Source organism: Staurois parvus, unplaced genomic scaffold (assembly GCF_062004578.1).
Source record: "Staurois parvus isolate SC_StPar_1 unplaced genomic scaffold, SC_StPar_1.0 ptg000276l, whole genome shotgun sequence".
Lineage (NCBI taxonomy): Eukaryota > Metazoa > Chordata > Amphibia > Anura > Ranidae > Staurois > Staurois parvus.
The window spans coordinates 810,453-882,541 of record NW_028318072.1 but is presented as its reverse complement, the minus strand read 5'-3'; the positions used below and the strand labels follow the sequence as shown (position 1 = coordinate 882,541).

The 72,089-nt window shown below is 42.9% G+C and overlaps 2 protein-coding genes across 3 annotated transcripts in view; both read left to right on the top strand.

The window, feature by feature from the left end:
• VAMP8 (vesicle associated membrane protein 8) overlaps positions 1 to 29,657 on the top strand; it is a 74,569-nt gene extending 44,912 nt beyond the window's left edge. The window contains exons 2-3 of the mRNA XM_089681690.1: positions 22,717 to 22,881; positions 26,549 to 29,657. Of these exons, the coding sequence (XP_089537816.1) occupies positions 22,717 to 22,881; positions 26,549 to 26,692 (309 nt within the window). The 3' untranslated portion in view covers positions 26,693 to 29,657. The remainder of the gene's footprint in view (positions 1 to 22,716; positions 22,882 to 26,548) is intronic.
• A 16,194-nt stretch (positions 29,658 to 45,851) lies between these two features.
• Positions 45,852 to 71,500, top strand: VAMP5 (vesicle associated membrane protein 5). 2 transcript variants are annotated; one of them, XM_089681688.1, is made up of 4 exons: positions 45,852 to 46,033; positions 59,657 to 59,754; positions 62,103 to 62,240; positions 69,850 to 71,500. In XM_089681688.1, the coding sequence occupies exons 2-4, from the start codon at positions 59,749 to 59,751 to the stop codon at positions 70,018 to 70,020; spliced, it is 315 nt and encodes a 104-aa protein (XP_089537814.1). In that variant the 5' UTR covers positions 45,852 to 46,033; positions 59,657 to 59,748; the 3' UTR covers positions 70,021 to 71,500. The 2 variants fall into 2 exon arrangements, with proteins under 2 accessions (XP_089537814.1, XP_089537815.1); XM_089681689.1 differs by lacking the exon at positions 59,657 to 59,754 and having other exon boundaries at positions 45,856 to 46,033.
• Positions 71,501 to 72,089: the final 589 nt, after the last annotated feature.

The following is a 72,089-nucleotide window of genomic DNA, read 5'->3' as shown; positions in this document are numbered from 1 at the left end:
AGTCTATGGCGATGGGTAGTATGTGCAGGGAGAGGAGTGTGGAGTCTATGGCGATGGGTAGTATGTGCAGGGAGACGAGTGCGGAATGTATAGCGGTGGGTAGTATGTGCAGGAAAAGGGGTACAGAGTGCATGGCGGTGGGTAGTATGTGCAAGGAGAGGTGTACAGAGTGTATGGTGGTGGGTAGTATGTGCAGGGAGAAGGGTACGGAGTGTATGGTGGTGGGTAGTATGTGCAGGGAGAAGGGTACGGAGTGTATGATGGTGGGTAGTATGTGCAGGGAGAAGGGTACGGAGTGTATGGTGGTGGGTAGTATGTGCAGGGAGAGGAGAGCGAAGTGTATGGGGTGGGTAGTATCTGCAGTGAGAGGGGTGCGGAGTGTATGGCGATGGGTAGTATGTGCAGGGAGACGAGTGCGGAATGTATAGCGGTGGGTAGTATGTGCAGGAAAAGGGGTACAGAGTGCATGGCATTTGGTAGTATGTGCAGGGAGAGGAGAGCGAAGTGTATGGGGTGGGTAGTATGTGCAGGGAGAGGGGTGTGGCGTGTATGGCGGGGGGTAGTATCTGCAGGAAGAGGAATGTGGAGTGTATAGCGATGGGTAGTATGTGGAGTGTATGGTGGTGGGTAATATGTGCAGGGAGAGAAATGTGGAGTGTATGATGCGTAGTATGTGGAGTGTATGGTGGTGGGTAATATGTGCAGCCCAGTGTATGGTGGTGGGTAATATGTGCAGCCCAGCCGCTCCTGAACAACAACCAACGTCAGAAGCGTCTTACCTGGGCTAAAGAAAAACAGACCTGGTCTGTTGCTCAGTGGTCCAAAGTCCCCTTTTCTGATGAGAGCAACTTTTGCATCTCATTTGGAAACCAAGGACCCAGAGTATGGAGGAAGAAGGGAGAGGCACACACTGCAAGATGCTTGAAGTCCAGTGTGAAGTTTCCACAGTCTGTGTTGATTTGGGGAGCCATGTCATCTGCTGGTGTTTGGTCCACTGTGCTTCATTAAGTCCAGGGTCAATGCAGCCGTCTACCAGGAGATTTTGGAGCACTTCATGCTTCCTTCCGCAGACGAGTTTTATGGGGATGCTGACTTCATTTTCCAGCAGGACTTGGCACCTGCCCACACTGCCAAAAGCACCAAAACCTGGTTCAATGACCGTGGGATTACTGTGCTTGATTGGCCAGCAAACTCGCCTGACCTGAACCCCATACAGAATCTATGGGGCATTGCCAAGAGAAAGATGAGAGACATGAAACCAAACAATGCAGAAGAGCTGTATGGCGTGTATGGCGGGGGGTAGTATCTGCAGGAAGAGGAATGTGGAGTGTATAGCGATGGGTAGTATGTGGAGTGTATGGTGGTGGGTAATATGTGCAGGGAGAGAAATGTGGAGTGTATGATGCGTAGTATGTGGAGTGTATGGTGGTGGGTAATATGTGCAGGGAGAGGAGTGCAGAGTGTATGGCGATCGGTAGTACAGGTGAAACTCGAAAAATTAGAATATCGTGCAAAAGTTAATTTATTTCAGTAATGCAACTTAAAAGATAAAACTAATATACGAGATAGACTCATTACATGCAAAGCAAGATAGTTCAAGCCGTGATTTGTCATAATTGTGATGATTATGGCTTACAGCTCATGAAAACCCCAAATCCACAATATCAGAAAATTAGAATATTGTGAAAAGGTGCAATATTCTAGGCTCAAAGTGTCCCACTCTAATCAGCTAATTAAGCCATAACACCTGCAGAGGGTTCCTGAGCCTTTAAATGGTCTCTCAGTCTGGTTCAGTAGGAATCACAATCATGGGAAAGACTGCTGACCTGACAGTTGTGCAGAAAACCATCATTGACACCCTCCACAAGGAGGGAAAGCCTCAAAAGGTAATTGCAAAAGAAGTTGGATGTTTCCAAAGTGCTGTATCAAAGCACATTAATAGAAAGTTATGTGGAAGGGAAAAGTGTGGAAGAAAAAGGTGCACAAGCAGCAGGGATGACCGCAGCCTGGAGAGGATTGTCAGGAAAAGGCCATTCAAAAGTGTTGGGGACTATCCCAAGGAGTGGACTGAGGCTGGAGTCAGTGCATCAAGAGCCACCACACACAGACGGATCCTGGACATGGGCTTCAAATGCCGTATTCCTCTGGTCAAGCCGCTCCTGAACAACAACCAACGTCAGAAGCGTCTTACCTGGGCTAAAGAAAAACAGACCTGGTCTGTTGCTCAGTGGTCCAAAGTCCCCTTTTCTGATGAGAGCAACTTTTGCATCTCATTTGGAAACCAAGGACCCAGAGTATGGAGGAAGAAGGGAGAGGCACACACTGCAAGATGCTTGAAGTCCAGTGTGAAGTTTCCACAGTCTGTGTTGATTTGGGGAGCCATGTCATCTGCTGGTGTTTGGTCCACTGTGCTTCATTAAGTCCAGGGTCAATGCAGCCGTCTACCAGGAGATTTTGGAGCACTTCATGCTTCCTTCCGCAGACGAGTTTTATGGGGATGCTGACTTCATTTTCCAGCAGGACTTGGCACCTGCCCACACTGCCAAAAGCACCAAAACCTGGTTCAATGACCGTGGGATTACTGTGCTTGATTGGCCAGCAAACTCGCCTGACCTGAACCCCATAGAGAATCTATGGGGCATTGCCAAGAGAAAGATGAGAGACATGAAACCAAACAATGCAGAAGAGCTGAAGGCCGCTATTGAAGCATCCTTGTCTTCCATAACACCTCAGCAGTGCCACAGGCTGATAGCTTCCATGCCACGCCGCATTGAGGCAGTAATTGCTGCAAAAGGGACCCAAACCAAGTACTGAGTACATATACATGCTTATACTTTTTAGAGTTCCGATATTGTGCTATGTACAATCCTTGTTTTATTGATTGCATGTAATATTCTAATTTTCTGAGATTGTGGATTTGGGGTTTTCATGAGCTGTAAGCCATAATCATCACAATTATGACAAATCACGGCTTGAATTATCTTGCTTTGCATGTAATGAGTCTATCTCATATATTAGTTTCACCTTGTAAGTTGCATTATTGAAATAAATGAACTTTTGCATGATATTCTAATTTTTCGAGTTTCACCTGTATGTGCAGGGAGTGGAGTGTGGAGTGCATGGTGGTGGGTAGTATGTGCAGAGAGAGGAATGCAGAGTGTATAGCGGTGGGTAGTATCTGCTGGGAGAGGAGTGCGGAGTGTATGGTGGTGGGTGGTATTTGCAGGCAGAGGGGTATGGAGTGTATGGCGGTGGGTAGTATCTGCAGGGAGAGGAGTGCGAAGTGTATAGCATTTGGTAGTATGTGCACGGAGGAGAGTGCTGAGTGTATGGTGGGGGGGGGGGGGGTTGGAGAGAAACCGGCTTTTAGCTGCAGAGGAAGACACAGGAGGACCAGTGGTACCCCCCTTTCGGCCGTGCTGGTAGTTCCAACACTGCTTCTAACATGTATCATCCATGGGTGCAGTGTCTTTCAGAGCAGAGTGGGCCCCCCCTCGGGGCCAGTGTTCAGTGAACACCCTGCACCCATGGATGATACACCACTGTGTTGGTGCCATACAAATTCTGTATAATAATACACGAGACTCATTAGATAGAGACTTTGACAACCTCCACCAACCACTGGGAAGAATGCTATAATAAAACTTGGTTTTACTGGATGGATTTCATGTGCTCCCCTGAATATTCAGACATTATGGACTCTCAGGCATAAGATGTGCCTTAGGATGGGCTCTACCCCTTTTGGAATATCCAAGCTCTTCCTGCGAACACCTTGATTACACACACTTTTTTTTTTTCCCTTGTTTTTTTTTTGTTTTGTTTTCCTTCCCCTCTACTCCCTTTTATGCTGTATTATTTCAAGAGGGCTTTGAAGAAATTGTCTGGCCGTGATCGTTCTCTGCTGGTGTACAAGATCGAGTCTATTGTGCAGATTCACTTGCACTCGTATGTTAAGGTTGTACCATCTGTATGTGCTGTTGAAAGTTAAAATAGCGAATTAGAAAACAAAAATTACAGCAAAATGCAAGGTTTGCTTGCAAGGTTGAAGCCTGTTGGATTTTTAGACACATATAATACTTCTTCTAGTGTCTTGAGGCGATTATGAATGAAAGAGCCATTGAAATAAAAAATGAAGTGTGATTTTATTCTATCACACAATGATGTCAAATAACAATGTAAAGCATATTATGAACAGTTCCATGTAGATAAAACTACTGTAAAACTGACAAACAAAAGTTCAAAGAAAAAGTCACCATTATCTGTCATGGCTGTTCTGTCTTTGCCATGTGCTCCATGCTCCATGCTGTCCTTCCCAATGACTTTGTAAAGTAGGAGAAGCCGGATGTGACTAAATTGTAGCTGGAAGTGATCTCAGTATGCACCTGTTGCAGCTTCTCAGACGTGTGTTTGCAAGAGTCATGTTGCTTGTGTGTATGAGAGAGAGTGTGTATGTGTCCCTGTGTCTGTGTCTCATGCACTTTTAAGAGGCAAATGTACGTCATAGTTAGCAATCTTAATACCTTCTATGGAAAGTATTACTGCTTAGCAAAGCCATTTCATAAAAGGGAAAGATGCTATACATATGATGTTTGATGGACAGGAACATATGTATGCTGATGTACTAATATTATAAACTAATGACGTAAATGTATCAATGTTAGAAACGTATACTAAATATACACAGAAAATACGTAATGTAATAGTAAGTCACTTCTAATAACCTTGACATAACTACCAAATACTTTTATGCCTAAATATCTCTAAATATAGTCTACTCAACTTTCAACTGGTATATACTATTTCAGCTTAACTTGTATATCTTTTGGTCTCAGCTATAATTGAAGAATAGTAAATACTACCATTTGTCAAAGACCACTTACACATATTAATATTAATTATGACTAATCATAAAAACCAAATATTTTGCAAGCTTGCCATCAATATAAGTGCCGAATCATAATTTAGATTTAACAAAGCCCCCTCCCCTCCATTAAAAATGGTTTCCTAATAGTACTTAGAAAAATGTACCTGTAAAGAAAAACGTTCGATATCTTATCCTCCTCTTTTATGTTGCATGACATGATGTCACTACTCTTCTGGTGAGCTTTCTAGGGAATGAGGAGTATCCAAAATCTTGCAAGAAGACACTCCAGTCCAGTGTAAGTGCATTTTCTAATTTAGTTTTGGGCTGCTCTGTTTTCCCCAGGATCTTGGTGGAAAGAGCATGATAACACCCTCACTTAGGTGCTGTGGCCATTAGAGATCAGGTAAGTATAGTTTAACTTTGATCTTTTCAGGCACATTGTTCAAGAACACTTGAGCCGATCATAGATGGTTTGAATCTCAGCTGGTTCAGCAGGGACCGGCTGAGATTCAAACCATCTACGGGCAGGCTGATTGTACCCAAGTCCATTGTTGTACAACTCTTACTCCATTTGAGAAGCCTAGTAACACATGGTTTATCTCAGACCTACCTCATGTTGACACATCTAGTTGACCTCCCGCCTCCTTGAAGTACATGGTGAAATCGGAGCAGAATATTAGAGATCATGTAAGTATAGTCTAACTTTGATCTTTTCAGGCACATTTTTCAAGTACACTTAAGCCGGTCATAGATGGCTTGAATCCTAGCCGGTTCAGCTGGGACCGGCTGAGATTCAAACCATCTACGGGCAGGCTGATTGTACCATTGTTGTACAACTTTTAGTACAACCAGAATGTCGGATTTCTCATGTAATCATTCACAGCGGTTATTATAGCCATTAACAGTAATTGTTTTCTACCCCTGCCCTCCCACCAGTAGAAGAAAACCGCTCCTCAGGAGGAATTCCCCCATCAAGAATGACTTTGTTGATGAGGGATTTGAGCGATTTTCTTTCTTGCAACCCGTGGTTGCAGGTAAGAAAGTCACATCATGTATGGTAGACGAGGTTTTATAGTGGACTGCAAGGTCTGCTTTAAATTTTAGGTTAGCAAGGGGACTGTTGTTTGACTCTCCTGATATTAGACAGATCAGGCAATGAGCCCTGTGTCTGGTAGGCACCGTTGTCTTCATGTTCATGTACGGGTGTTGAAATCTCTCTTCTCAACTGCAAATATTACACTGTGTCCAGCTAATCTACTGTTTGTCCTCTGGTAATCCGCCATCTCTTTCCCTTTCACCTCAACTCTGCTGAAGAGGGCTGTATGGACCAGAATGTCCGACAATACATTATCTGCTTTTATGGTATTTTATAAACTAATCAAACTGGACAAGCCATTTTAATACAGAGTGCAGATGGACAGTCAGGGACGCATTTACCACAAGGCAAACAAGGCATTTGCTTAGGGCGGCATTTTTTAGGGGGGCAGCAGTGCCCCCTGGAAGAAAGAGCATATGCGGCATGGGTACTAGGTGGGATCTGAGAAAGGCTGTGGGCTGCTTGATGGTGTATGCAGAGCTCAACTGTCGTTCTCGGAAATGTCCAGAGCTGTGAAGGCGAATCTTTCTCTCTGATGACGCCGTGGGGGGGGGGGTGTTGTGCTAGTGGAATGCTCTTTTGGGTGGGGGGGGGTGAGGCCGAGGTGTTGTTGGTCACTGTCAGGCTCCCTCTGCATGGTTGGGGTGGGGGGGGGGGTGGGGTGTCAGGCCAGGGAGGGGGGTGTCTGACTTTTGCATTGCCTAGGGCAGCAAAAAACCTAAATACACCACTGTGGACAGTGCAGGGTGACCAGACATGCAGGCACAATCTGACCAGTACTTCGCACACATGCGCTCCAATGCTCTGGTTTATGTTAAGTGAATGTGTAGCCAACAGTTTTTTGTTTGAGACCGAGTAAGGCAGGGTAGAAAAAAACCCTATTGGGTTATATGCTTCCCTTCCCTCCTCCTACCACTCCATCCCCCACAGCCATTTCCTCCTGTACCTCTACCCCCTCCCTCCTAGATTGTAAGCTCGAAAGAGTAGGGCCCTCTTACCCCTTGTGTGCTGTTTGATGTTACTGTACTGTTTCATGTATTGTCCCCCCTCTATTGTACAGCGCTGAGCAAACCCTTTGGCGCTATATAAACTCGATAAATAAATAAATAAATAATAAATATATGCTGTTTATGTCCTGCAGGAGAAATGTCCTTTTTACCTTCTGTCCTGGAGACACAACATAAAATGAGTAAATTTCTCCAAGGTAAGGTTAACACAGTGGGGACAGTAATTAGCACTTGACGGAAGGTCTAACTCCTATCCAAAACTACCATACTGAATAATGACTTCCTCTACACATGCCACTGTCTGAATTTACTAGTTGTAGAACCCGTTTTGCCTGAATAACCGATACTGTCAGTAGTGTGTTGAACATTTGCTGAAACATCAACTGTTACACATTGATCCAGAATGCCCGTAACCCAGTGGAATGTCCTAAAAAAAAAAAAAAAAAAATCCTAAAAAAAATTCATTCTTCCCCAAGTATGTACAGTAATAAGAAGCAGTTCTGACAAGTTTACCTTTTAAAGTAGATACACAATCAGTAAGGTGCTTTTTCTTGTCTAGAGTAGTAAACATCGGCTACCACACTCCTGCCTGGGCTAATGTCGCACAGTCTTCCATTATTATTATTATACAGGATTTATATAGTGCCAACAGTTTGTGCAGCACTTACAACCAGAGGGTGTTTAACCAACTTCTATGGGCCAGAGCATCTTTTACAATTCTGCTCTGCACTTGTTTATTCAGCAATAACGTTGTCATTACTAAAGACAATATAGCGCCATCAATTTATGCAGCGCTTTACATATATATTGTACATTCGCATCAGTCCCTAACCCTCAAGGGGTGTACAATCTAAGGTCCCTAACTTACTTTCATACATACACATACTAGGGACAATTTAGACAGGAGCCTATTCACCTACCAGCATTTCTTTGGATTGTGGGAGGAAACAGGAGTACCCAGAGGAAACCCACGCAGGCACAGGGAGAAAGGTAATACTTTGTCCTTAAAAAAAAAACAAAAAAAAAACCCCAAGTCTTTCTTTATGATATTGTCTTGCAACAATGATTTTTTTTTATTTGTTCACAATCTTTAAACCAGCCTTTCTCAACCTTTTCAACAAAGAGGGACCCTTGAAATGTTTTTTGGTCTCGGGGAACCCCTGCTAAAAATTACTGTATCTACAGCTCATGATACATTCATGTGATGTTCAGTAGGAAGAATGTTCCTTACACTTGTGGTCATTGGGAAGAATTACTCCCTTATAGATGTATCAATGGTGTCAGCGGGAACCCATCTGAGAGGCAGATACTGCTCTTTGCTCAAGGAACTCCTAGCAACCTCTGGGAGAACCCTGGTTGAGAAACTCTGCTTTACACAATCAAATGCAGCAAAACGAAACAAAACACACTTTTCCTTTTTTGAGCAGTTTTACTTTAAGAATAAATAGTGTCACTGCATATTAAACGTGTACATTTTATTCTGTTGTTTGTCCATTTTAAAATGACAATAAAATTATGATTCTGGTACAAAGCATTGCAAATTGTTTACAAATGAAATTGTCAGGGATCTCCTCGATCCCCGCCGCGATGGGCCCGGCGCAGGCGCACTGCTCCACCCAGTACACGGGCACTAGGTCCGGGCCGGCCGCGGCGTTCGAGTTCGCGCATGCGCAGTAGAAGCCGCGGCCGCCCGCTGGGCACCAATGGCAGCGCAGGGCGGGATATTTAAAGGTCCCTGAGCTGTCATTTCGTTGCCTTCTGGTCTTACCTGCTTCCTGTGTTCCTGTACCTGTGCCTAGTAAGTTATTTGACCCGGATTACTCTTGACCTTGCTGATTTCTCCTGCCCAGACCCTTGCTTGCCTGACCTCTCTCCCTGGATGCCCCTTATTAGATCTGACCTCCTGTTGCTGACCTGGCGTGTGACCCGACGATTCTCCGCCTGCTCCCTTGTACCTTACCGTCCTCTACATTACCGACTCGGCCTGTCTGACTACGCACTTGCTCCGCCATCCATCCATCCATCCCATCGGGGTCTCCCGACCTCCTCACATCTGGCTCTCCCTGGTTGGAACCCCTGGCGAACACCACTACCACTGACAGGTGTGCTCAGTAGAGGCGACCTGGTCTCGGGGTACTACAAGTCCATCCCCACCATCAGGGGCCCTGGTGAACAAGTACCCTGGGGCTTAGACTCCGCACTCTGGGCGCGCCTGACCAGTGGAGTGCTAGTGGTGCCGCTCGGCGGTCCCTCACAGTACCAGAAGGCCATGACTGAGCCTCGAGGAGGACTCTCCCCGTTGGACGAGGTTTGCAGGCACCTGGCTACCCTGACGCAAGCTGTAAACACTTTACAGGACAGATGTCTGCAGATCGAGAATCGGTTTCAGGCCTGCACCATATCTGTTCCTGTTTCACAGGCCCCGGCTCCTGTACCACCGGTCGCAGCAGCCCACGAGCCGGCCCCTGGGCCTCCCACATCACTCCCTATGGCGGAACCCCGAGTACCCTTACCCGAGCGCTTCCATGGGGATCGCACACGTTTTCGGTCATTCCGTGACTCCTGTCTGCTCTATTTTAAACTACAGCCACGGACCTTTTTGACAGAGTCAGTGAAAGTGGGGTTTGTTGTCTCCCTGTTGCAGGGTGAACCCCAAGACTGGGCCCACCGACTAAGGGGAAACAATGACCCTCACCTGGTTACGGTCAACAGCTTCTTTAACGCTATGGCCATCCTATATGATGACCCTCAACGGGCAGCCTCGGCCGAGGCCACACTATACGCACTCCGACAAGGTCGGCGGGCGGCTGAGGAATACGCCTCTGACTTTAGGCGCTGGATGGGTGACACTCGTTGGAACGAGTTCGCACTTTTGCACCAGTTTCGTATGGGCCTATCAGAGGCTCTGAAAGACGAGCTCGCCCGGGTGGAGGTGCCTGAGAAATTAGAGGACTTGATTGCACTCACCATCAAAATTGACCGTAGACTACGGGAGCGCAGATTGGAGAGGTCTGGTCAGGGTCGCGGAAATCTCTGGGGGTCATTTCAGGGATCCAGTCAACATACTAGGCCAAGCATCCAGAACCTGCCGTTTGAAGATGCTCCCGAACCCATGCAGCTAGGCCTGGCTCGGCCTAAACTATCGCCTGAGGAACGCCAGCGCAGACGCTCCCAGAATCTGTGCCTGTACTGCGGCGAAGCTGGTCACATGGTGCGTTCCTGCCCGCAGAAACTGAGTAAGTTCACCTCATCTTCATTATCTGTTGGCAATATGAATCCGTCCCAGTACTTAGTTGTTCCCCTCTCCTTTCAGCTTTCAGAAAGGACCGTGGAGGTGACGGCCATAGTTGATTCGGGGGCATGCAGCTGTTTTGTGGATATCAATTTTGCTCACCAGCAGGGTATTCCCCTCCGCCCAAAGGAGAAGGGGTTTCACATCTTTTTGGCTGATGGTTCCCGGATAAAGTCAGGAGTAGTTAACCAGGAGACCCCTTCCATTGTGACTTCCATTGCCGGTCAGCACCGGGAACTCCTCCGCCTGGATGCTATTGCATCACCCCTTTTCCCAGTCATTCTGGGGCTCCCTTGGTTGCGGGCCCATAACCCCCAAATTGACTGGGAGACTGGGGTTGTCTCGTTCCCTTCCCCATATTGTCGGGAACTGTGTCGAACTTCGGGCCCGGAGGTCCCCCAGGTCCTCCTGTGCTCTGAAGGGGATGACAGCCTAAAACAAGTGATTCCTGCAGCCTACCATAAGTTTCTTGATGTGTTCAGTGAACGGGGAGCAGATGCTCTACCCCCCCACCGCCCATATGACTGTCCTATTGATCTGTTGCCCGGTTCTGAAATTCCGTTCGGGCGAATTTTTCCCCTTTCTGAGTTAGAATTAGGGGCCCTGAAGGACTATATTGAGGATAGCCTCCGAAAGGGATTCATCCGTCCCTCCACTTCCCCAGCAGGTGCAGGGATCTTCTTTGTAGAAAAGAAGGACAAGACTTTGAGGCCATGCATTGACTATCGGGAGCTGAATAGGGTCACAATTAAAAATCGTTACCCATTACCACTGGTACCTGAATTATTCCAGAGCCTAAAAGCTGCAGTAGTGTTTACCAAGTTGGACTTAAGGGGAGCCTACAATTTGGTTCGCATAAGGGAGGGGGATGAGTGGAAGACGGCCTTCCGCACCCGTTTCGGCCATTTTGAATACCTAGTCATGCCTTTCGGGTTGTGCAATGCCCCGGCCACCTTCCAGCACTTTGTAAATGACATCTTTCGGGACTTCCTGGACATCTTTGTCATCGTCTACTTAGACGACATTTTGATTTTTTCATCCTCCCTGGGGGAGCACAGGGTACATGTAACAAAGGTGTTGGGGCGGTTGCGGCAGCACGGGTTGTACGCTAAAGCAGAGAAATGCTGCTTTGAACAGGCTAGCGTTACATTTCTGGGTCTGATTATCTCCACCACGGGGGTCGCGATGGACCCTCAGAAGGTCTCAGCGATCCTAGATTGGCCTGAACCCACGGACAGGAAAGGTGTCCAACGTTTTATTGGGTTCGCAAATTTCTACCGGAAGTTCATCAAGAACTTCTCGGGTCTGGTCTCCCCCATCACTCAGTTAACCAAGCTTGGGACGCGATTCAGATGGACGCCCGAGGCACAGGAAGCTTTTGAAGCACTAAAAAGGTTATTTACCTCGGCACCCATTCTGGGTCATCCCGACGCCTCCCTGCCCTACATCTTAGAAGTAGATGCATCTGAAAACGCGGTTGGCTCCATCCTTTTCCAGCGGAAGGGCGCCAAGGAATTACTTCACCCAGTAGCATTCTTTTCACGGAAACTTACCCCTGCGGAGAGGAACTACGACATTGGGGATCGCGAGCTACTGGCTATCAAAACCGCCTTAGAAGAATGGAGGTACCTGCTGGAAGGTGCCTCCCATCCCATCCTGATATTCACGGACCACAAGAACCTGGAATATCTGAGGACGGCCAAACGCCTACGCCCACGCCAAGCAAGATGGGCATTGTTTTTCTCGAGGTTCCAGTTCCACATCACATACAGGCCCGGCTCGAAAAACACGAAGCCTGACGCGTTGTCGCGCATGTACGAGGACACCAAGGAGATTCCAGTGCCCGACACTATTCTTCCTGCAGGAAATTTCTTGGCCCTTCAGACAAACCTTCGCTCCGAGATCCTGAGAGCGTCCACAGCAATGTCCACCCCCGATGGGGCTCCCCTCCAGAACAAGGAGGGACTCCTATGGAGGGAGGACCGGATTGTGGTGCCGGAGGATGCCCGAACCTTAGTCTTGGGACATTGCCATGACCATCCACTGGCAGGACATTTCGGGCCGGTCAAGACCCTGGAACTTCTCCGACGTTCCTTCTGGTGGCCGGACATGGCCAAGGATTGTAAGAACTACGTGGGCTCCTGTGCCATCTGCCAGCGGAACAAGCCTTCAAGAAATAAGGCGTGGGGCCTGCTACGTCCATTGCCCATCCCTGAACGGCCCTGGCAGAAAATCTCCATGGACTTCATTGTCGAGCTTCCACCTTCACTGGACCACACAGCAATTCTCGTGGTCGTGGACCGCTTGTCCAAGATGGCCCATTTCATCCCTTTACGGAAGACTCCATCAGCAGCCGAGACGGCGCAAGTCTTTATTCGAGAGATCGTTAGACTGCATGGGGTTCCCGAAGACATTGTCTCGGACCGAGGGGTGCAGTTAACCTCGCGGTTTTGGAGGGCATTGTGCAAAGCCCTGGATATCAAGCTGTCCCTTTCCTCGGCATTTCACCCTCAGACCAATGGCCAGACCGAAAGGACCAATCAGACCCTGGAGCAATACCTTCGATGCTACACATCATTCTCTCAGGACGACTGGGTGCCACTCCTCCCTTTGGCAGAATTCGCGTACAACAACGCTTGCCATTCAGCAACTGGGCAGTCCCCGTTCTTCGCCAACTATGGGTTTCACCCTGTCTTCCTCCCGGACTTGGTCCCGGAATGCCCGATTCCAGCGACACAGGATGCACTGACCTTCTTCACCTCCAACAATAGGAAACTACAGGAAGCCATCCGTCAAGCCCAAGAAGACTACAAGAGGGCTTTTAATAGGAAGCGAAGAGGGGATCTGATGTTGCAGCCCGGAGAGAAGGTTTGGCTGGCTACGTCAAACTTGAGGATGCTCTGCCCGTCAAAGAAGTTGGGACCTAAATTTATAGGCCCTTTTTGCATCAAACGGATGGTCAATGAGGTGGCCTATGAACTTGTTCTCCCCGAGACACTCAAGATCCACCCTGTCTTCCACGTGTCCCTGTTGAAACCAGTAGTCCCTGATGCCTTCCCGGAACGGGAATCCAGGCCCCCGGAGGCCGTAACGGTTGAAGAGGAAGAAGAATTCGAGGTGGAGGCAATCTTGAAGTGCCGACGAAGGGGGGGCCAGACCCAATTTCTCATCAAGTGGAAGGGCTACGGCCCTGAGGACAATTCGTGGGAACCAGCCCATAATGTCCATGCACCTAGGCTTGTCCGGGGGTTTCTTTGTGATCACCCGTGGTGGAGAGATCGGGTGGGCATCCGGAGGTTGCCCGTAGGGGGGGGGCAATGTCAGGGATCTCCTCGATCCCCGCCGCGATGGGCCCGGCGCAGGTGCACTGCTCCACCCAGTACACGGGCACTAGGTCCGGGCCGGCCGCGGCGTTCGAGTTCGCGCATGCGCAGTAGAAGCCGCGGCCGCCCGCTGGGCACCAATGGCAGCGCAGGGCGGGATATTTAAAGGTCCCTGAGCTGTCATTTCGTTGCCTTCTGGTCTTACCTGCTTCCTGTGTTCCTGTACCTGTGCCTAGTAAGTTATTTGACCCGGATTACTCTTGACCTTGCTGATTTCTCCTGCCCAGACCCTTGCTTGCCTGACCTCTCTCCCTGGATGCCCCTTATTAGATCTGACCTCCTGTTGCTGACCTGGCGTGTGACCCGACGATTCTCCGCCTGCTCCCTTGTACCTTACCGTCCTCTACATTACCGACTCGGCCTGTCTGACTACGCACTTGCTCCGCCATCCATCCATCCATCCCATCGGGGTCTCCCGACCTCCTCACATCTGGCTCTCCCTGGTTGGAACCCCTGGCGAACACCACTACCACTGACAGGTGTGCTCAGTAGAGGCGACCTGGTCTCGGGGTACTACAAGTCCATCCCCACCATCAGGGGCCCTGGTGAACAAGTACCCTGGGGCTTAGACTCCGCACTCTGGGCGCGCCTGACCAGTGGAGTGCTAGTGGTGCCGCTCGGCGGTCCCTCACAGAAATAGTGGTTTTTTTTTCCCCAATTTTCACTTTTTAAAATGGGAAATGTATAAATATATGTTAAATATGTGAAAATATTAACAAACAAAACAAAAACATTTGAAATATTTACCACTTGCCCTCCAGCGGATTTACCCCCCTTCCTGACCAGGCCATTTTTTGCGTTACGGCGCTGCGTTACTTTAACAGACAATTGCTCGGTCATGCAACGCTACACCTATGTAAAATTTCAATCCTTTAGTTCCCATGAATAGAGCTTTCTTTCAGTGGTATTTGATCCCCTGTGCATTTTTTATTTTTTTGCGCTATAAAAAAATAAAAGAGCAATAATTTTGAGAAAAAAAATATTTTTGACTTTTTGCTATTAAACATGTCCAGTAAAAGAAATGTTAAAAATCAAATTTCATCATAAATGTCATCATAAATCCCCAGTGGCACCAATACAGTGATCAGGACTAATAAAAAGCACGGACACTGTACTAATGGCACTAGGCAGGAAGGCGTTAACATGTGGGGTGATCAAAGGGTTTGTGTTTGTGCTTCACTGTGCGCAAAGCAGTGTGCAGGAGCTGACTGAGTGGGGAGAGAACTGTTTTGTTCGACCACCCCCCACCTCGTCGGAGATGCTCGCCAATCACTGGCCGGGACGCATATATAATATATAAATATTAACAAACAAAGCAAAAACATTTGAAATATTAATAGTTAATAAAATAGAAACAAACAACAAAAATCCACAGAAAAAAAATTAGAGGAGAGTTAATTAGGGCTAATTGGAGTAAACTAAGGGTTAATAAAGGTTTAAACAGAGAAACCTTTTATTTAAAAAAAAAAAACACTTGTACTTGTCAAGTTGCTTCAATTGACATCATCTGCAGATCTAAGTTCATCCCTTTTTGATCTGCAGATGAATGAAAAGGAAGATTCAAATATAGCAATATGTTCATTGTATCTTTGTATAATCACGTTGGAGCAATGCTGTTTATAAACACTGATTCAAACTACATTTTTGACAGCTATAGCTGCTGACATCTCTGAATATACAGTAATGCTGGCTATGGTTAATAACAGCTAATAATTATGGTACACTGGAAAGAGGGGGGGTCCCAGAAGCAGAGCAGAGAGACTGAACATGCTACACATGTCCTTTGTGCAATGATGAAGTTTTTTTGGGCATGTGTAGCACACCTAAAGTCTGTAACTAGTTAATGTTAAAGTGGTACTAAACTATTTTTATTTTAACCTACAGGTAAGCATACTTGTAGGTTAAATGAATATCTCCTAACTGTGCATGTTTAGGAGATATTCTAGGGAGCAGCGGCCGGTGGTGTCACTGGTGTATGTGCTTTGACGTAACAACAAACCAGCTACTCAACCACCCCACAACTTTACATGTGAGGGAGCCACTAACGAAAGCAGCTCATTTACAAGTGCATCAGGCACTGTTGCTCCTCTGAAAAGTGATACAAGTGTGTTTGACAGGTGGTGAGGAGGCAATATGTTGTCTTCCCACCACCTGATTTAAACACATGATTGCCAGTAGTATGACAATTAGAGGTTTAAATCAGGAGTGAGGAGGTGACACTGTGCAGGTGATCTTTAACTTCTCCCATGTTGTTCAGGTAGATCTCTACCTCTTTAAAGTTGCATGAATCTGTCATGAAATATGGGAGCTGCCATTGCTGGCTATCCTTAAAGAAGAATTCCAGGTATGAATATTTCTATACATAGTTACAATGATCCAGCTTGGACCACACCTGGTCAATGCCCCTGGATGCTTCCTGATCCCATGCTGAGCTGCCAGCCTGATGCATGCTGAACACAGGAGGTCAACTGCTCAGCTTCAACACTATTCAGAGAATGCTTTGTATTTTCTGAATGAATGCAAAGCATGCTCTGATTGGACAAGGTGGAGAGACGGAGCGTTGATGTTATGTTCTCCACCTCCTCCAATCATCCAGGGACATTGGCCAGGTATGGTGTATGCATAATTACATTAGCTCAAGCTGGATCAATACAACTATGAGCAGGCGGATGACAGGTCCACTTCCACTCCACTTGTGCAGAGCAGACTCTGACACAATCCAGTTCTCTATGGGGAGGTCAGATGTAAACGGACCGCCTGTCCATTTACATCTGACTGACATTCGACCCGATCTGCTAGACGGATGGAGAACGGATCCCCTATCAAACCGCATTGTGAAAGGATATCAAACCGCCCATGTGAAAGGGACCTTATACTTCTCTTTCCAATGGGCAATGAATCAAATCTAAGTGCTCTTTAAAAGCTGTGTGTGCCACTGCAATCTCACTTGTGATTGGTAGTTCCTCCTACTGACTGCTATGTCACTTCAGGATGCAGTAATAATATAGTAGCTGGTAAGAAGAACCACAGGGCCAGCGGAGGACATACATCCAACATTTCTGAAGTGTCAGAAGTTATTTTTTTTTTTTTAGGACAGTGGAGATCTGACCTGGAAAGATAAGTTTTGGGCCTCATGCACACAGGCATAAAGAAAAAAAAATGCTGCTTTCAGAGAAATATAGCTTCTGAATGCAGCTGCATGTTGGCCAATGTGCCCATGTACCCCCAGGCATGTAAATCCATATTTGCATGCCGAGTTTAGGGACGTGTAACAAAAAAAAATTAGATTAAAAAAATGTCCCAAACTTGTGGCCCTTAAACACATAAATACATAACAAAATATTATAGCCAACAGATTGCATTTACGTGCATACACCTCTGAATGCCATGCGTACATAAATGGGTACAAGTACACGTGCCAAAATTAGTAATTTTTAAACTGGATTTTTCTTTCAGCTCCTGGCAAAAAGATCCAGCAAACACAGAAGTATGTTGGTATACCAGTGTGCAGGAGGCCTTCAACTCTCTTTACAGGGTGACTGTGTTTACATGTGTAGCTCTAGCTCCCTTGTCACCTCCCCCCACGCTTGCCTCCAGGACTTCTTCAGAGCCTCTCCTATTGTCTGGAACTCCCTACTGCAGTATGTCCGGTCAGCCCCCACCCTGTCTGCCTTTAGGCGATCTTTGAAAACTTGCTTATTCAGGAAAGCCTACCACACCTCTACCTAAGGGCTCATGTACACTGCAGCTGATAAACTCACGGTTAGGAGCTGTTCAGCGTTTTTTTTTTCCAGCAGCCCCTGAACTTACTGTTTTCCTATGTGTCCATGTTTACAGTCATTTTTTTGAACACATAAAACTTGGGTTCAGCAGTCGATTTTATCAGCGTTTCAAATGCAAAATGCTTGTAAATGTGGCTAAACGCGGCAAATCGCATTTATAAGCGTTTGCGTTTGAAAAAATGTTTTAACTCTTCCAGTTCCCGATGCTGTCCAGAGCCTTTTTTCATCATGAAAATCCATTCAAAGTGTTTTCAAGGTACTCAGATGGACAAAACACTGAACACAGGATGTTCCTACCAAGCTTGTCACACATTGTAAAGACCAATTCACACCTCAGACCTCTCCCACCCTTGGAAACAAAACATATGTTAATGACCATTCACACCTCAAATTCCTGATGAAGACCCCCTGCCAGGTGACCTTAATGACTCACTCCAGCAGCCACCTTCCCACCCTTGGAAACAGAAATGTTAATGAGCAACTCCCACCTAATTATCTCAACACATACTGCTGTCTCTGCTTCTACTCTCTGTATTGCTCTGAAACAGTCTGAAATAGTTAATAATTTACCACTTTTCAGTGCATTCTGGGTATTTGGGAGGTTCTTCTAGGCTTATCTTTAAAAAACGCTTCTAAACGCAAATGCACATAAATGCGTTATGCAAACACGGCTAAACAGACGTTTTTTAACCTATGTTTTCCAGCAGTCAGTTTCCATCGTTCAGACGTGTCCTGTGTATATGTGGCCTAAGAACTGTACTTGAGCCACCTCCATCAGATCATCCCCCCGCAGCTATCACCTTTTGTACCACCTCCTCCTTCCTTTAGATTGTAAGCTCCACGAGCCAGGCTCTCCTATTCTTTCTGTACTGAAATGTATTGTAATTGAGAGAGAAACAAAACATTTTTGTTGTATTTTTTTTTCTTTAAAGTAAGTAAACGTGTTTGCATCCTTGAGCCGCAGGCAAGTGACTGCCTACCAGTTTGTTGCAGGCAGAAGGAGGCTGATCTGTGTCAGGCATTTCTTACATTGGAAAGAGCATGCTTCCACTTGGTCATAGAAGTTTCTCCTGACATAAACATTATTATTCATTTCATTTGTAGCAGAAAACTGAACTGCAATACGGGTTTATCTAGAGAACAATGGGTTACATTTTGTTACTTCTGTCTATAGCAGCCAATCTTGCATCACATACTATCAGTTATTTGCACGATTGCGGCAATTGTTTATGTGACAGTTTGACCACATATATGACTAGTATGACCAAATACTTCTGCAAGTTCCAGTATCTGCTCTGGAAGTGTAAGCACTTGGCTGTGTTGGGCCACAATCTTGTGTCTGTAGGAGGTCTTCAACTCAGTTGATTGCAATCAAAGGATAACAGTCAATCAGGCTAGTTAGATTTCTCCTGGTTACTTCTACCAACTCATCCCTCCAAAGAGATGCTCATCTGCCCCTGACCACAAGAACAGAAAGGCTTGACTGAGCCCTTCATTCATATTTTTGGATCTGCTGGCAGACTGAAGCTTTCGAGGGTGGTCAGAAAATGTTTGTGCATTCAATTGCCCCCAGAACTCTATGACCATCTTTAGGCTCTTCACCCTCAACCACTTGGTGTCTGCAGATTAACATGGTCATGCGCAGCTCCCTGCACCGTGAGAGCTATAAACCAGGGCCATGCATTGGTGAATGATGGGAACTAGGAGCGTGCACTAGTTCTGTTATCATGATGTCTCGAGAAACAGTCAGCAATGCATCAGATCATATGATCACTATGATAGCCAATCGTAGTGATCGTTGGAAGTTTGTTTACAAACCTCACAATCCTGCAAATGGCTGTGTTATAAATGTTATAAAGCATTTACATTGTGTAAATAAATTACATGTAAAACCTTTTGATGTGTAAAGAGCAAAAAACGCATATTATTTTTTCTATTTGCTAGCTTATATAAAAAAAATTTCAAGTAGGGTATTTATTAAAACAATGTATCAGCTAAAAGCCTTATGTATCTTTTTTTTTTTTTTAAATGCTGTAAAAAAGATTTTAAAAACTGCTGCAAAAAACTAGGTGGGAAAATGAGTCAACCTACAACACACTCACCAGTCAACTACCTGACATGGCTAGATTCGGTCTGGGTGTCTAGGTTTCAGTGCTCAAGAGGTTGACAGGCTTTGTAGGGTGTCACAAAGCATTAATCCTTCCAGTGTTAAGCTGTATTACTGCAGGTTCACCTCGATGGATTCCTCACACCAAACAGCTCTCCTCACCATGTAAGGAAAGGTTTAAAACAGAAGAAGAAAACTTCATAGTGCAAACCAATAAACTAACAAAAGATTTATTAACGTATTGCACTTACAATTTAAAATTCCTGCAGTGTCAGAACGTGGTGACGTCACAGCTCCGCTTGACGTGTTTCTCCAAAAATGGTGTCCTCTGGGATTGGAGATCAATTGATTGATCTCTAATCCCAGAGGATGCCATTTTTGGAGAAACACATCGGGCAGAGCTGTGATGTCACCATATTCCAGCTGGTGGTTTGACACTGTGGGAATTTAAAACTTGTATATTGCCTTTATGCACCTTATCTATGTAAGTACAATACATTAATAAATCTTTTGTTCGTTTATCGGGTTGCACTATGAAGTTTTCTTCTTCTGGTTTAAACCTTTCCTTACATGGTGTGGAGAGCGGTTCGGTGTGAGGAACCGGTCTAGTTGAACCTGCAGTTGTTCATTCATCTCCTTGATCGTGCTAACATGGGTGTCAGTGTTGGATCTGAACATCGTCTGCTTTGTTTGATCTTTTGATTGGAGATCAATATGTCTAGTAAGAGACTGATTTTTCTGTTGTGACAAGCACTTGTGGACACCTATACACTTTTGTTGGAAGATTTTTCAGCACACAGCATTGTGTCACTGGATTTGGGACTTTTTTGTTTATTCACTTTATGAATTTGGATTTTTTATAGCACTTTAGCAATATACTTTTTGCCATATTATTTATTTATATTTTGTGGATATTGTGTTTTAGATATTGCATTTGATTGTTTAGTGTACATGCACTCACTTTATATGTTTTGCATTTTTCTGGTGTTCAAGAAAAGAGTAGCAGCCATTCACTATATTCATTCATATATTTATTTATTCATTGTCATTCATTGTGCATATGTTTTTTTTTTTCTGGGGGCGTAGCGCAGGTTTTTTCCCTTTTACATATACTCTTAAGATGTATTACTGTCCGTGTCCTTGATAGATTCACACTCTCTAAATGACATGATGACCACTGTCACTGGGATTAAAAGTAAAGAAAAATCCAAAGTTTTGTGTTTGTGATGAGGACAATAGAGGTAAATCTTCCAATGGGAGAGCTTGTTGCAGTGACACCTGTCTAAGTTGGCATTTCCCTCATTTTGCATCTTTGTTCCGATGGAGGAGGAACGGGGAACACTGCGGGTGCTGCACTTTTGCAAAGAAACACATTGCTTTACTTGTTTAGCCAGGAAAAACCATTCCAGTCAATCAACTTCCTCAACATGCAATCAAATCCATTTATGGTCAGTGAACGTTCTCTAAAATCTGTAGGCACCTTTACTAGATAATTCCATGTTTCTATCAGGACTTCAGTATCTTTGTTGTAAGTGTCTTATCAGTTATCAGCATACACAGTACAAATTGTCACTTGTGATTTGTCAACAGTCTTACATCCTTTCTGTTACGCTTCAGTTAAAATTATGTTTTTCACAGATTTAGTTCTTTTACATGTGTGTTCCTTCCTCATTTCTTACTTGTCATGACGCCCTGGGAGGTTTGTGGGGCCTGGAGGTCTCGTTTATCAAAAGCTTGCATATTGACAAGTAAACTGTAAGATATTAAATTTGAGCTACACAGATGATTTTTAGTCTGTGATTTGTTTTTATTTTATTTAATCTCCAAAGGGAGGAAAAAGGTAATTGGTACATTGAACTTAGGTGTACAGATGACACATACATCTATTGCCTCAACAAGTGACATGGGCAGCTGTGTGGGGGAAAAGCTAGAACCAATGACAGGATTATGATAGGGACTGTGACCCATTTTTGGGGTAATTTGCCTTTTGCTTCCTGTCCTGGTAATAGGTAGGAAGAAGAAACCTCTCATATAAAAACACAAGACCTCCATAAAATACGAGCCCTTGATTGGTCAACAAGGCCACCTCAGTGGTTAATAAAGGTACTTTGGTTGGATGGAATATGTCAGTTGGTGCGGCTGAGTTAAATCAAGGACCTGGTAACAAAGAGAACCTAAATCGGAGAGGATCACAGAAGAGGCCTTTGTGGGAAGTATCAGGCAGGCTTAGGCAGGTATTTTATTTATAAAGGTTTAAAAATCACACACAGCTATGAGTACTGTCAATTTGACCTGATTTGTAGTTACCCTATAGAAAAATGGAGAGTGATGGAAGAATAACTAACTACTTCCTATTATATTTGTTGTTCTTGGAAAACCCTGAGGGCTGTCAGATGAGCATTCATACTGACTGGACGTTTTGCTAATGCTGGTAACGTTAGCTGTGTAAAGTCACATTAAAAACTTGAGTTTTCCAGCTTTTTTTAGTATTTTTGCATTAATGTTTTGCTGCGTTTAGTGGCGTTTTCCAGTGTTTGCGTTTATTAGTGTTTTTGTTTACCAGAAAAAAAAATTTTTTGGTGAAAAAACATCCAAAAAAGCCGGTTTGCGACGTTTTACCGCGTTTTTAGTGTTAGAGCTTTTTTACAGCTCAAAAACTCCTCTAGAAACCCACTAGTTTTTTGTTTTGTTTTTTGTTTATTTTCAGCCAATAAACGTCCCAGCCAAAAAAAGTTGATTACAGCCTATGTGTGCATAGACACATAGGATAACATGCTGGAGAGTTTATTGCCTGTAGAAAAAAAACATCAAACGCCAAAAACAGCAGCAGTAGAAACGCCACGTGTGCATGAGGGCTAAGACATTGGGACCACCATTTTTTGACAGAACCAATGTATATATGAATGGAGCTTATCTGTATATCAAGATACAGTTTAAAGCCTTAGTGATATTGGTTCCAAGTCACCCAAAAGAAAAGTTTCCTGGAACTGTTTGTGCAACCCATAAGATGTTTCCACCAATGTGTGATGGTTACCACCTCAACTAGTGTTTTTTTGCTCCCCTTCTATTGGTTGCACTGCTTGGACTTGTGTCTTTTTTCAACCAGACTAACTATGTAACACCTTGTTTTTTTATTTTAGTATGTGTTTGCATGTCTAATCCTATTCCTGTTTCTCCATCATTAGGAGACGTCAGGGATGGCTGCCCCAGTGGGCAACGACCATGTGAGGGATCTCCAGAGTGAGGTGGAAGGGGTAAAGAACATAATGTCTCAAAATGTGGAGAGGATCCTGGCTCGGGGAGAGAACCTGGACCAACTAAGGAATAAAACCGAGGACCTGGAGGCCAGTGTAAGTTGTCATTACCTTCATCTATATTTGAGATCCTACAAACTTGTCTCAACATTCTGTTCTGCTATAATTTGGGTAATCTGGATATGAGATTTGGATATTTTCAAAATGCACCACCATATGTGTATAAGTGTTTTTGACTAGATCATTTTTCCTGTGTAATTAATGGTATGAATAGATAATCTTAATGTTGTTTTTCACCTTATGTTGTCACTTAATGGACAACTACACCCAAAACCCTGGGATGGTATGACCAAATATAGTCATTTTGCTTTTGCAACATAATATGCTTTTGCTGTGTGATATTACATGTTATTGCAGTCTGATAAGTTCTGGCTTGGTGATGTCATTTGCTGTCATACAATGACATGTTCTTGAAACAATTCAAGTAATTAGCTGTAATGGAGGCATACAGTAACCAGGGGCGGACTGACCATTTGGAAACTCGGGCACTGCCCAAGGGCCTGGAGTCAGCAGGGGGCCCCATGAGATGCCCCTGGTACCTTTTTTCTTAGGCTTTTTTGAGTTTTGGCAAGGACACAGGGGCCCCATGATCCCCTATTGCCCGGGGGGCCCCATGAGTTGTCAGTCCGCCCCTGACAGTAACATTTGCCTTTATAATGTGATGCTAAATGTTCTATTCGGCTGAATTCAGTAAATTAAATGCATTTTATTTTAAAGCCAACCCCAGGATCAATTTGCTATGTTATGATCATTTTCTCCTAAAAATGTACAGCATAAATATAATTGAGATGTTTTCACTTTTTGCCATTACAATTAATATTTTCAGCCAAGAATGGTTATTTTAGGTATTGTTGGCCCTCATTGCTGAAAATAATGCTCCTTGGCAAGATAAGATTGGTATAGCTTGAAGAATTAGGCTCCATGCACACTAGCATTTTTTTTTAAGCTCCTAGAAGCTAAATAGTGTTATCCTATGTGTTCATGCACACTACTTTAGGCTGTTAGCATTTTTTTGAACTGAGGTGTCTAATGCAGGCGATAGACGGTTCGTTTATCGGCTGATTTTTCGTCCAAAAAACAAAACATCATTCATTCTGTAAGCCGATGTTGCCACCAATGATTGCGAAAATCGGCCGTTTTTCATGAATTTTCCAGCATGACCGATAAACGAGATGAGGAGGAAACACGAAAATCGGCCGATTCCATTGCCCCACTAACAGTGCGAAAATTGTCCGATTATTCTTTCGGATGAAAAATCGTCCGATAAACGAACCATCTCTGGCCTGCATAAGAGCAGAAGAAAGATTGTTTTTGGAGTGTTTTTCCAGCAGAAAAAATGCTAAATGCTACCGTTTTGTCTAGCTTTTTTTTCCCTATACATGTACAGTACAAATTAAACGGGAATGCTCCTAAACGCTACTAAAATGCTAATAGAAATGCTATTACCAGCGATTTTTATCCACCATTTTTTTATCTTAAAAAAAAAAATGGTAGTGTGCATAGAGCCTCAAAGTGTATCTAAATATATTGCAGTTTACCAATCCTTAAATTTGGTGACTGCATTAGTTTTCTTTTTTAGGCTGTTTTTTCTTTATTTTCACATGGTGACCTTGCCAGTAACATGTTTCCTGTCTTAGGGTGGCTTCACTCAATCAACGGAGCTGCCCTCTGGACAACAGCATTGCTAGTCTGTGGAGAGGTTTTTGTTAAGTATGTAAGAAGGATTTCTTGGTTGGCTGGGTTTGGCTCCAAGAGCACAAGTCCCTACCCCGCTCCAGCCCTGCTAGAACACTGTCCCTCCTGCTAATGCTGAACCCTCCGCCATCTTGTGCCCTGCTCCTTGCCATAAGCCTTCACATGACATTCGCGGCCATAGACCTTTGTATCCCCAATTAAGGAATGTCCACACAAATAGTAGTTTTGCTGCACTTTACTGGTGGTGTTTAGGAAAGGGCATTACAGTCACATCAATAAGACCTACATTGCAGAGGTCACTTCACATTACACAGTTAATCATATTTAGTGGCTGGTCCACAGTAGTCACAAGTGAAAGTATGTGCAGCACCTCAGCAGCCCTGACAGTCTCTTCTCTACTCAGGATCATTAGTACTCACAGGACTGCACACTCTGTAGTCACCTGCTTGCTAGGTACATCTCTCCTGGGAACCCTCCAGGGATGCAGCCTCTTACAGGGATCTCTAGCCTGGCCTAAAAGGCCTTTTGCAATCCACCCTAGCCCCACCTATATAAGGAGAAAAGACTACAGCCGGCTCCTCTTGAGTACAGGACCACTCCACATTTGAGCACTGTGCCTGTGTGCCCAGATGACATAACACCTGTGCATGCACAGGAATTATTTCATCCCATGCTGGTCAATCAAGATGGCCAAAGACTGGCACCCAAATGAAGCCGAGGAAAAGATGCTGGCGAGGGACCTTGTGGGCACCACACCATTGCAGCTAAGGTAAGTAAGTCAGACTTTAGTTCCTCTTTAAGGATTGGTAAGTTGCAGTATATTACATTTTTGCTTTTGGGTGAACATTTAGCCTAAAGTGTTATTTTATCACCACCTTAAGCATATGCTCTTCCATTTTTCTCCATCTATCATTAAAATGAATCTTGGTTATCAAAGCTAGCAGTAATTTTAGGAGTAATTGATTATCTGTTTAGGCAGCTATGAATGGAGCTTTTGAGTAAAAAAAAAACAAAGTAGAACTATAGGCAAAACCTTTTTTTTCATTTTGGATAGAGTAAAGTAGGGTTATAACCCCTGTTGGTTTTTTCTGCCATATGTGTCCCATTGGGGAGATTTTCCTTCACTTTCTGTCCCATAGCCAAAAAGAAAATTCCTTCAAATTAAGGGAATCTCTTTGGGCCACCCAGGTCACCGGTAAAGTGTTGCTATATTACTTTTCTGCAGACAACCCAAAATTTGGTATTTTTTATTTATTTTACATTCAATGAGAACGGTAAACAAGACAAATAGAGAGGGTAAATCTCCCTAATGGGGGCACAAACGGCAATAAAAACCTGGTAGGTGTTTAAATCCACCTCCACTCTATCTAAAACTAAAAAAATAAGTTTTTCCCTCAACTTTCAAAATGCTAGTTCCCTGGCATTTAAATGCTCAGAATTGGTATAGAGAGAAGTAGTTCTGAAACCACTTTAGAGCTTGACTGCTCCAGGTCTGTGTCTTAAACATGCTAAACTCAGACACAACCAGGCATCCAGCATTTTCGGAAGGTGACCTGCAATTGCAGCCTCCATCCTTCTCTCTTGAGAGAGTCCTTTAAGCAAGGAACATCTTTGTGGGAAATATAATCAAAATGAGGAACAATTAGTTATCAAGTAAAAAATGTAAATGTCCCCTAACAAGTTTGGTTAAATGCTGTGATGATACTTTGATGTCTATTTGCTGGAAAAACCCCATTTTATGACTCTTAGGTCTGTATAACACAGACACCCTGAGACACAAGTCATGAAAGCACTGAAGTGGAAGATTATAAATCAGAAGCAGGCATCCTTGGAGGCTACCCTATTCCTCCCTATGTTTCCTGCACATGAGAAACTGAGACTGGGTTCTCATTGCATCTGTAATAATTACATTGAACTAGTCAGGTGGAGGAGTCACATGGACTGGTAATAATCCATATGGTTTCCTCATATGTCTACATTCCTCATGGTTATTCTTTGTTTCCCACAGTCTGAACACTTTAAGACCACATCCCAGAAGGTTGCCCGGAAGTACTGGTGGAAGAATGCGAAGATGATCGCCATTATCTGTGTGGTAGTTGGAATCATTGTCCTCCTCATCATCCTCCTTGCCACTGGAGTCATCCCCACATAGACTGGTTTTCTCTTGCCACCTTCTTCCTCTTCACTCCCCCACTGAAGACTTACACATAGATGAACCCTGGAGACTGGCCAAGAGGAATTCTAATTGTCTATGTATATAAGGAGCCTCAAGCTGTCTTCCTTTTGTAAATTTGCCTTGTTCTGCCCAGGAGCAACGTGTGCTAATATGCTTCTGTATACTTTAGCAGTAAGCTTTTTAGTCCAAAATAAGTCAATGCTCTTTCATATGTCTTTGTAATCATGCTCAGTTAAAGATGAGATGAAACCCATCTTGTATAGATTGAAAGTTTCAAAGCTATACGAAGGTGAATGTTTGCAGAATATGCAATATAGACTTTAGTTTACTGCTGCATTATTTTTCGCAGCGACTATCTGAAGTTGTATGGGTAAGTATAGCAAACACCTCCTGTCAGCAGATCTTGGACAGTGGAGTCCATTGGTGGTGTTGGCCTTTTGGTTGATAGACCTTGTCCAAGATATGAACTGCACAAGGAGGTATGCTGTACACCTCACATCTACAGCCACAGATGAAATGTTTCAGCAATGCTTATTTTTCTGCTGTCTATAGGCTGTTCAACTTCACTTTGTGACTTTTTAGAACAGCAAGTCCATTACCAAAAATGCAGCAAATTTTAACTAGTTCGTTTGATTAGCATTTTGTGCTATTCAATGTCCTTCTGACATGAGCAATGTTCAGGGAGGGATAAGAGCCAAGGAGTAGGGGGCATCATCCTGAAAAGCTGCTACACAATACAGGATGAATCTTTTGGCACATTCTCAACTTTTTTACTCCAGTGGAACCCTTGAAATAATTATCTGGCCTCAGGGAACCCCTGCTTAAATAAATCATTGGGGGTTAGTGGGAGGAATGTCACTTACATTAGTGGTCAATAAAATGAATGCCCTTTTTTAATGACACCTTTACAGAAAGCAAAAAATATTATTGGTGTCATGTCGCCGGCTTTGCCAAGTTGCACTGGACCAGAAACTATGTAGATACTGTCAGATGGAAGGTCAATGAGCCACAGCTCAAAAACTAGCAACCTCTGGAGGTAAAACCCAGAGTTCCATAGAACCCTGGTCGAGAATGGTTGCTTTGGTACTTACATAAAGGAATCTGTGCAGGAACCTGACTCTGCTTTAGGGCTGAATAACATGAGTAATTTTAAACTCCTAGCAATAAGCAATGTGTCAACCTGTTGGCAGTCATTCGGAACATATTAACTCCAATGTGTTTCAGGTAAGCCAGCTGCCAACAAAGGATGGCATTGCTTAGTGGCTTGAGTTTACAGCTCCCCATGTTACAGCTGCATGTGACTTAGCCCCCGATCTTTACTAAATAGATTCATTATAAAATCTACACTGGTTACATTTTTTTTTAGAGACAGCCATTTTGTATGCTGAACCCTTATTACATCTACAGTTCTTTCCTCAGCAATTCTATCAAGAGCCAGCAAAGTGAACCAATCTAGAACAAACTGGTTCAGCTTGCATAATGACCACCTCTACACTGAGTTTAGAACAGGGCCTCTTTAAAATAAGATTCTGTCCTATCAGTTCTATGAGACTTCATATTGTGCCATTCTCTGTATTTCCAATGCCCAATACTCCTCTCTTTATCCCTTTAATTTTCGTATTGTGCAGGCTTAGAAAAGGAACAGCAATGGTGAAAAAAGCTTTTAAATCCACAACCACTTGAGTAAATAAATCCTGAATAGAGAAGTGAAGGTTTAGTGGGGGACAGGTCTATCCGTCATAACATGGGAGTGAGGAAGTAGGGTGAGTGTATATATATTATAATTGTACCGCTTAGGTGAGAATGTAATTTAGAAAGCTATTTTAATGAGAAACAAATGAAATGACTCCAATATATTCTCTCATGAGGACATACTGTAAAAATCATTATGTTGTTCTTAGGAAAAGCTTTGACATGTATCTTTACAGCCAGTAATGGGACCTGTCTTTGGCAGATGTCAATAGCTACTGCTGAGCTACAAGAGGTAGATATCCCTGGCTGCTTTGGAATTTAAATTTTGCAGCAGTTAAACATTATTGGCACAACTTATTAAAAGAAAACTGCAATGAGGAAGCATGGAGGCTGCTATTGCTGATCTCTCCTGAAAATACTAGTTGCCTGACTGTCATTCTGATCCAATGGTTTTAATACATTCTAAACCTACTCAAAACAAGTATGAAGATCAGAAATTCAGATGTAATTTTTTTGTTTCCTGGTCTGCATGCTGGTTTCTAGTGATGTATAGTATTGAAGGCATTGAAAGAGCTTGAGAGCCAAGAACTAGCATTTTTAGATGAAAGTCAACAATGACAGCCTCTGGTTTTTATCTCTCTCTCTATGTGTGTAATGAGGTTCATAAACTGAGCCACCTGTGTGCTCCTTTGTGTCAGTGGAATTCGTAATTAGAAGATGAATTTTCTAAAGAGACAATAGACTATCTTTATTATTTGGGTGAAAAATCAAAATCTGTATCAATGCAGAAACTGGGTCAAAGTCTCCTAAAGAGATTTTTTTTCTTTTCAGTGTATTTTTATGGAGAAATATAAGATTATTCATATAACCTTAGCAAAAATGGATCAAATTCTACTTCTTTGGAACCAACTTGTGCCTTTTGTACAGATTCATGGCAGAGCAATGCAGGTAACTACCACTGTGATTTCAAGATTCTGCTTGCAATGCTCACACTAAACAGTAGAGGGCAGAAGTGCAATAGTAAAGACATATTCAATGGTTTGTAGTTACTTTCTAATGTGTACAGTTCACTTTATGGCTTTGATATGATTAAGGAACTATATGACATTGTTGTTACCAGTGCAGCCCTCAGAGTCTCAGCAGTTCTTGGCGTGTATTTGTATGTACATGCCAATGAAGCTCAAGTTGTTATTCTACTGATAATTTACAAGGTTTATTTATAAGACTCAATAAACAGAATGTAATTGGATATTTCTGTATGACTTTGTTTTTATTTTTTATCTTCTTTATTATGTTATGATCAGTTTGACATCCATTTGAAATACCTTCATATTGACCTTTATAAAACGGAAATAAAATCAACGCAATATATTGCATGCAAAAGCAACAATATGTGTACACGACCCCATAAGAACCAGTTTACATTTTAGTGACTCTATAGACAGGTTTTCCTTTTTACCTTAATACATTCTCTACTGCAAGGTAACCCCCCCCCCCCCGTATACTTCCCTGAAGACCAATCTCGATCCAGCACTGCACAAGAGCAGCGCCTCTCTCAGCTCTCTCTCTCCTCATTGGCTCAGAGACAGCAGCGGGATACATTGGCTTCCACTGCTGTCAATCACAGCTTGTGAGGAGAAAGTAGATGGTGTGGCTGACCCATGCCCTGTGTGTCAATTGACACAGATTTGGTTCGGGAGCAAGCCCGCATGAGAGCCCCCATAGCAAGTGGGGACACTCTCCAGGGGGAGGAGCACTGGTGGATGACCCCAGAAGAGGAGAATTGGGATGGCTGCTCTGGAGAAGAGGAGAATTGGGGTGCCTTGCACAGAGCTTGTAAGTCTAACATATTTGTTATTTTTTAAAAATAAAAATGTATCCTTTACAATCACTTTAAATATCACCTATCAAAAATGATTCACCAACTGACTTCAAAAGCTGAATAAAATTGCACACATACTCTCAACCAAATAGTTCCTGAACTACTTCCTCTATACACCCCTAACCCAGCTATGTGGTGACACTGTGTAGGTTGATGATACTTTAGTTGCAAAATACTTTACATTTTTTTTTCAGATACATGCATGTAAAGCCAGAATGTATGTCAGATGTTCAGAACAATTCATCACTTCGTAGATTAGATTGCAAAAACAGACACAGGTTTATATTGTCTATCTACGGCTTTTTTTTCTTTCATCTCATCAGTTGCATATTTTATTTTTTGTTTTGTTTTTATCTAGGTTGTATCTTGGAGCCCTCCTTTAACCATTTGCCTACTGGGCACTTTTACACCCTTCCTGCCCAGGCCAATTTTCAGCTTTCAGCGCTGTTGCGCTTTGAATGACAATTGCGCGGTCATGCAGCACTGTACCCATATGAAATGTTTATCATTTTTTCATACAAATAGAGATTTCTTTTGGTTGTATTTAATCACCACTGTTTTTTTTTTTTTGCACTATAAAAGGAAAAAGACCGAAAATTTGGAGAAAAAAAAGTGTTTGTTTCTATTATAAAATTTTGGAAACAGGTGATTTTTTTTTTTCCTTCACTAATGTGTGTTGATTAGGCTGCAGTAATAGGCACTGATAGGCACTGATGAGGTGGCACTGGTGGGCATTCATGAGGCTTCACTGATATTTGGCACTGATAGATGGCACTGATGGGCAGCACTGACGGGCAGTGACTGGTGGCACTGACTGGCACAGATTGGCAGCACTGATGGGCACTCTTGAGGCTGCACTGATAATCAGTGCCCTGATTATCAATGTTGATTAATCCTTTCAAAGTTGCTGGTTATTGGCAGTGCTTTCCTCATGCTGTGACAGCGTGAAGAAAGTACTGCCGATAACCAGCAAGTGAATTTACATGGTGATCAGCTGTGTCCAATCACATGGTAAAAGGCTGCTGTGACTGGCCCTTTATAGTGTCATGTGATCCAGACAGCGCCAGGTACGTGCCACTGGAGGCTCATTCTGGGAGGATGTCATATGATGCCCTCCCAGAACTGGACAACTGCACTGTAGCCGTAATTCGGCTAAAGCATGGTCAAGAAATGGTTAAATGATTCCATAGTGAAACTCCTCTTTCTTACATTTTAGGATTTCTTAGGATTTTTTTTTTCCTTTTTTTTTTTTTTTTTCCAAGGGCAAAAATAAGTGAGTACATAAAAATTGAAGCATACAAAAACATGCACAGGGTATACACATGGTCCTCCTTCAAAGAGAAAGGACCCTGACCCTGATCCCCTGGGGTGTAAGACTCCTGACGGAGAATGGGGGAACTCTTGGTCCTCCCAGCCGAAACCAGATGGACCCTATTCTTTGGGCGACCTTGCAAAGTGGGTTCCGCCAAAGTGCTTGGTGGGGCTCCCTTGAAGGAAAGAACCCATAGGAGGAGAACCTGACCATAGGGCCTCGTGCCCTCCCCATCCAAGGCTGTTAGCACAAGAGCCTACACCCTACTAATCCAGTGTGAGTAAAGTGCCATGTGCTGTTCAAAATGTATATGGGGCTAAGGATAAGTGCTTTAAATGCAATACAGATAAAAGGCCCAGTCAAGGAGGCATGTGTGAAAAAAGCATGCAATCAGTGCTATGACCAAGGAGCCATAACTAAAAACCTAGTGAGTTATCCCACCATGAACTTTTCTGGCACCTCTGGAGTGTCAATCCAGGCGCACAAGCACTGTAGGCTTTCCTTAACCTGGCTTATGATTTCTTGTTAAAGTATATGTTCAGTGATTACCCAGATTTACTCGCAATCCTCCCTATCCCCTCTAGAGATTGTCCCAGAAATATATATTTTTCGTATTTCTGTAGTAAGAAACCTCTTTTCCCAGCATAAGCATATCAGCATACTACCACCTGTATGGTGCCATGGATTGGAACCAAGAAAGGAAAATTATGGTAAGTATTTGATACATTTTTTGTTTTCCTGGCGCAAACATGGTGGCATACATGTGGAAGTATGGTGCATGGATTGGCACCAGGAAAGGAAAATTATGTAAGTATTTGATACAATGTTCTGTTTTATTACTCACTGTGGAATTCACAGCCAGTGTTTGCTATGGGCCCCCGGGATCTGTTGTTATGCTCCTGGTGGTAGGTAGGACATCTTTTCTTCAGCTCTGCTCAAGACTTTTTCAGCTTAATTTGATTTTTAATTCAGTCAAGCCAGTGCTGGATGACTCATGCTGAATACATAAATTCTCCAGTCAGCCAATGAGCGCAGATTTTCCCAAATCATTTAAAGGTCGGTACCTCTTTGTGACCGCCATGCATAGCACTGCAGGAACACACTTAGACTGTAGCAAGGGAATGCCTAAAAACATGATAGATCTCTGGTATGGATTGGATTTTCACTGCAGTGATCTTCTCCAGACCCAACAGAATGTAGATTCCATTCCACTAGATGCTCTGAATACTTGCAAGTATAGATGTACAGTGGTGAAAATAAGTATTAAACATATCACCATTTTTCTCTGTAAATATATTTTTAAAGGTGCTATTGACATGGAATTTTCACCACATGTCGGTAACAACCCATGCAATCTATACATACAAAGAGCCCAAAACAAATAAGTTCATAAATTAAGTTATGTGTAATAAAATGGAATGATGCAGGGAAAAGTATTGAACACATGAAGAAAGGGAGGAGCAAACAGGCATGTAAAACCAAGACACCAGCTGAAATCTATCAGTAATTAGAAACCCATCCTCCCCTTGTCAGTGCAAATTAACATCAGCTGGTTGAGTCTCAACTGATAAAAAGGTGTCTCATTACCAAGGTGTCACACAAGAAATATCTCATGATGTGATGTGTAACAACAAAGAGCTCTCTCAAGACCTTCACAACCTTATTGTTGCAAAACATACTGATGGTATTGGTTACAGAAGGATTTCTAAACTTTTGAATATTCCAGTGAGCACTGTTGGGGCCATAACCCGGAAGTGTAAAGCATATCATTTTGGTTTCTTTGTATGTTTGGATTGCATGGGTTGTTACTGATGTGGTGAAATTTTCATATCAATAGCACCATTTAGAATCCTATTTACTGAGAAAAATGGTGATGTGTTCAATACTTATTTTACCTGCTGTATCTAATTGGGGTGCTAGTCCCTAAGGACAGGCAGATTCAGGGTGAAGGCAGCCTAACTTATTCTTCACTGTTAAAAACGACTACACATCCTGTGCCTCCAATACATTTACGGGAAGTGGGTTGTTTTTATAATGTGTGCGTGCTCAGGCCTCTTCTTGATGTGGTTTGGCATGTGTTTATGTGTGACTTCATCATGGTGACATTTAGTTACTGGAAATATGGCGACTGTTAGCACAGGTTTATTTATGATGTGCAGAGAGTTACAGGAAGATGGTATGGTGCTGTACACTTGTAGTATTATTATTATTATTATTATACAGTATTTATAAAGCGCCAATAGTTCGCTCAGCGCTGTACATTACAGAGGGGGACAGAACATGTGACAGAACAATACCAATACAATGCAAAACATGAGGGGATTGAGGGCCCTGCTTTTTCGAGCTTACAATCTAGGAATTGTATAAAAGCATTATTCCTGGAAGAGGAGCTTTGCAAACAGCTGGATGTTAGCTCCAAAAGCACCAAGTCCCTGCCATTCTCCTCCCTTGCTAGAACAGTGACCCTCCTGCTGAGGCCATACCCATTCCATCTCACTTTTTGGGATAGGAACAAGGGACACCTATTCGTAAAAGTATGCAGGCATAGGGCATGCCCCCCTGAAGAATTATCCAAAAAAAAAAAAGATTAGTTAATCCCACGAGTGCTTTTTTTTTTTTTTGACACTACAATTCCTTTATACTGGCTTTTTATAATTGCAATAATTGCTTTTATAATGGCAATTTAGAAATTGAATGAAAGGTTTAGCACTGGCAAACACTTTTTGAAAGATAAAAAGTGCATTTTATATACAAATAAATAGATCAGACCAAAATGGGGACAAATGAGAAGGATAGAGGGACTTTGTTCCAAATCAGGGAAAGTCCCTCGAAATCAGGGACAGTCAGGAGCTATGCTGTACCCTCTGCCATATTGTGTCCCACTCCATGTCAGAGGCTTCCACAAGACATTCCTGGTCGTTGATCTGTATTTTCCCGAGGAAGACATGTCCACACATACATAGGGTTGCTACATTTAGGAGATTAAAAGAAGCAGTGAGAAGGCAATGTATCGCCTGCTCATTACCTGTCAAACACCTCTGAAATTCGATACAAGCAAATTGTTTTTCAGAGGAATGGTAGTCTTTACTGTTAGCCTGTGTTCATATACATGCGGTGCGGTAAATTGCATATGATTTGCACAGGAACCGCATTCCTGTGCAAATCACATGCGATTTGTGTGCAGTGCGATTGGAGCCATACATTTTGTATGGCTTTAATTGCACCGCACCCGCACCAAAAAGGTGCAGGATACTTTTTTTGGTCCACACTAGAGTCGAATCGTATGGGTATTCACACGTATGCGATCGATTCTGCACATTGTACTGCGTTTTCAGGATGCTGTTAACATACACACCTGCAGCGGTTTGCATGAATGGAGTGCGATTCTGATGTGGTGTGGAATTCGCACAGAAAATGGTGCGAATTCTGCACTGCATCAGTGTGAACCAGGGCTTAGTGTAAATGATCCCACAGACCATAACAGATATCTGACAAAGGCTCTAACCCTGAAAAAAGGATTTGTCTGGAGGCCGATTTTTTTAAAGAGCAACTTCAGCTTTGGCCCCCCTTCCCCCAGCACCGCCATCTTTCTTGTGCAACTTTGGCAACTGCCATAGTTCTTGCCCATGCGTGAGAAACCCTTGCATTCACAGATGTGCCACAAGGCTCTGGCCAGCATCCAAAACACTGCACACATCTGTGCACATGCAGAACCCAGGGATTGGGGACAAACTTCAATCTTGCCTAGCACTCTATAAAGTTAGAAAAAAAATCTAATTGTGAGAGGGAGAGGTCAGAAGGCTGGGAAAATAGGTTGTTATTTTGGGTGAGGCTGCAATATGTGCTTCGAAATTGAAGAGTGTTCCTTTTTCTTCAAATTGTTTTCTTGCTGTTTCCAAAAAAAAATATTCATAAACATTTGCAACACATTAACTTCCTCAATGTAAATGTTTTACAAGCGCAAATTTTGTCTGTTCCCTATTGTGAACTATTTGTCAATGGCTTATGTTTACCTCAAAACAATGTGTTGTGTCTCATTTAACATAATACTGCATTGTGAGCAGCTTATAGGGATTTTACACTTCTGTGGATGAAATGGAAAGCCCCTGAAGCTCAAGAGCAGTGGTCAGCAGCCGCAAGGATCGAGACCCAAGCCAGGTCAGCAGATGTGCAACTGCAGGCACCTGTGAAGATATTTGGGAAGAAAGGACCCTGGCCCCTTGGGGTGTAAGACTCCTAATGGAGAATGGGGGAACACTTGGTCCATCTAGCCGAAACCAGATGGACCTCATCTGGTTTTGGCTTAAAGGGATTTTTACACTTCTATCGATGAAATGCAAAGCCCCTGAAACTCATGAGCAGTGGTCAGCAGCCGCAAGGATCGAGACCCAAGCCAGGTCAGCAGATGTGCTACTGCAAGCACCTCTATAGATATTTGGGAAGAAAGGACCCTGACCCTGATCCTTTGGGGTTCTAGACTCCTGACGGAGAATGGGGGAACTCTTGGTTCACCCAGCCGAAACCAGATGGCCCCCATCTGGTTTTGGCTTAAAGGGATTTTTACACTTCTATTGATAAAATGGAAAGCCGCTGAAACTCACGAGCAGTGGTCAGCAGCCGCAAGGATCGAGACCCAAGCCAGGTCAGCAGATGTGCGACTGCAGGCACCTGTGAAGATATTTGGGAAGAAAGGACCCTGACCCTGATCCCTTGGGGTGCAAGACTCCTGACGGAGAATGAGGGAACTCTTGGTCCACCCAGCCGAAATCAGATGGACCTCATCTGGTTTTGGCTTAAATGGATTTTTACACTTCTGTCGACAAAATGGAAAGCCCCTGAAACTCACGAGCAGTGGTCAGCAGCCGCAAGGATCGAGACCCAAGCCAGGTCAGCAGATGTGCGATTGCAGGCACCTCTGAAGATATTTGGTTTTCATCAGTTCAAAAGTAAGGTGACATGGCTCCTACCTTGTGAATTCACGAGAAAAAAAAGCTCGTCAGTGCAAGTTGAGTTGGCAGAATCCCTACCATGAGCCGTGAATGAAGAGAAATCTTTATTACGATAAAGGAATGAGGAAGTGTCTATGACATGTAAATGGTTAAAGTGGTTGTAAACCTCACACATGTAATATGAACAAAGCACATCCCTCTACGATGTGTACTTGTCTCAATCCCGAGCACCAAGTGTACGTCATATGACGCCCCCCCAAAACTGGACAACTGCACTGTAGCCATCATTTGGCTAAAGTGTGGTTAAATGATTCCATGATGAAACTCCCCTCTTTCTTACATTTAGGATTGCTTACTTTTTTTTTTTTCTCTCCAGGCGAAAAAATAAGTGAGCACATAAAAAGTGAAGCACACAAAATGCGCACGGGGTGTACACATAGTCCTCCTTCAAAGAGAAAGGGCCCTGACCCTGATCCCCAGGGGCACAAGCCTCCTGATTCAAAATGGTTTACGAAATACTTGTTATACAGTGCCTTTAACCACTTGCCGCCCAGCCACTGTACATATACGGTGGCAGGGCGGCACTTGCAGGCAAAACCACGTTTTAAGACTTGTGTTTTGTAAACAAATAGGGGGCGCGTGCGAGGCGCGCCGCCGCCCTATCTGACCTGCCGATCACCGCCACAGATGTGAGTCGCCGGATCACAGCCGCTCCTTAGCGGCTGTTTCCCGGCGATCGGCGGCAAACAGTGACAGACAGCACAGCTGCAGTAGCTGTGCTGTCTGTCACTTCCCTGTCAGCTCAAGGATGAGCTGATCGAGAAAGAACAGTTTCTCTTTCTTGATCAGCCTTGTCCCGTCCAGTACACACCCCCACCCCCTAGTAAAACACTCCCCTCACTCCTATAACCCTTCCCTGAAAAATAAACTTAACCCCTTCCTCCCCATTGCCATTAGTACAGTGTCAGTGTTTTTTTTTTTTTTGCACTGATCACTGTATTAGTGTTTTTGGGGATGTCAGTGACCCCAAGTAAGTACCCCCCAATGTCAGAATGTCCGCCGCAGTCCTGCCATAAGTCCCTTGGTCGCTGCCATAAGTCCCTGATCGCCGCCATAATTCGCTGATCGCCGCCATTATTAGTATAAAAAAAAACCTAAAAATCACAGTATCTTTCCCGCCATTTGTAAACGCTATAACTTTCACGTAAACCAATTAATTTACACGGATTAGTTTTTTTTTTTAGCAAAGACATGTCGCAGAATGCATTTTGGCAGAAATTTATGACTAAATTTGATTTTTGCATTTTTTTTTTACTGGACATGTTTTATAGCAAAAAGTCCAAAATATTGTTTTTTTTTTTCAAAATTGTCAGCCTTTTTTTTTATAGTGCAAAAAATAACCGCACAGGCGATCAAATACCACCGAAAGAAAGCTCAATTTGTGGGGAAAAAAAGGATGTAAATTTCATTTATGTACCGTATTGTATGACCGCGCAATTGTCCGTTAAACTAGCGCAGCGCTGTATAGCAGAAAAATGGCGTAAATTGCAGTATTTATACCATAGTTTGTAGACGCTATAACTTCCACACAAAGCAATCAATATACACTTATAGGGATTTTTTTTTACCAAAAACATGTAGCAGAATACATTTTGGCCTAAATTTATAACCAACTTTGAGTTTACTATATATTTTTTATAGCTGAAAGTAAAAAATATTGTTTTTCTTCAAAATTTTTGGCCTTTTTTTGTTTATAGCATGAAAAATAAAAGCGCACAGGTGATCAAATTACACCGAAAGTAAGCTTTGTGTGAAAAAAAGGACGTAAATTTCGTTTGGGTGCAGCATTGCATGACTGCGCAATTATCAGTTGAATTAGTGCAGCGCCGAATAGCAAAAAGAGGCCTGGTCATTAAGGGGGGTAAATCCTCTGGAGCTCAAGTGGTTAAGGTCCCATTGGGGTTTTTGGTACATTTTTCCATTCATCCTTCCTTCAATGAAATGAAGTTTGCCAGTACCGTATGCTGAAAAGCAGCCCCACACCATGATGTTCCCACCTCCAATCTTCATAATCCTCCCTCTGTCTTTCAGCAATCTCCCTACACGTTACGTCCCGGTCACATGACTTCATCAGGGGAACATTTAGGGCTGTATGCGCCCAGGAATGAATGCATGGAAGACATGCACAAAACCCCAGGATCCCATACACTAGGGCTAAATGCTCAGAGGCCTTAAAGCGGAACTACACTCACCTCCGATCCCACCATGTGCTTCTAAGCTCCCCGCCTGGCTACTGACATCTTCAGACGGACGGCTTCTGGGTCCCGAACGCCAGCCACTGACTAGTGCCAGGCAAACATGGTGTCACTCCTGCGCATGCGTTGGAGTTCCATCAAATTTGGGTTTGCTGAGTTTGTACAGTGAGCTGCGCCAGCGCGGCTTACTGTACAGGGGTGCACAGGCAGGTAGGTAGCTTTAATGCACAAAAGGCAAAGCATGTCTCTTCTGGATTACAAATCCTGCCTGTTCACCCATTTTTAATTTTATACCAAAAGTTCTACTTTAACCACTTCAAGTCCGGACACTTTCACCCCCTTCCTGTCCAGGCCAATTTTCAGCTTTCAGTGCTATCGCACTTTGACAATTGTGCGGTCATGCAGCACTGTACCCATATGAAATTGTTTTTTTTTTTTGCTATATAAATGAAAAGTCCAAACATTTTGAAAAAAAAACAACTGTTTTTCTTATAAAATTTTGCAAATAAATAATCTTTCTTCATAAATCCTGGCCAAAATGTATTCATCTATCTTTTTAGTAAAAAAAAATCCAGATTAGTTTATAACCAAAAATTATATATATTTTTTTTACATTTTAATTTTATTTTTTTATATCATTATTTGTTTTTTGTTTTTTTTACATACCATCACGCTAGCAGTACAGTGTCACCATAGTAGCACTGTACTACTTGTGGGGGGTGATGAAGATTTGTTTTTTCTTTTTTTACACTGATTGCTTTTACATCTATAAAGGCTGAAAAAGCAATAATTTCTCTTTCTCTCTGGCTGCATTCTTGCAGCCATTGAGAAATACTGTGAGAGCTATGATTGGTCACAGCTTGTCACATGATACAAGGCTGTTGTGAATAGCCTAGTACCATGTGATCTCTGTGATCATTCACAGATTCACAGGTAGTAAGCAATGATGTCAGGAAGTGACATCTTGTTTACTACTGTTCATGTGATCACTGATTGGCCAAACAGTGATCACATGAATCAAGACCTCACACAGCGATCGGACACAGCGTGCTCAGGCAGTGAATGTGGGGGCCGTTTATAAACATCCACCCGCTCCTGCACTGTTCCTGTCCGGCCATTTATGTACATGGGCCAGACGGGAAGTGGTTAAAGTATAACTAAAGGCAAAACTTTTTTTTTTAGTGTTGGACAAAGTGCAGATGGATTAGAACCCTTGTCAGTTTTTATTGCAGTAAGTGCCCCCGTTTGCGGATATTCACCCTCACTATTTCTCCTGTTTACCATTATCATTGAAAGTGAAAGTAAAAGAAACCCAACATTTTGGCTTGTCCCCAGAAAAGTAATAAAGGGGAAATCTTTCAATGGGGACACTAGTTCTGGCATCCTGGGGGTCCCCAATGAATTCCCTAAATTTGCAGAGATTTTCTCACTTCCCATTTGGCTATGGGACAGGAAGTGAAGGAAATTCTCCCCATTGGGACACAGATGGCAACAAAAAAACTGCCAGGAGTTACAACCCACCCTTGCTCTATCTAAAATGAAACAAAAAAAGTTTTACCCATAGTTCTACAGGACAAAATATATGTGTTGTAACTCTTTCCTACACTATAAAAGCCACAAAAAAAATTCTGTCAGGAGATACACTTTAACATTTGCTTTTAATCATGTAAATTGATCTGAAAAATCTACTAAACACGTGAATTTGGTCATACGTTGCCCAGAATGTATGATGACCCTTCCCCCTCCTTCACTCTATCTACAACTATTTCCAATGAAGCTGAAAAGAAGTCTCGACAACTGCCCTGCTTTATAAAGGATCTCTTTATCAAAGAGGGTACAAGAAGAGGAGGGGGTCAAGTTGTAGGTGCATGTTTTCAGTGGCCAGTGTTGCCACTATATGTACCTTAGATTGTACACCCCTTGAGGGTTAGGGACTGATGTGAATGTACAATATACATGTAAAGCGCCGCCGCTGAGTAAACTGACAGCGCTATATAAGTACCTGAAATAAATAAATAAATATGTACTGTAGTTCTATAAGAACTGTCAGTTGCATCATGAGCTGTACCAACAGTGCCCTCCTGTTTCATCACTAGGGGGCGCACTGATTACACTGCACAACATGTGAGTAGCCTCAATGTGGTCACTGGACAGACAGAAGCCTTCACCACTGAATTGTTTTTGGTTACTTTCACACAGGTGATTAAGGGTACACAGTTGCTGGGGAGCTTGTACAAAGCAATGACAGGCTGAGAGACGCTACAGCATTTTAGGAAAGCTTGTAGGACTTTGATGTGCTTTCATGAAAACGCACGTTCTAATAGAGTTCAATGGCAGTGTGTCTAAAAGCGTTTGTGAAATTTGCATAAAAACGCACCACGGAAAAACCACACTGCGCAAATGTGAGCGGCGCCTTTAATTCAACCAGCACTGGATACAGAAAGGTTGATTTGGGGCCAATCATCCGTCCTTAACCACAGGTAACAGCTGGATGTGCCGATCTGCATGAACAGCGGCGGACTGCTGCAGCGTCTCTCAGCCTGTCATTGCTTTGTACAAGCTTCCCAGCAGGAGATTGTGATTGCTCGTTTTTAGGTGCACTGCCATTAAAACCTAGTAGAATGTGTGTTTTCATGAAAGTGTATCAAATTCTGCATGATGCTCTTTCATCAAAACCCATATTCTAATAGAATTTAATGGCAGCACACCCGAAACAAACATAAAAGGCACCTAAAAATGTGATGCACAAAACTGCACAGTTGTGAGCCCAGGCTAAAGTGGAACTAAATTGAATTAAGGGTTTCTCACAATTCCATTCAAGGCATTCTGTGATGATAACTGTCACAGTTGCTTGCGTTCTCAAACTATCAAGCCATTATATGGCTAGAGTCATGAATGATCACACTTGTGCAGCATCATGGCAGTTGCAGATCAGACAGAGGCTAACTTGGTGCCTTCCTTGGATGTAAAGGAGAGGAGGGTTTAGTTCTGCTTTAGGTTTAGTTTTTTTTTACAAGGGACAGTTCTTACATGATGTGAGAAGTGCCCCTTGTGCTGGAGACTGCTCTGTTCAGTGAAATGTTTACTCCTCTGTCCGTCTGATACCCACTGTGATCTTTGGGTGCTGTGGGGTTAACACAAGCCACTGGAACTGCCACAGTCCATTGTCAAAAGTGCCAACTATGCCTGCCCTTTCTGCTCTCCTCCTCCATTCATAAAAGCTGTACTATAGCTTCCATCAATGAAAAGCACACCGTAAATGGAGGACAAGGAATGAATAAAAGATTTGCCTCCTCCATTTACAGAGCGCTTTTCATTGCTGGAAGCTATAATACAGTTTCTATGAATGGAGGAGGAAAGCAGAAATATAGGCAGCACTTTTGAAAAGTGCCTGTGACAGGTCCAGTAGCTGTATTAATGTGGTTTAACCCACATGGAAGAAAAATATATTTGAAATATACTTTAAAAATATTCTTCCAAAATAGATTGACATATATCTGAAATACTACAATTTTGTCTGTATTCAATATATTTCAAAATATATTTAAATATATATATATATATATATATATATATATATATATATATATGTGTGTGTGTGTATATATTGTATGTTGAAATGCATTTTTATTATAAAATATATGAAAAATATTTTTAAAAATACATTTTGAAATATACAGTATGTCTTTAAAATTACAAATCTACATTTTTGGAATGCATTTACAACTATATGTAAAAATATATTGTAAAATGACTTTTTTATATGTTAAAAAAACCCTGAAGAATATGTTTAAAAAATATATATTTTCAAAAATATTTTTCATATATTTTGTAATCTATAAAAATCACATTTCAACATACAGTGTATATTTGAAATATATTGAATATGGCCAAAATTTTAGTATTTCCAATATATGAGAAATATATTTGGGAAGAATATTTTTTAAATATATTTAAAATATATTTTTCTTCCGTATGGAAAAGGCTGAATGTTTTATACCTTCATGCAGCCTATGGAAAGAGGTAAAAAACCTTTGTGTGCAATTCCCCCCAGTCCCCCCCTATACTTACCTGAGCCCGATCCAGCAATGTGCACAAGAGCAGAGGCTCTCTCCCTCCTCACTGGCTCAGAAACAGCAGCGGGAGCTATTGGCCCTCACTGCTGTCAATCACAGCCAGTGAGGAGGGAGCATGGGGTGGAGCTAAACCACACTTGTGTATCTATGGACACACAGATCCGGCTCAGGATCGAGCACGCATGAGTGCCTTCAGAGCAAGCGGCTTGCTCTGGGGGCACTCAGCAGGAGAAGAGGAGCCAGGAGCGCCAATCGGGGCTGCTGTGTGCAAAACTATTACACAGAACAAGGAAAAATTATATGCCTTTTATTAGAAAGAAAAATTAACTTTAGTATTACTTGAACCTCCACAACACCAGAAGAGTGCTGATGTGTGGGGGTATCCAGGGCGCAGATGAATTAACCTTTCGCCCAACCAGCACCAGGGACACTTGTCACTCAATGTAAGTACAGAGCTTGGTGCTGATTAACCACTTGCCCTCCAGAGGATTTACCCCCCTTCCTGACCAGGCCATTTTTTGTGATACTTGAACCGAACATTTGGCACTCATGCAACCCTGCACCCAAATGAAATGTATGTCCTTTTTTCCCCCACAAATAGAGCTTGCTTTTGGTGGTATTTGATCGCCTCCGCGTTTTTATTTTTTGCGCTATAAACAAAAAAAGACAATTTTGAAAAAAAACTATATTTTTGAGTTTTTGCTATAAAACATATCCAGTAAAAAATTTTTAAAAATCACGTTTGAAAAAAAATCCCAATATATGTTAATTAAATGATTTATGTGAAAGTTATATCATCTACAAATGGCGGTATATATACTGGAATTTAAATTTTTTTTATATTAGTAATGGCGGCGATCAGCGACTTATAGCAGGACTGCAGCAGGAACTCTGACACTGGGGCGGAACTAACTGCCACTGGCATCCCCGGTGGCACTAATACAGTGGTCAGTGCTAATAAAAAGCACTGACACTGTACTGATGACACTGGGCAGGAAGGGGTTAACATCTGGGGCGATCAAAGGGTTTACTGTGTGCTGTGTGTGTTTTACTAGGGAAACATGCTGTTTTGTATTGCTCTACTATGCAGCGCATCTGCTATACAGCGGAAACTCCGGCCAGGACCTAGTGATCGACAGCTGTAGCCGCCAATGGCAGCGTGGGTAGGGTGGTGCACGCGCCCCCTACCCGGAAATGCAAAATCACATATATATGTATTTTGCGCGCCCTGCAGCAGTAGTTCTGCTATAGGGCGGTAGGAAAGTGGTTAAAAAAAAGTATACTTAACTTTTGGGCCCCTTTCACACGGGCGGTTAGATTTCAGCTTTTAGCTGTGGTTAGAGGAACTTATTTGCTGCATTTAAATGCAGACAATGCATGCCTATGACTTCATTCACACACTGCTTTATCAACATTTCCATAACATATGATTTTAGGAAAAATAAAGTTGACAGCGTCCAGGGGTGATGTACCACAGCTATCTGTACAGTTAATCGCAGTACAAAGAAAAAATAAGTAAACAGTTGCTATAGAAAAGACAAGAATTTACTACTGCAACTAAACGCAGCCGCATGTAAATGCAAGTAATTGTAGATAAACGCAATGTAGAAACGCGAGTGATCTGTGCCAGGAGTGTTGGAATTTCAAAATAAAAAAAAACATGCATTTACCGGCATAGTTTACTATTACGAAAAAAAAAATACACTTATGCAGGCCATACATGGTTTGAATTTTGAACGATTTTTGTTCCGAAAATCGAAAACGTTCGCTCGATAATCCAATGGTGCCATCATTGATTTTGAAAATCGGCCAACCAAGTCATAAAGTTCATCCCATATAACATGCAAAACTTCTCTTCCTTCCAGGTCACGGCTCATGCGCATATTCTTTTCGGGAAAACGATTGTACGATTTGACCATCATTGAGTCGAAAATCGGTTGTTTTTCATGAATTTTCCAACATGCCCGATCACTGAAAAGGGGAGGAACCAAAAAATCGGCCGCTGCCATTGACCCACTAACAGAGTGAAAATCGTCCGATTATTCTTAAGTCCAAAAAAATTAGTCGATTTTTGACCCATGTATGGACGGCTTTATGCATATAAGGGGTGTCTGTAGATAAAAACAACCTGTTCATCTGTGACTAAAGTTGAATGATGCCCTTGTTATAGGTGTGAGCCATTTACATACCTCATGAAGTCTGATTAAAAAAACTCCCAGAGATGGTATCATTCCATCCTGCCTTGTTGCTAGGATGTTGCTAAGACACTCCCATTGTTCACCTCCACCATCACAGGAGTAAGCTCTTTCTCTGGTTCAAACCCCCTCACATGCTCTCTCTCCCCTGATGCAGTAGCTCTAAGCTCAGCATTGTAGAGCTCATTCCTGCGATGGTGGTGTGAGCAGTAACAACAGCTGGACGTGTCTTAGCAACATCCTTAGCAACGTCCTTTCAAGGAGGTACATAAATGGCTTACACCTATAACAAGGTGTATTATTCAGTATTGGTCATTTTTTTTTTATCTACAGATACCTACATAGTTTTTTTTTTAAAAGATGAACTAACCCTTAAAAAAGAAAACTTTAGCTGAAATAGCTAAAGATTGTAAGCTCCATGAGCCGGGCCCTCCTATTCCTTCTGTACTGAAATGTATTGTAATTGTACTGTCTCCCTTATATTGTAAAGCGCTGAGCAAACTGTTGGTGCTATATAAATCCTGTATAATAATAATATTAATAAACAGCATGTCCCACTTTAAAGAATCCTAATGAGATATGTGAGCGAGTGTCTGTTCTCTTACACGGTGTTGCCGGTGACAAGCCCGGATCTTCCATACATCATCATCTATATGTAAAGGAGGTGCACTTTGTGGAGGAGTGTGGGTGTGACCTGTCATGACACCCTGACACCTGCTCCTCTCACTGGCAGCCCATACTACACACAGTGTCTATTCCAGGCAGCTGCTCTTGGCTCCTCCCCCTCTGGGACTTGCTGGGACTTCGAGCTGGATGACAGGAGAGTGATCAGAGAGGGAGGAGGACACACACAGGACTGGGCTGACAGTGTAACTTCTCTGCTACTACCACCCTGATCTGATCTACACTCACCCCACTCCAGGACTAGTGCTGGGACACACAACTCCTAGATCATGGTAAGTCACAGCCCCACTGTAATAGCTGCCTCTCCCCTCCCCATAATGTAGATCAGAATTCTTTCTCTGTGCTTTCACTTTCATGCAGTACTAGAATAGGAAAGGTCAACAAGAGAATCTGCGAGAGCTGCTTGTTCTAGATCCGTCACCAGAGATCAGTCTTTCTAGTAGGATTTCTTGTGCTCAGATTGCTCCCTCTGCAGTGGCGCAGTACAACAGAGGTGCTCGGGTTCCTTAGTACTACCCACCCAGGGGCGGATTGACCATTTGGATACTCGGGCACTGCCCGAGGGCCCGGGGTCAGTAGGGGACCCCATGAGATGCCCCTGGTACCTTTTTCATAGACTTTTTTGAGTTTGGGCAAGGACACAGGGGCCCCATGATCCCCTATTGCCCGGGGGCCCCATGAGTTGTCAGTCCGCCCCTGTACCCACCCTGTCTTCTCTTATTCTGAGACTGTGGGGGGGACTTTACTAACCCATCTGTGCGGGTGGTGCCGCTGCGGGACCCCACACAAATACCTGCAGCCGCACCACCCACACAGAGGAATGCGGGAACCGCAGGTGGGTGCCATTAGTTCTAATCCCGCACTGGAAATCGCAACCGAACTGAGAACCGAGGTTCCCATGCGAGTTGCGATTTCCAAAGTAGTGCAGGGACTTCTTCCCTGCGTGTTCCGGGGCACAGGAGTCCATTAAAATGAATGCACTCTAGCGCACGTGCAAATCGCAGCCCGCACAGGTGGAGTAGACAGAGTCTGGAGCAGCTGTGCACGGCAACCAATCAGCGTCTGTCTTCAGCTTTTTCAGTTAAACTTTGAAAATGAAAGACAGAAGCTGACTGCTTGCTATGCACAACTGGGGCCACAGCTGTCTAGTAAATTCTCCCCCTATGGGTCCCCATACACATTACAATCTGATTCTACAATCTTTTGTACGGTCATCTTTCGATTCACCAAAGCTGTCATATGAGGACCTACCTAATCAGGCAGGCACTTGTACTACATACTGTAGTTGTTGGTAGATCTAAGGCTCTGTTCACATCTCCGTGAACACGAGCAAAAATGCGTGTTTCCATACACTCTCACGGAACGCATGAAGAACACGCATCACGCTTGCAGCGCCATTAATTGTTAATTAACATTGCCAGAAAACACGTTTTTGTGCATGGCAAAACGTGGCTAACGCACTAAAATGCAGGGTAAATAAGCTGATATACAGGCACCAACTGCCTAGCTTTTGCATGTTCTCCCTGTGCCTGCGTGGGTTACCTCCAGGTACTCCAGATTCCTCCCACACTCCAAAGACATGCTGGTAAGTGAATTGGCTCCTGTCTAAATTGTCCCTAGTATGTGTATGAATAAATGGGGATCTTATATTGTACGCTCCTTGAGGGTTAGGGACTGATGTGAATGTACAATATATATATATATGTAAAGCGCTGTGTAAATTGACAGCACTATATAAGTACCTGAAATAAATAATAAATAATTAACCGAGACCCACTGTGCTACTGCTTCAATAAAAAGTAAAAAAAAAAAAAGAAAAACAACCAAAAAATATATTTTTTGGGGTTATTTATTTCAGGTACTTATATAGTGCTGTCAATTTACACAGCACTTTACATATATATTGCACATTCACATCAGTCCCTAACCCTCAAGGGGCGTACAATCTAAGGTCCCTAACTTACATTCATACATACACATATTAGGGCCAATTTAGACAGAATCCAATTAACCTACCAGTATGTCTTTGGAGTGCAGGAGGAAACCGGAGTACCCGGAGGAAACCCACACAGGGACAGGGAGAACATGCAAACTCCAGGCAGGTGGTGCCGTGGCTGGGATTTGAACCAATGACCCTAGTACTGCCAGGCGGAAGTGCTAACCATTTAGCCACTGTGCTGCCTAAACACTGATATCTGTAACCACGACAGAGCAAAACATATTTATATAGGGGAAGTGCTGCGCTTTGCTATATATATATATATACACTGCTCAGCATAAATGAGTACACCCCTTTTGAAAAGTAAGATTTTAATCAATATCTCAATGAACACAAGAACAATGTCCAAAGTTTTTTACAAAACTGAGTTTTATAGAACATTTGTTCAGCTCATTACATTAAAGATGGTTAATAAAATAACTTAGATGACAAAATCTTCAGTTTTACTCAAATTAGTTGATGCAAAAATGAAACACCCCACAACAAAAACTACTCCATCTAGTATTCTGTATGACCTCCATGATTTGTAAGGACAGCACCAAGTCTTCTAGGCATGGAATGAACAAGTTGGTGAAATATTGCAACATCTATTGTTTTCCATTCTTCAAGAACGACCTCTTTTAGAGCCTGGATGCTGGATGGAGAGTGATGCTCAACTTGTCTCTTCAGAATTCCCCATAGATGTTCGATTGGGTTCAGATCAGGAGACATACTTAGCCACTGAATCACTTTCACTCTGTTCTTCTTGCAAAAGTGGCCTTAGATGTGTGTTTTGGATCATGTTGGAAAAGTGCACAATAACCAATGGCACGGAGTGATGGTGGCATCTTCACTTTCAATACAGAGCAGTACATCTGTGAATTCATGATACCATCAATGAAATCAGCTCCCCCACACCAGCATCACTCATGCAGCCCCACAGAAGAACACTGCCACCACCATGTTTCACAGTAGGCACCATGCATTTTTCTTTGTACTCCTCACCTTTGCAATGCCATACAGTTTTGAAGCCATCAGTTCCAAAAACATTTATCTTGGTCTCATCACTCCAGAATACAGAGTCCCAGTAGTCTTCTTTTTCAGCATGGGCCCTGGCAAATTCTAGGTGGGCTTTTTTGTGCCGGGGCTTTAGGAGAGGCTACCTTTGTGGATGACACCCATGCATGCGATTCCTCTGCAGTGTATTCTGTATTGTGTCAACGAGAAACAATCACACCAGTTTGGCTTTCTACTCCTTTAGCTAACTGCAGTGAACTTACATAGCAAATTTTCTTCAACCCTTCCCATCAGAAGACACTCTTGTTGAGGTGTTAACTTCTGGGCACGGCCTGGATATCTCTGTGAAATGGTTGCAGTTCCATCTTTGTTAAATGTTTGTATCACTTTTGCTACAGTATTCTGACTGATAAGTAAAACTTTGCTGATCTTCTTGTAGCCTTCACCTTTTTTGTGTAAAATGATTTTCTTTCTCAGGCCTTGTGACATTTCTCTTCCATGTGGTGTCATTGCTGACACCATGAAATGGGAAGGGGTTTTCTTTGTTAAGTAACGCCCTTTTATAATCAACTGTTTGCTGGACACCTGTTTATGAATAATTAGACTCACCTGTAGTTGAAGTCTTGGTAATTAGAATTTTGTTGTCTAAAATTTAGCTTTGCTCCTAAGACTTTCATTGGGGTGTATTCATTTTTGCAACATGGTCTTGAATGAGTTTGTTAGGAAAAATATTTTTTTGTGTGTGCAAATTAACAACTCTTGTTTGCAATCAATGGCCTGCACTTGTGGGAGTATTTTGTAGTATAATGTCCCATAGAAAATATTAATTCTGAAAGGAAATATTTATCCCGAGCACTTTACATATTTTGCTCTAGGGCAGTGGTCTCCAAACTGCGACCTGCAGATGTGGCCCTTTGGTTTCCTTTATCTGGCCCTTAGGGCACTATTCATTCCACAAACACTATAGATGGGGAACTGTTCCCTCCACTGACACCATAGATGGGGAACTATTCATTCCACTAACACCATAGATGAGGAACTGTTCCCTCCACTGACACCATAGATGGGGAACTATTCATTCCACTAACACCATAGATGAGGAACTGTTCCTTCCACTTACACCATAGATGAGGAACTGTTCCTTCCACTGACAAAATAGATGGGGCACTCTTCCTACCACTGACACCATAGATGGGGCACTCTTCCTTCCACAAACACCATAGATTGGGCACTATTCCTTCCATTGACACCATAGAGAGGGCACTATTCCTTCCACTGACATCATAGATAAGGAACCATTCCTTCCACTGACACCATAGATTGGGTACTATTCCTTCCAATGACTGCATAGATGGGACACTATTCCTTCCACTAACTCCATAGATGGGGCACTCTTCCTTCTACTGACACCATAGATGGGGCACTATTCCCTCCAATGTGTTCATAGATGGGGCACTCTTCCTTCTACTGAAACAATAGATGGGGTACTCTTCCTTCCACTGACACCATAGATTGGGCACTATTCCTTTCACTGACTTCATAGATAAGGCACTATTCCTTCCACTGACACCATAGATAGGGCACTATTCCTTCCACTGACACCATAGATGGGACACTATTTCTTCCACTAACACCATAGATGGGACACTATTATCTCCAATGACACCATAGATGGGGAACTCTTCCTTCTACTGACACCATAGATGGGGCACTATTCATTCCACTAACACCATAGATGGGGCACTGTTCCCTCCACTGACACCATAGATGGGGCGCTATTCCCTCCAATGTCTTCATAGATGGGGCACTCTTCCTTCCACTGAAATAATAGATGGGGCACTCTTCCTTCCACTGACACCATAGATTGGGTACTATTCCTTCCACTGACACCATAGATGGGACACTATTCTCTCCAATGACACCATAGATGGGGAACTCGTCCTTCCACTGACATCATAGATGGGGCACTATTCCCTCCACTAGCACCATAGATGGGGCACTCTTCATTCCACTAACACCATAGATGGGGCACTATTCCTCCCACTGACACCAATCATGGGAATTATTCCTCCTGCTAATGACAATGATGGGGTACTGTTCCTCCCACTGATCTCAATGATGAGGCACTATTCCTCCCACTGATACTAGTGATGGGGCACTATTCCTCCTACTGACAACAATGATAAGGTACCATTCCTTCCACTGACACCAGCAATGGAAATTACTTTTCCCACTAATACCAATACCTCCTAATGCCCACAGACATTATGCAATTATTTTACCCCTGTTGACCACCAAATCAGAAGCATTTTCTACTTCCACTGGCCACAATCTGGTCCTCCTAAAGTCTGAAGGAATGCAATATACAAGAGAATGCACAATCAGATTGTAACATGTATGAACCTAAAACAAATGTGCTTTTCCTGATCAGTGCCATGTCCAGCATTAGGAGGTTGACAGCGCTATGGGTCTGATTTACTAAAGTTTGTGTGCATACACCAGAGCATCAATCATGTGTTTTCTGGCAACGTTAATTAACAATTAATGGCGGTGATCCTTGAAGTCTGATCATTCCCTCGCTGCATATACTACAGTTCCAATTAACAAGCATGCACAGGCTACAACGTATGCATGATGAACGTACCTACAAGTCTGGTTTGTGAGGCGTGTACTCCAGTGTCTAAGGGCTCATTCACACCACATCAGTTGAGCTGTGTTGATCTTCAGGCTGAAAGCCAGGGCACATAGAATACAATTGTTTGTCCCTGTTCCCACGATAATGCTGCATTGAGGTGGGTTGCGACGAGTTGCGTAATATGCAGATCTGCCGCACTTTTACGCAGCACAAATCACCATGCTGCTTGTCATTGAAATTCGTCACAATGTGCTTTCATGCATAGAGTTGAATAAAGTGTCATTTTATTACACTTCATAAAAGTTAAAAGAAAAAAAAACACATAGGCTTATTTACACTTGCTTTGACTTTAATACACAAGAAAGTGCCTACTACTTCAACATGCATGTTTGATGTGTTTTTAATGCTTCGTTGGTGCTTCTGTGATGCTTTTTTGAAGCTTTAATGAAGCTTGGCAAATGCTCTGTGTTTGTGTTGATTTTTGATTTGTTTTAAAGTGACCCAGTAGAACCCCAGCTCAGAAGTACCCTCACTCAGCAGATCCTCAGCTCATTAGTACCCCTGTTCAGCAGATCCTCAGCTCATTAGTACCCCTGTTCAGCAGATCCGCAGCTTATTAGTAACCTTGTTCATCAGATCCTCTGCTTAGTAGTACCTCCAGCTTTGCTGATCCCCCACTCAGTAGTAACCTTCAGCTCTGCTGATCCCCCACTCAGTAGTGCCCCCAGCTCTGCTGATCCCCTGCTCAGTAGTAACCTCCAGCTCTGCTAATCCCCTGCTCAGTAGTGCCCCCAGCTCTGCTGATCCCCTGCTCAGTAGTACCCCCAGCTTTGCTGATCCCCTGCTCAGTAGTGGCCCCAGCTCTGCTGATCCCCTGCTCAGTAGTACCCCCAGCTTTGCTGATCCCTTGCTCAGTAGTAACCTGCAGCTTTGCTGATCCCCCACTCATTAGTACCCCCAATGTTTGCTGATACCCCGCTCAATAGTAACCTCCAGCTCTGCTGATCCTCTGCCTCTCAGTCCTCTCTCTCCTGTCCCCGCTTACCTTCCACTATAGCGTTTCAATGTTGCACACCACGTGTGCCATTTGCTAGTTGTTCCGCTCCAGTTCGGACCCCCCTAACCTTCCTGCTGCTCCATGCTGCACACCTAATGTGATGTCTTCACCAGACACTTTCAGAATATCCACATTCACCGAGAGTGACTGCTGATGATATTTTTCCGGTTCACTAATTGGTTTACCATTGCATCTTAGAATATCCCATACCTGCAATACCTTTAAAACAAAGTGAAGATAAAGCTGAATAAAAGCCTCTCAAAAGCTGCAGATGCTGTTAGCGAGCTTTGTGATAGACTTCTATGGAGGCTTTGGCGTTGCTTTGAAGTACCAAGAAAGCGTCATGAGGTATAATTTTTGAAGCACAGCAAAGCAAACACACCATATAAACAGGACTGTAAGCTTACCTTACAATTTTATTTCATTCAGGTGGTTTGATTGGCATTCAGAGTGCTTTAAAAAAGCATGCCCAATGCCACATTTTGAGGCGAGTGTAGACGAGTCCAAACAGTGCAATACATTCTAACAACACATCGTACCGCCAGTACACAAGGCACTGTTTTAGCGTGGAGGGCTGGTGTAAATGAGTCCTAAATGTACACTGGCTGAGTGATCACTGGCTAAGTAATTATTATTTATTTCAGGTACTTATATAGCGCCATCAATTTACGCAGCGCTTTACACATATATATTGTACATTCACTTCAGTCCCTAACCCTCAAGGGGTGTACAATCTAAGGTCCCTAACTCACATTCATATATACACATACTAGGGACAATTTAGACAGAATCCAGTTAACCTACCAGCATGTCTTTTGGAGTGTGGGAGGAAACCAGAGTACCCAGATAAAACCCACACAGGCACAGGGAGAACATGCAAACTCCAGGCAGGTGGTGCTGTGGTTGGGATTCAAACCAATGACCCTAGTACTGCCAGGCGGAAGTGCTAACCATTTAGCCACTGTTCTAAGAATTTTCTTAACTGTTTGGAGGTCTGACTGCTGTTTAGAATTTTACAAGAGCCTTTTTTGTAAGAATAAACCGCATGAAGCATGTACTGACATTATTAAAGGTGACTGTATGAGAAAAAAGGGGAAGTAAAAAGCCACAGGGTATTTTCAGGGGATATGAAAGTATGTACTGTAGATATGTTCGCTGCCTCGTGTGCTGTTTGTAGTTGCTGTAATGTTTCATGTATTGTCCCCCCCTCTATTGTACAGCGCTGAGCAAACCCTTTGGCGCTATATAAACTCAATGTAATGTAATGTAATGTAATGTGGTACATGATTTCACACGCTGCTGCCTGATGTGGAGGTTCTAATGATGAACATCTGTACAGAGGTGCCATATTTTTCGCTCTGATAACAGGGTGTGCATGTTTTATGACATCGTGCATTTCATTTTATAGTGAGCTGGTGACTATACAGTTTGAATTCACTCGCAGGTAAACTGTTGATACACACATACCATAGTGTACTTTATCTGGACAGAAGGCAGAATGAAGCAATAGTCTACCTTTACCAAATATGGAATACTGTAAATTAAAAATGTTCATTTAATAAATTATTATTCCCACTATTTTACCCCTCCTAATGCCCACAGGCGTTATGCAATTATTTTACCCCTACCAATGCCCTCAGGCGTTATGCAATTATTTTACCCCTCCTAATGCCCACAGGCGTTATGCAATTATTTCACCCCTCCTAATGCCCACAGCCGTTATGCAATTAATTTACCCCTCCTAATGCCCACAGGCATTATGCAATTATTTTACCCCTCCTAATGCCCACAGGCGTTATGCAATTATTTTACCCCTGCTGACCACCAAGGCAGAAGCATTTTCTACTCCCACTGGCCACTATCCAGCCCTCCTAAAGTCTGAAGGACAGGAAAATGACCCTTTGCTTTTGAAGTTTGGAGACCCCTGCTCTAGGGTAAGGAAGTGCCAAGCTCTACGCCCCAAAAAGGTGCAGGTGCATTTGTTGTGTATAGAGCAGCCCAGTCAAATGAATGGGCTGCCCAATGCTGTCACACAAAAATAAACGCACATCTAGCTAATGCCAGCCGTGAATGCAGTATACAGGAGAATCAGATTGTATGGATTGTATGTAATAAATGTTTGTACTGAAGCCTGCATAGTATTGCAGCCATGATCAGTGGGTCACAGGTACAATGGACAAGCTCCTGCATTGTTTACATCCCAGTCTCAGGTCTGTACAGAAGTATGGATCTACTGTTATGGGGCTGGAAGAAGTAAACAATGGACAGAAAGTACGATGATGTGACCACGCTTATTCTCCATTGGGATCTGTTAGTTTCTCTACCGCGATGGTAGATGGGACATGTATTCTTTCCATTCACAGATCCCTGCAACTCGTTTTACAATTGCAGATTAAGACTGCAGTGCTGACTGTGAACATTGGTGTATGATTTGCCAATATGAGGTTAAGGCATCAGGTAGAAATCAAGCCCACCATGTGCATGATGTAACAGAGCAATGGCTGGAAGATATATTCCCTTTTTCCATCTCTGGCTTCAGAAGTAATAATCAACTTACTTAATATAGGGGTCTTCAAGTGCAGATCCTAACACCACCAAGGGAACATGCTTAATACTCAGTATATGTAGTGATATAAAAAGACTGTCAGTGACGTACTACAAGAGATGATCAGAGACTGAATACATACTACAAGAGATGGTGAGAGACTGCAGACAAACTGCAGGAGATGGTCAGAGACTGTGGATGTATTGTAGGTGATAGTCAAAGACTGTGGACATGCAACAGGAGATGGTCAGAGACCATGGACATGCTACAAGAGATGGTCAGAGACTGCAGACAAGCTGCAGGAGATGGTCAGAGACTGCGGATGTACTGTAGGAGATAGTCAAAGACTGTGGATGTGCAACAGGAGATGGTCAGAGACTATGAACATGCCACAAGAGATGGTCAAAGACTATAGACATACTGCAGGACATGGCCAGAGACTATGGACATGCTACAAGAGATGGTCAAAGACTATAGACATACTGCAGGAGATGGCCAGAGACTGCAGATGTACTACAGGAGATGGATATAGACTGGAGTTGTGCTGCAGTTGAAGGTTAAAGATTGATGACATACTACAGGATATGGTCAAAGATTGCAGGCATTATGCAGGAGATGGACAGAGACTGAGGGCATACTACAGGAGATGTTCAGATTACAGATGTGCTACAGGAGATGGTCATATTCTGGAGGTGTGTTACAGGGGATGTTCATATTCTGGAGGTGTGTTACAGGAGATGTTCATATTCTGGAGGTGTGTTACAGGAGATGTTCATATTCTGGAGGTGTGTTACAGGGGATGGTCATATTCTGGAGGTGTGTTACAGGAGATGGTCATATTCTGGAGGTGTGTTACAGGAGATGGTCATATTCTGGAGGTGTGTTACAGGAGATGGTCATATTCTGGAGGTGTGTTACAGGAGATGGTCATATTCTGGAGGTGTGTTACAGGAGATGTTCATATTCTGGAGGTGTGTTACAGGAGATGTTCATATTCTGGAGGTGTGTTACAGGGGATGGTCATATTCTGGAGGTGTGTTACAGGAGATGGTCATATTCTGGAGGTGTGTTACAGGGGATGTTCATATTCTGGAGGTGTGTTACAGGGGATGTTCATATTCTGGAGGTGTGTTACAGGGTATGGTCAGAGACTGCAGACAAGCTGCAGGAGATGGTCAGAGACTGCGGATGTACTGTAGTAGATAGTCAAAGACTGTGGATGTGCAACAGGAGATGGTCAGAGACTGTGGACATTGCTAGAAGAGATGGTCAAAGACTATGGACATACTGCAGGAGATGGCCAGAGACTGCAGATGTACTACAGGAGATGGTTATAGACTGGAGTCGTGCTGCAGTTGAAGGTTAAAGATTGATGACATACTACAGGATATGGTCAAAGATTGCAGGCATTATGCAGGAGATGGACAGAAACTGAGGGCATACTACAAGAGATGTTCAGATTGCAGATGTGCTACAGGAGATGTTCATATTCTGGGGGGGTGTTACAGGGGATGGTCATATTCTGGGGGTGTGTTACAGGGGATGGTCATATGCTGGGGGTGTGTTACAGGGGATGGTCATATTCTGGAGGTGTGTTACAGGGGATGGTCATATTCTGGAGGTGTGTTACAGGGGATGTTCATATTCTGGAGGTGTGTTACGGGGATGTTCATATTCTGGAGGTGTATTACAGGTGATGGTCAGAGACTGTGTACATACTAAAGAAGATAGTCAAAGACTGTTAACATGCTACAGGAAATGGTCAGAGACTGTGGACATGCTACAGGAGATGGTCAGAGACAGAGTGCTACAGCTGCTGGGGTCCTCTGCGGTGACAATGTGTGGGGCTCAGAAGGATGGCATTTTCTCCTGTACCACTAAGGGGTACTAGTCCGAACGGCTGGTCCATCCTGAAGGAGAGTAAAGGGCAGGACGCAGCTGTGAAAAATATCACATGCATTTTGGGGCAGGCTTCACTCCGTTCACAAATGGCTTACAGGTATGGGAGGAAGGATAAATGGATCATTTTAAAATTGGATTTGTTTAAAATGATGGAATAGTGCTCATGGACTATATAGATTATTATTTTTTAAAAGTCGCTCCATAGGATGCAGCAAGAGAAAAGAGCCACCCTGAAACTGGGATCCTGGGGGTGCGGACATGGCACCAGCTTAGAATGAAACATAGATGAGGATTAAGATAAAGGAACTGCATCCTCATTAAGTGATTCAACTAGCTGCTGAAAGTGCTGAAAACTGAGGGTTTAATATCATTTAATATCTCAGTTCTGGATGGAGTAAGCAGGTTGGATCTGCCCCTGGATCAGTTCCTGGGTTATTTTTTAAGGACCACAGTAATGAGGTGTCTGCATGTGTACACAGCTCTGCCCATAAACTACATGTTCTATCAGAATATCACTTTACTTGCTGGATTTTCATTATGGAAAAGTGCAGCAGAAGGAGTAAGACTTGCTTGCTTGCTTAGTTTCTGCATTCCTGTGGCAGAAAATATAGGAGGAGGGAGGTGTTGCATTTATAGTGTAGAGCACGGACATGAAATCACCTTCTAAAAGGTGGACATTAACATCCATAAATTCAAGGATGGTGGGAAAAGAGACAGATAGAGTATATGTCAGCACTGGAGTCCCCATGAGATATATAAAGCCAGAGGGTGACTTGCTTCTATACCCAAGAACAAAAATGCAATATGATACAGCTTACCCATTTTTCTATATGGTGGGTGTATGTTTACTTTTTTGTATATTCCTGTAATTTCACTTGGTGATCCTGCCATTAACACACTTCCTGTCCTAGTGTGACAAGGCTCACTCATTGTACTGCATCACTACAGAAGAAGCAGCATTGTCACCCTAAGACTGGACTACAGAGCACCCCCTCTTTCCCTATCTCCATAACATTGGAGAGTTTTCTGTAGTCCACAGAGAGAATCAAGAACAATGCTAACAGAATAGGCACAGAGCACAGGAAGTTCGCTCACTAGATTTCAGGCAGGATCAACGTGTATCAAATATAAAACAATGTACAGTATTTAAAGTGTCAGTAAACCCATCTACAGCTCTGTTGACATATAGGTTGGGAAGATCAACAAAAAAGTAATCAATCTCTAATCACACACTATATGATCAAAAGTTTGTGGACACCTGATAATCTCACATACTATATGGCAGATAATACTGTATATGACACCCCCTCCTAAATTTGAGTGCAGGTGTTTCCAATGAAGGTTTTTGTTCATGTTACAGCATACAAAGAAATATTAACTGCTTAAGGACCGCCCTATAACAGATATACTGCTACAGTGCGGCACCTGTGCGCAGAATCACATATATATATATACGTGATTTTGCATTTCCGGGTAGGGCGTGCGCGAGCGCCCTACCTACGCCGCCATACGGGGCCGCAGATGTCCACCACCGGGTGCCAGCTGGTAATGACCCGCCGGCGCCCAGTAATTACCGAGTAAATTCCGACAGGGAGGAAGATTGTTTTGTTTACAAACAATCATCCTCCCTGTCAGCTCGAGCACACTGCTCGGGATGGCTGTGCACAGTACAGCCATCCTGATCAGTGTGCTTACAGTGAAAAACACACACCCCGCCCCCTAGTAAAACACTCCCAGTACAAAGTTAACCCTTTGATCGCCCTCACATTCCTGCCCAGTGCCATTAGTACAATGTCAGTGCTTTTTTTTAGCACTGATCACTGTATTGGTGTCACTGGGGTGTCAGTGACACCAAGTTAGTTCCCCCCAGTGTCAGAATGTCTGCTGCATTGCCGCCATTACTAGTTAAAAAAAAAATCCAGTATCTATACTGTAAACGCTATAACTTTCATGTAAAACAATTAATTTACAAATGTTGGGATTTTTTTTAGCAAAGACATGTAGCAGAATACATTTTGGCCTAAATTTATGATGAAATTAGATTTTTAACATTTTTTTACTGGACATGTTTAATAGCAAAAAGTCAAAAATATTGTTTTTTTTCAGCATTTTTTTGCTTATAGCGCAAAAAATAAAAAACGCAGAGGTGATCAAGTACCACGAAAAGAAAGCTCTATTCATGGGAAAAAAAGGACGTAAATTTCTTTTGGGTGCAGCGTTGCATGACCGCGCAATTGTCAGTTAAAGTATCACAGTGCCGAAACGCAAAAAAATTGCCTGGTCATGAAAGGGGTTAAATCCTCAGGAGGGCACGTGGTTAAACAACTGTGTGCTTCCAACCTTGTAATGACAGTTTTAGGATGAGACTGTGCCCAAGTCCAGAATGATATGGTCTGATGAGCTTGGTGTGGAGGAGTCTGAGTTGCCTTCACAGAGCCTTGATCTCAACCCCATTGAAAATCTTTGGGATATACTCAAACGCCAATTGCGTGCCAGACCTTCTCATTCAACATTCGTACTAGACCTCACAAGTGCTCTTTTATACTAAATGGGCCAAATTCCCACAGACATGCTTTCCAGTGGAACCTGGTATAATCCCAAAGTGTGGTTCAGTTGTGTATCAATGCTCATAGTTTTGGAATGGCATATTTAACAAACTTGTATATTGTAGGTGTGATGGTCAGGTGTCCACAAACCTTTGATCATATAGTGTATTTCAAGTAGGATAAAGTCCTTTTATTTCGATTTTTTTTCTATTTAGGTTAATCGCCTCCTTCTCCATTCTGCACATCCTCTCTGTGGACAGGGCTAAGCCATAGCATATCAGGTTCCCCATGAAGTCGCTGTTTACATATGCTGGTATGTTTGTGTTGACATGATCTGGGATGATAGACTCTTTCCTCTGCCCTCCATTTCTCCAATTCCTCAGCATGTGATTGATATACAAAAAAATGGAAGAGAATATATATAAAATTGGCACTGGAGGAGTGTTAGTTATAATTAATAAAAGCCCATGTAGACATCCAAAAGAATGAACTCAATGCAGCATCTGTGGCAGCATCCTTAAGATTAAAGCTGGAACTCTGTGAGAATAAAAGAGACAGAGGGGTACCAGACTAAGTGCAGCATAAAGTTAATGGGATTTATTGAACACATACAATAAGCAACTCACTAAAAGGTAAAAAAAGGCAGGCATATCTACAAGTCATACGAGTGGCTCTCCACCTGGTTCCTGATTCCTGGCGGTCAGGGTAGTCTCCACGTAGCTGAGCTGTGAGGCTGGAGCTTCCAGGAGTGGCGCGGTGGCATGGAACGCAAGATGGCGCCGGACTGGACGTAACGTGAAAACATAGAAGTGGGCGGTAACACATTTTTAAGCTACTGCTTCTTCACACCTCCAAAACTTCAAAACGCGTTACTGCCCACTTCTACATCATCACGTTTCATTGTTGACGTCACGTCCGGTCCAGCGCCATCTTACATTCCACGCTGGCTATCATGGCGGATGGCCGCTCCTGGAAGCTCCAGGCCTCAAAGCTCAGTTACGTGGAGGCTACCCTGACCGGCGGGAAGCAGGAACCAGGAGGGGAGCCACTCATATGACTTGTCTGCCTTTTTTACCTTCTAGCGAGTTGCTCATTGTATGTGTTCAATAAATCCCATTAACTTTATGCTGCACTTTGGTGTTCATTTTGACAAAGAGAATAGCTGTGATTCAGAGGATCGCAGCTATTCTCTGGTCATTCACAGTTTATGACACTCAGGAGATCAGTGGAGAACATGTTCAGCCCTTCGCTGGAGATCTGTGTTCTCCCTCCAGATTCTCCAGCCCAGAGCTGGAGAATCGGAGGGACCGCAAACTAAGGAGCGATAATTTACCTCTGTTTAGTAAACTGATCTTTTACTGTAATCTCATGAGATTATAGTAAAATCAGCCGTTTTCCAGCGTTTGTAGACCATTCTCCAGCGTTTGTAGACCGTTCCCCCTTCGTTTGGAGGACTGCTTCATAAAAGGCATTCACGGAAGCAGCGATCATTTACCGCTGGTTCATAAACGGACACCTTAGTCTGGTGCCCCTCTGTCTCTCTTATATACAAAAAAATGAACTGCCACTGTATTTATAAATACCTGATAGTATACTATATCCCACAAGGTGATTAGAAGTGTGCTGTCAGGTCACCGAGGGGTGCGATTGGCTCAGGTTATCAAAAATGGGAGGGACCAGGAGGCTGGTGACCCAGGGTTGCTATGAGGATAAAGTCACAGGTATGTTGAAGGTGAGGGGAAGGGAATAGGCTGCTTGAGGCACAATATTGGAGCATGTGCAGATGGTGGCAATGCTGCAGAGGGAAGATCAGCCTGCAAAGTGTTGCCAATGGGAAAAAAGGAGTACAATCTTCTGGCAGGATCACCAGGTATGTACTATTTACTGAAATGGTTTCACATCACACCGAAACGGACAATTTTATTTTGGAGCCTCAAATGAAAAAAAAAATAAATTTTGGGTTTCCTGACTCTTTGATTTTATAATAAACCAACCAATTGGGAATGAATAAGAGAAATTCATTGTTTGGTTTATGTACGGTGTGACACTTATCACATCCTGCTGTTACTGTGTGTGTTAGCATTGATTCTCTGCATGGATTACTTCTCTGCAGGCTTTTTTGGCATGTCACACCTGCCTTTTCACAATCTACACCATTGTACAGGGTTGCTTAGGCCCCATTCACAATAGAGTTGAGCATGGAAGGCTTTTCTTTGTGCAGAATCATGCCTTTTTGGCCACATAGACCCTAAAATGGGAGTGCCTGATATATATTCATAAACATACGTTTTTCACACTCTCCCATTAATCTATTTGGGACCAAAAACATGCCATTCTGCCCCAAAAGAAGATCATCTACTATTCCAAGCTTCAAGCTATAAGGTGACAAGCGAAACAGTGCTCAGATGTGCACAGGCCCATTGAGAATAATGGAATTCTTCAACTTGAGCATTGTCACTGTTTAGGAATCAAGCAACAAACCGCTCAGGTATGAATGGGGCCAACTGTTTTTTTTCAAAGGGAAGCAGCCAATCAGAATTCACCTTTAATATTTTGACTAAGGTCCCTGTGTACTGTATACTTATATGTCCTTGATGTTATCACTGCCTATTGATTCAGATATCGAGTAGTTCACATTACATTTTTCTTTCTGAATTTCAGGCAGACAAGAACATAGAGATGTGCCAGCGGGAGGCAGAGGAAGTGACCGTGTTAATGAAAAATAATGTGGACAAGGTTTTCGAGAGGGAAGGGAAACTGGCAAACCTGGAGGTTCGCTCTGAAGAACTGAAAAGTATGGTACGTTCATATGAACAGCCTTATTACCATAATACAGGATTGTGATATATGGTAATTATTACCTATTACTTAATAATTATCAAGCCAAACCCATGTTTGGGACAAGCCCAGATCTAATTCCTCCAAAATGTACGCATTGGAGAAACGTATTGCACACACAGCCCACAGCCAGGTCTGCTCTGATATACAAGTGATCTGACATCTTCACAAAGTATGCTTCTTATACCTGTTTTATAATGTTTAATCCATACTTTATGATGATCGCTACCTCTCTCATAATGTTTAATCCATACCTTATGACGATCGATACCTATCTCATAATGTTTAATCCATGCCTTATGATGATCGATATTTATAATGTTTAATCCATACCTTATGACGATCGATACCTATCTCATAATGTTTAATCCATATTTATCTCATAATGTTTAATCCATGCCTTATGATGATCGATACCTATCTCAATGTTTATTCCATACCTTATGACAATCGATACCTATCTCATAATGTTTAATCCATACCTTATGATAATCGATACTTATAATGTTTAATCCATGCTTTATGATGATCGATACCTGTCTCATAATGTTTAATCCATACCTTAAGATGATCGATACCTACCTCATGAATGACAAGACATGAGGAGGTTGGAAAGTTGAACTAGTTTTGTCTGGTTAACCATTTGCATATCAGTATGAATATATCCCAGGCCTGTATATACCCCTGTATTATCAGGCTATTTTTCAGTGACCTGATGGTTTGACTGACAATTACTCATTCATGCAACACTGTACCCAAATGTATTTTATACAGTTCTTTTAGAGAGATAAAGCTTGTTCTGGTAGTATTTAAAGCAGTATATTATAACCTTTTTGAAATTACATAAATCTACTCATATTCAAATAAATGAATATAATAATAAAATTCGAAAAAATCAAAAAAATCAAAAAAAGTCCAATACAAAGTGTCCCAAAGAATGTCCCAATACAAACAAAAGTAGTGTCCAAAAAGTCCGGAAGTGACGAAACGCGTTAAGGGTGTGACGTCGTGACGCAAGCACGCAGACCGGAAGTGTCGCCGCGGCCATTTTGTGGGTTGTCAACACATGGCAGATCGCATTTGTTTGATAGAACTCATACGAGAAACATGTTGGAAGCTGGATTAATGAAGTTTTAATGTAAGTGGCTATTAAAAATTTCTTAATTATACCTTGAATATGAGCCTTGAGACCCTTCTTGTCTTTTGAGGACCTTGGAATAATTTCTTTGAAGTGAATTAGAAGATCTCATTGGATACTGGTATATGGATACAGAGGGTAATAGTATTTAATACTATTGGTGTTGGTGGATACACAGTGTTGCAGTGTTCACAGAGTGGTCACAATTAACTCATATGTGCACGGAGGAGATATATATACAGTTCTTGCACAGTTTTTGTGTTTTTTGCACGGAGTGAATATATCATTTATAAAGGTAATGCACTAGATTATTCAAATTTGTTTTTTTTTGAGGTACCACGGGATGAAATGGAATTTCTTCCTACTGGAGGATAAAGTTTGAACATTGGGACAATTTTTGGACACTACTTTTGTTTGTATTGGGACATTCTTTGGGACACTTTGTATTGGACTTTTTTTGATTTTTTTGAATTTTATTATTATATTCATTTATTTGAATATGAGTAGATTTATGTAATTTCAAAAAGGTTATAATATTGTGTTACTTTCTGGGGAGAAAGTGTAACTTTTTGAGGGGTTTTGGGGGAAGGTGGTTATACATATACTTAAGTATTTAAAGCAGACCTTTAGCCTAATTGTGAAGTTGTGTCACCCTGCCTCATTCCCCCGTACCTCTCTAATTTTTTTGTTTTTGGAAAGTACTCCATTTGTGCTGCACAGCAGCACTTCTGTGTTTATCACCTAGGAAAAAAGCTCTCCCTGCCCCCCTGAGCGTGCGCTAATGTGCACCAGGGCTCAGGTCCAGAGAGAACCCTGCGGTACATCTGCTAATGTGCCAGTCCCTCCAGCCAGTTCTTCCCGCTTATGCACAAATACTTCTATCAAGGTCGTTCGAAATCTTCCTGGTCTTTGCGCATGCACAGAACATAAACTGTGTGCGCGCAGATGTGCCGTTTGGCTCTGCCAGGCTGGGAAGAACCTGTTGGCACATCTGTGCATGTGCCATAATGGTGGCACCTGAGGGGGCGGAGCCACCAAAGGAAGACATTGAATTTTAGTTTTTTCTTACTGTTTACAGGAAAAAAAGACCAAAAAATATGGAATTACCTACATTTATCTTTAATTTCTTTAACTTAAAAAATGACCACAATCACTGATGGACAGTGGCACTTTACCCCCCCCCCCCCCCACTTCCACCAATTTTGCAATCACTGTTAGTCAGTGGCACTTTAAACCCCCTTCCTGCTAAGTCCTCCTTCTTCCATAAATGTCTGTAAACACAGAAAGTAATTACACTTAGTACTGCTGTAATTCATTCACAATGATCACAAGGCACAGAGCCACACTGATTGGCTCTGTACATGGTGTCTGTGATCTGCGCTGTCTAATGCCAAGTCAATCACATGCATTTGGATTCCTGTGCATATTTTTTGCAGCCTTGTTTAAAAACAGTTCTCCAGAAAACGGAGTTCACCTCCCCGCCATTTTTCTACCATATGGCTGTAGGTAAGTGGTTAAGCTCGGGCAATGACCTAGCGAAGGAAAGTGTTGAAACAGTGGAACAAAAATTAAAGTTTCCATGTCTGTCAGGCATGTGACTTCATAAGTTAATTTTTGCATATAAGTTTTTTTATTGTGAATATTGTGTTATACTGTGTGACCTATATAGAAGTACAAATGCTGATTTAAAGACTTAATTAAAGTGCATGTCTAGGCAAAACTTCTTTACTGCACAGACACGGTCGCTCATCCTAATATGACAGGTGTTCAGGTGTGGGTAAGCAGCACACTGTCTGCGTTTAAGGCCACTCACCCGTATCCGCTCAGCTGTCACATTAGGGCGAGAGGCTATGTCCGTGGGAGTGCTGCATATTAGTAGATTTGAATGGGCTGCCTACCTTCCAACTAGGGCCCATGTAAACGAGGCCTTAAACTTTAGAATGTAAATGTGATATACTGTATTGTAACTTACTAGTCCTTAGCCTGAAGTTTGCAAATTGGCCCTAGTATGTATATGTATGATTGTGAGTTAGGGACCTTAGATTGTACGCCCCTTGAGGGTTAGGGGCTTATATGAATGTACTACACACACACACACACACACACTGATGGCACTATATAAGTACCTGTAATATTATTAATAATATGGTAGCTGTAATATTTTTCTTTTTTGAGGCTTTTGTGTCCTTCATTTTCACCTGGTGACCTTGCCAGTAGCAAACGTCTTGCCCCAGGGTGACAACAGTCACTCATTGTACTGTATCTATGGAGGTATAGCTTTGTCACACTAGAAAAAGAAAAGTTTTGGGACTATAGACCCCCCCCAATAACACCACAACATAGAGGGGAGGGTTTCTGTAGTCCTTAGGGAGAACAATGGCAGGGATGATAACAATGGAAATCAGTGCAGTATTGTCTACTCACTGCAGGAAGTTAGAAGCTCATTGGTAGGCAGGCTCACAAAAGATAGACTAAGATATTTAACAGACCAAAAGGGGAACATTCATTGGTAAACTAGCCATACACATTTAGATTGTTTATGCAGGAATGGGTGCACAACCCTGAATACACACCATCTGCGGTTTGGACCATGCACCTGTCCTTGCAAGCCTGTCAAACTCAGATGAGCAGATGAGTTTGTACATCGGCTGCGTCTCAATTGACTTAGGCTAGCCTCACACCTATGCAGTTTGCGTTTGATCCATCTCTGCAGTGCGTTTGGCGTTTTTGCACATGCGTTTTTGCCTAGTGTTTTGCTTTTTTTTCTTTTTCTTGTTCCTAGGCAGATTTAAAACGCCTCAAAACACAGCAGAAATGCACTACATGCTTTTCTGCAGTGTCTATAGAACCAAAAATGCAACTTTTTGCGTTAAAAAAAGTCCCTGACCATTTACAAAAAAAAACACCAAGTGGAAACGTGGAGATATGAACGTGTCCCATAGGAAATCATGTTAAATGGGCTGTAGTGCATTTCTGCAGAATGCTGCGGAAACCGCTTAGGTATGAACCTAGGGTAACATAGGCTGCCTACACACAACTCTATGCTGCTCCATAAATACGAAGAGTCCAGGGCATTCCATACAACAATGATACCCCCTTCATAGGAGGGTGCTGTGCTGAAACAGCAGATGGAACCACCAAAGCATAAGTCCAATGCAAGATACCACCAGCACCCTGTGTTCAGATAGACAGGAAACTTTAACGTCACCAACAGAAAGCAATGACGTTTGGAGGCCACTTAGGACCTCTTCCTCAGGCAGAAGTGATAGTGCCCAATGAAGAGCCCTTAGTGGCACTCGTCTACAATCTCGCCCTGCCAAACCTCCACAAAAGTCTGCATATGTCTCCCCAACCAAACAAGTGGTGCCCCCCTTCATTGTGAAGAGGACTTTGAGGAGTTTGAAGTTCATGGTTTCTTCTTGCAACGGGACTGGGGTTTGGGCTTAGAATCTGAGGCCTAAGATTGGCAAAGGGAATGCTTCTTGGAAGTAGAAGGGGCAGGTTTTTGAACCATAGGCTTAACCTTTTGTGAGTGGTAACAGACTACTATTACCCACAGTCCTGTTTGTTTATCAAAACATCAGAGTGCTGGTGAAATCTTGGACTGGATCCACGCTGCCCCAGACACAAAGTCTTCCATACTGTATAGGCTGGAGTGCTCATGTGAATGAGCCCTTAAGATGGCTATATACTAAAGAACGGGTGGCCCTGTCGTCCTCCTCCTGTCCAACATCCTCAATTGAAAAATTAAAGGAGTCAGGTTAAAATTTGTCAGCTAAACAATAGCTGCATCCAATCGGATGTAGCCGCTGTTCGGGTATTTAAAAGCTGGTAGGACCGGCTGTCGAAATACAGTGAGTATAGCAGGAGACTGGTCCACCCATGTTGTATAGTGTGGATGGAAGAATGTTTTTTTTTTTTTGTTCACCTTACTATCTGTGTATGGCCAGTGTTTAGAGTTTACTTGAATTCTAATTTACGTAGAGTGAGTTTACTGCTCAAAGCTACACAAGGTTGCATTTCTAAGCTGGCCATAGATGGATCAAAATTCATCTGGTTTAACATCTAAATCTAAATTCCATCTATGCCCATTCCCACTCAACCAAAGTTGATCTAATGATTGACTTCTGTTGAACGGAATGTTGGAAAATCTTTGTATCTTTATTGATCACTGATTCTGGCAGTGAAGCAGTTCCACTGTCAGAATACAGTGGCACAGCATGGAGGATTCCTCCATCTTCCTCGATTGTGTTTTATATAATTGTTCTTCCTGCTGGCTGAGCGAAAAAAAAACAAAAAAAAACAAAAACAGTTAATCTGAGTAACCTTAGGCTGCATTCACACTGATCAGTTTTTGTTCAGTTGAAAAAAGAAGAAAAATGCACAAAAAATTCAACCCTTTAAATCCTATGGAGCTCTTCACACCTGTCCTTTGCGTTTCTAAAAATCCTGGTTGATGCATTTTTGGTGCATGTTTGGTCAGGTAAAAAAAACATGCACCTCTCTATTGAAATTAATGGAAAACACAGCAAAAATACACTATATTGCCAAAAGTATTGGGACACCCCTGCCAACTTTGTGGGAACAGTTTGGGGATGGCCCCTTCCTGTTCCAACATGACTACCCACCAGTGCACAAAGCAAGGTCCATAAAGACATGGATGAGTGAGTTTGGGGTGGAGGAACTTGACTGGCCTGCACAGAGTCCTGACCTCAACCCAATAGAACACCTTTGGGATGAATTAGAGCACAGACTGTGGGCCAGGCCTTCTTGTCTGACATCAGTGCCTGACCTCACAAATGCACTTCTGGAAGAATGGTCAAACATTCCCATAGACACACTCCTAAACCTTGTGGTCAGCCTTCCCAGAAGAGTTGAGGCTGTTATAGCTGCAAAGGGCGGGCCAACTCAATATTGAACCCTACGGACTAAGACTGGGATGCCAGTAGCCTCCCTGGCGGTATTCCCGAGTGTAGCTCGGGGTAATGTTTCAGTACCACAAGCGGTAACCCCGAGCTACACTCGGGCTTACCATGCGGTGCTGCTCCGGGATCCCTCGATCACTTACCTTGTCCTGCGCTCCCGCGATGTCCCTCCTGCAGTGTCCCCTGTATTGTCCTCCGGCAGATGGTGGCATCTGTCATCTGGGTTCCGTCCCCTGCGAGCGTCGGGACGTACGGGGATGGAACTGGCGGGAAATTTGAAAATGACAAAAAGTGACATTCACTAAAATCACATCGTAAAACATTACTGTATCAAACCATTTCACATACATTTTGTCCCTAGTGCTTTGTCCTGTGCCCTGCATGCATTTTTACTGTTCTTTCTGCCTGGAAACTGAGAAACGTCCATGGCATCCAAAAAGCGTCCCTATAGGTCAAAATCGGTTTTAGACCAGCTAGAGAACAGCGATAGTAAATTAGAACCTCTTGCGGAATTGAGTGATAATGATTCGTGGGGGAAATTCGTCATCAGACACTGAAAACAATTTTGCGACTTTGCTCAGTGATGTGCGAACCTGGCACTATATTTCAAATTTCAGTGTTTTTGGTTTGATTATATTATTGAATTACATTTCTTATTACATTATTATTTATGATTATTTATTAAGTTATAATTTATGATTTCGTGTTTCAAATTTTAACATACCCAAGATGTTTACTAGACTCTTGTTCGGACAGATTTCAGTGCGTTATTCCTAAAAATTACAGGCCTACAATAAAAAAAATACATATTTCCATGCAAAAAAATGTACCGCTTTGAGCACAGAAATACTGACATAATCAGACCGCTAGGGAGGTTAAAGCTCATGTACGTGTAAAGGCAGGCGTCCCAATACTTTTGCCAATAAAGTGTACATCAAAAACACAATTGGGTTGATTTACTAAATGAAAATAGACTGTGCACTTTCCAAAGTGCAGTGGCTTCGTATACGAGGTGAAGTATCACTTTGCAAAGATTACCCAACCACGTGCAAGGAAAATAAAAAAAAACTGAATTTTTGCTTGCCCAGGATTAGATGATGGAAGTCAGCAGAGTTTCTGCTCATTTACTAAGCTCTGGACCAACTGCTCTTGCAGAGTGCAACTGCACTTTGGAAAGTGCACAGTCTCTTTGCCTTTAGAAAATTAACCCCAATGCAGCTGTGGGAAGTGCTTTGTCCAGTCCAGAGATATGGAGGAAAAAATGCAATGCAAATGCATCAAAAATGCAAAAATGCAACGCAAATGCTGTAAAAATGCATATGCTTTTTTGGTACAGAACGGTGTGAAGGTAGCCTTATACTGTAGGCTGTATATTTGTCCCTCAGTGTGGCACTGTATACTTCTCCTGGCCGAGCTGGCAGTGATCCTAGGTCACTTCTTCATAAGTAACTTGATCTGATGAACATGCTGATGATACAAACAGTAACACCATTTCTTCTCTGTGCAGGCCAGCAACTTCCAGAAGACAGCCCAGACAGTGGAGCGTAAGACGCGATGGGAGAAATGGCGCTGGTACATTATTTCTGGAGTCATCGTTCTTGTGATTTTAATTATCATCATCATTGTTGTGGCCGTCTCGTTCAGTGGAGGTGGGGGGGACACTCCACCAAATCCATAATAAACTTGGGAAAGACTGGGATGACAGCTTTTCTCTTCCAAACATGAGACAATGGATACAAAGATATGACACAAAGGATCTATCTGCAAGCATGGAGCCTATATCCTCCTAGTCCAATGAGAACGTTACTTTTCATCAGCCAGATGACCAATCGACCTCTGAACATCAATCAGCCAACATACACAGACTTCAAGGCTGTTCTTTCATTGTATGTGTACAGATGATAGGGAAAACTCTGATAGGCACTGCCAAGAACTATACTACCCTACTGTGTGCTGCGCAGCTCATGTGCTCGGTACACCGCGGTATGCACAGTACTTGAAGCAACGTTCAGGAATTGTTCACAAGTGTTAAATGACGCCCCTCTCTCAATGTTCCGTTCCAATGTTCATTCATCTACTGCTGCATTCTTGGGTAGATTTATTAAAATTGGAGTGAAGCCATAGTATTGTTATAGTGTCTATTGTTGCAAGTCTGAATGCTTGTTTTATTAGAAATGTGGTTACTTGAAGCAACAGATCAATTTTGTTTGGACAATTAGAACCATGGCCTGGCAGTGCTTTTGCCCAGGATATAATTTCCAACAGGGAAAGTATCTACATGGAGTTTGTTTGTTGTCATTGAGCCAGTTTGAATTTTCCCCCACAATGGCAAAACCTGATTTTATAATTTGTTTCTGTTTTATCATTTGTTTTCTGAACAGATACGGCATGTACATTTGTTCTGTACGAATGGGAGCAAAATCAGATGTTACTAGGCTATTTTTTCCCCAGGTTCAATGCAATTCATTCATATAGAATAGAGTGAATCAGGAAAATACCACATTATGGCCAGTAGTTGGATCTAATGGTCATAGGAAATAAATATTAATTTATTAAAATTGTCAGCTCCATCTGGTGGCAATAATGTGGTAATTTCCTGATTCACACTATTTTCCGAATTACTCCATTTTTAATGAATTAATAACATTCGACCTGGAAAGAAAAATAGCCCACAAACAATTGATTATGCCCCTATTCACACAGAAAAAATGTATATGCAGTTTAACAGGATAAATAGCTCTGCATATTTTTGTAGAAATTCACCTCTTAGCCCTGGTTCACATATGTGCGTTCCTGTGGGCCATGTTTTGCGTGGGCACGAGAGCCCATTCATTTGAATGGACTCCCGTGCCCCAGGACACGCAGGGAAGAAGTCTCTACACTTCTTTGGAAACCGCAGCCCGCACGGGAACCTCGGTTTTGAGTGTGGTTGCAATTTCCAGTGCGGGCGGCGTGCCTTTAGAATTAATGGCACCCGCCCGCGGGTTCGCATTCTTCTGTGTGGGTGATGCGGCTGCATGGATTTCTCTGCGGATCCACAGCGGAACCACCCGCACAGATGTGAACCTAGCCTAATTGTTACTAGTGTGAATGTGTGAGTGGAAGACGCATTGATGTAAAAGTTGTCAACATATGTAAATAAATAATATCAAATTCAATAGTCATTAAGATTCATATTATTTGTTTGTCTTTCCTTTTATGTATAAATATTCTGTTATTCTGAACACAGACATGTACACTACTTTTTATATGCATTAGTATTATACTAAGCTATGGACACATTTACAGACTGTTGCTGCGTGATATCCCTCTTCCCAGAGGACATTTCCTGTATTTGGCCATACTGTGATACATCTGATATCTGTGCCAGCATCACTCAGTGTGCCGGACTGCATAACTGCGAATGGCGTCTCGCTGCACTGCACTGCTGTGTTGGAACCCCATTGCTGGCATTCCATTAAAGCGTCTGATGTTTGTGTACAGCTGATATGATGGGGAGAGACACAGGAGGCAAACAACGAATGAAGACAGGGACAACTTAGACTAATAGACAAACAGAAAACACATCCAATGTAACACAAATCCCCAAACACAAGTAGCTGAACATGCAGAAAATAGGCATCCAAAATAAAGACATTAGAAACACAAAAATGACAGACAAAAGCCCAAGTGGTCCATTGCGTCTGCCCTTTTTTTTTTCTTCTTTTTTTTTAATACGTTTTGTATTTTTTTTCCTTATAGAGCAGT

What these genes read in the sequence shown, in the direction of transcription:
- VAMP5 (XM_089681688.1), top strand. An exon ending in CTGAAGAACTGAAAAGTATG is followed by an intron (nt 62,241 to 69,849) that starts GTACGTTCATAT and finishes TTCTCTGTGCAG; the next exon opens with GCCAGCAACTTCCAGAAGAC.